The sequence below is a fragment of the Pelobates fuscus genome, chromosome 7 (assembly GCF_036172605.1).
Source record: "Pelobates fuscus isolate aPelFus1 chromosome 7, aPelFus1.pri, whole genome shotgun sequence".
NCBI classification, from domain to species: Eukaryota; Metazoa; Chordata; class Amphibia; order Anura; family Pelobatidae; genus Pelobates; species Pelobates fuscus.
In genome coordinates this window covers 88,653,899-88,725,987 of record NC_086323.1, presented here as the reverse complement: position 1 = coordinate 88,725,987, position 72,089 = coordinate 88,653,899, and the positions used below count along the sequence as shown (strand labels likewise).

General features: G+C 41.5%; 1 protein-coding gene across 1 annotated transcript; it reads right to left on the bottom strand.

The window, feature by feature from the left end:
• Window positions 1-20,065: 20,065 nt before the first annotated feature.
• Window positions 20,066-56,552, bottom strand: LOC134567983 (calcium-activated chloride channel regulator 1-like). Its single transcript, XM_063426185.1, has 15 exons — window positions 56,460-56,552; window positions 51,134-51,358; window positions 49,836-49,976; window positions 49,377-49,524; window positions 48,183-48,291; window positions 41,360-41,537; window positions 40,348-40,572; window positions 37,980-38,204; window positions 37,676-37,853; window positions 36,562-36,668; window positions 35,467-35,688; window positions 30,044-30,314; window positions 27,241-27,405; window positions 25,449-25,679; window positions 20,066-20,478 (listed from the first exon to the last, which is right to left on the bottom strand). Exons 2-15 carry the CDS (start codon window positions 51,290-51,292, stop codon window positions 20,090-20,092), a joined length of 2,748 nt encoding a protein of 915 aa, XP_063282255.1. The 5' UTR covers window positions 51,293-51,358; window positions 56,460-56,552; the 3' UTR covers window positions 20,066-20,089.
• Between the last annotated feature and the right edge of the window lie 15,537 nt (window positions 56,553-72,089).

Below are 72,089 nucleotides of genomic sequence, written 5' to 3'. Positions count from 1 at the left end.
CCACCACGTACTTTGGACATGGTAGATGAGCAACACGAAGACGACTCACCGTCTGAGGAAGTGGAATGGCAAGACCTACCCCACACTTCCTCGAAGTACGTTAGGGAAACCTTACTCTGTGACAGCGGCTGAGGCAGAGATAGCTGTAGCGGCACTAAACCAGAGTAACCGAAGACGGACCGTTCCTGGATGAACACTATTGGCTGCGCAACCCTCTGGGGATGGAAGTATGCGCACGCCTCAAGGCCAAATACCCCAGACCACTGCTACCAGACAAAGTGGCAGTTGCGCCCGAGCTCAACAAATGACGCACTATGCGCCGACAGACGCAATTCTGTCGTGGTGCGCATCAACAACACACTATTGGACTTAGGAACGACAAGAATTCAGCCCAAAAGCACAAGGCCTACTCTTTGACGTAGTGTTCATTGCAGAACTCAAGAAACACGTAAATCTATTCAAGTCTCCCCTACGGGGAAAGATGTTTTTGGGAGGACTGGTCGGTAGCGGAACCGAACCACCAGCCACTTCTGGGCGACAGGTTCCAGATCGTATACACAGTCCTCATTATTTTCTTACTCGCTTCTCTACTAGTGAGTCAACCTACATAACTAACTGTTTCCAATTTTATGACTGTAACGGATCACCTGGCACCCCGACTGGGTACCTCCGTTGAAAGATGCTCCTAGCGCTTCCAGAGGACTCCAAGCACTCCACCAGACACCATAAGCACCGCAGGCTGCAGCTATCTCCCTTCAGAACGAAGCAGGAACAAGCTCTTACAAGAGCTCAATGATTATAGCAAGGGAATATGCCTAGCATAGCAATCCCTTGTAGCAGATTCCCCCAATAAGACACAGGACTCAAGTTGAGGGTAAAACAGGAACTCTGGACTGGCTCATCCAGCCTGGCTTTTATTTCCAACTCACACATACAGGCCACACCCAGGGGGAGGCATAAAAGAACCAATGACATAGATGTTACCTCCCACACATCCCCTCCCCTTAGTGTGACACATAATCCCATTATGCATACAGTGTAAAATATACTTTTACACCACTTTCATAACTCTAAAACCATACATCACATTCACATAAAAATACATATCCACAATCAATCCATTCAGGGGAACAACATATTAAAAAATGGCATGAATCCGACCAGGGGTTCAAAAGTTACTAAAAGTATATTTTGTTCCTTTCTGGCTGGCAGAAAAACATCCCCACAATGCACCCTGGTTTCCTCCCTTCTGCCCTGGAGTTAATTGGAGAAGTAATCCAATTACCCAGGACTAAAGGCAGACTCCATTAACCACATGGTTGCAAAACAACATAAAACACTTTAAAATACATAAAGTCACATTTACACATAACACACAGACATTTCACCTATCCCCAGATAGCTGGGATCTGCACGCACAAAACTACCGAATAGCGCGCAGATCCTACTCACACAGTACAATTGCCATGGAGCTAAAGTCTTTCCCATAGTCTTTCATTATATGAATAGGCTCCATGGTATGGCTATCTGGGGTATCACATTCCCATAAAGTCTGGTCCATAGTCCAAAGGCAAGAGGCGGGCAATCAGCCCCCTCCAAGGACACGTGGCGAGGTCGGTTTCGCCACACTTCTCCCCTTTACCCCCCAGACTAACAGGGTACTTGACCTCCTGCCGGTCAGTGCCCTTGTTAGTCCAGCAGCCCACCCACAAGACAGAAACAGCAGAGCAGCCCACCCACAATAAACAGTTACTACACCTGGGTGAGGGAGAATCTTGTCCAGGTTCAGGTGCCTCACCACGGCTGTGTGGGGGACTGGTAGGCTGCCTTGGTAGGTTGCTGAGGGGGCAGAGACCAGCGGTACTCTGTCCTGTTGCCAGCACTACCATGGGAGTAGTCTGGTTGGAGCCTGGTTGCTGGAGACCGACTGTCTCCCCTTTAAATACACCGCTCTGCTGCTGGAGACCGACCGTCTCCCCTTGAGTTACACAACTCTGCTGCTGGAGACTGACTGTCTCCCCTTTAGTTACACAGCTCTGCTGCTGGAGACAGACTGTCTCCCCTTTGGCTAAACAGCCCTGTTGTGGGGGGGCAGGACCGACCGTCCCTACCCCCTGTGCTGGAAGTGCAGAGACCACGGTCCCATCTGCACAGGTGTGGGGCTTACAGTCTCCCCCTGGTACATTAAGCTGCCGCTGGGGAGAGGTGGTAACCAGCTCCTCTCCCATTAGAACACTCTGCCGCTGGGGAATGGAGACTGGGCTCTCTATTCCCTGTACATTAATGATCCGCCGCTGGGGAGAGGTGGTAACAATCTCCTCTCCCATGCATACTTCCCGTCTCTGCGGAGGGAGACCGACTGTCTCTCCTCCCAGCACAGAGTCCTGCTGTGGGGAAAAGGGGGCTGGGCTCTCCATTCCCTGCTGGATACTCTGCCGCTGGGGAATGGAGACTGGGCTCCAAATCCCCAACAAATCACACTGCCGCTGGGGAGGGAGGACGGCCCCTTCAGCTCCCTGTAACTTGGGCGCAGAGACCACGGTCCCATCTGCGCTGGTGTGGGGCTTACTGTCTCCCCTTGGTGTGCTAAGCTGCCGCTGGGGAGAGGGGGTAACAAACTCCTCTCCCTTACACACTTTCAGCCGCTGGGGAGCAGGGCTGACCCTCTGTACTCCCTGTAGGCAGGGCGCAGAGACCACGGTCCCATCTGCGCTGGTGAGGGGCTTACTGTCTCTCCTTGGTGAGCTGCGCTGCCGCTGGGGAGAGGGAATAACAGGCTCCTCTCCCTGCACCGTAGACTGCCGCTGGGGAGCAAGAACGGCACCTTCAGCTCCCTGTAACGCACACTGCCGCTGGGGATCTGGGCCGACTGCCCAGCATCCCTGTAGGGCCGGTAGAGAGACCGCAGTCCCATCTCCACCTGCCATCTGTGGGTCTTCCCAGGACCAATCCGTGAGGCCCCGCAACATTTGTGAGTAAGGGCCCGGTGGAGAGACCTTGGTCCCATCTCTACCTGCCTGTTGTGGTTCCTCACAGGACCAGTCTATGAGGACCCCCACTTCGGGTTCCTCCCGCCGCCTCAGGGAAAGACGGCTAACCTCCTCGGATGCAGCCTCTACTCGGCTGCTGTACCGCTCCTGCTGCTGAGCATACTTCCTCTCTTTTGCCAACCGGAATTCTCGGTCCAGCCTTGTGTTTCGCTCAGCCATGACCTGGTTCCAGATCACCTGGCGTGTCTCCATGGGTATATCATCCCCATACTCGGCCACTCGCTGCCTCACCTCGGCCAGCCAATCATCTCCAGAGCCAGAACCTTCCATACTTGTCTGCTCCCAGGGGCGCTGCACGACTGCTAGCGTTGCCCTCAATTTGTAAATCAAAACAGTGTCTCTGAGCTGCTTTACCTCACACTAGGAAGCCATCCCACCGCTGCCACCAATGTAACGGATCACCTGGCACCCCGACTGGGTACCTCCGTTGAAAGATGCTCCTAGCGCTTCCAGAGGACTCCAAGCACTCCACCAGACACCATAAGCACCGCAGGCTGCAGCTATCTCCCTTCAGAACGAAGCAGGAACAAGCTCTTACAAGAGCTCAATGATTATAGCAAGGGAATATGCCTAGCATAGCAATCCCTTGTAGCAGATTCCCCCAATAAGACACAGGACTCAAGTTGAGGGTAAAACAGGAACTCTGGACTGGCTCATCCAGCCTGGCTTTTATTTCCAACTCACACATACAGGCCACACCCAGGGGGAGGCATAAAAGAACCAATGACATAGATGTTACCTCCCACACATCCCCTCCCCTTAGTGTGACACATAATCCCATTATGCATACAGTGTAAAATATACTTTTACACCACTTTCATAACTCTAAAACCATACATCACATTCACATAAAAATACATATCCACAATCAATCCATTCAGGGGAACAACATATTAAAAAATGGCATGAATCCGACCAGGGGTTCAAAAGTTACTAAAAGTATATTTTGTTCCTTTCTGGCTGGCAGAAAAACATCCCCACAATGCACCCTGGTTTCCTCCCTTCTGCCCTGGAGTTAATTGGAGAAGTAATCCAATTACCCAGGACTAAAGGCAGACTCCATTAACCACATGGTTGCAAAACAACATAAAACACTTTAAAATACATAAAGTCACATTTACACATAACACACAGACATTTCACCTATCCCCAGATAGCTGGGATCTGCACGCACAAAACTACCGAATAGCGCGCAGATCCTACTCACACAGTACAATTGCCATGGAGCTAAAGTCTTTCCCATAGTCTTTCATTATATGAATAGGCTCCATGGTATGGCTATCTGGGGTATCACATTCCCATAAAGTCTGGTCCATAGTCCAAAGGCAAGAGGCGGGCAATCAGCCCCCTCCAAGGACACGTGGCGAGGTCGGTTTCGCCACAATGACCGACAGCCTGTCTCTGTTTTACAGAATTGGGAGACGATTACCAAAGCCACCTGGGTTCTCCAGACAGTACAAGGCTATGTCATAGAGTTTTTTATCACAGCCGTTCGGGTCGCCCCTTCGCCTCCATTACGCATGCTGACGGAAAAAAGTCTGTGGGAAGGACCTCCTCAGCCCCCACCCATGGCCAGGGGGTGGGGGTTCTAAATAATTGAACAATTTGGAACCATCCTTTCTTTGTCCACAATCCAGATAGTTGGATGTGTTCCCCTTCCCATTCCCAAGCTGACTAGAAGTCCCCAATACCCTAGCCACCCCCATGTAAAATTAAATAACCCTACCTACCCCCTCACCCTATTAATGAATAGTGTAGCGGCACCCCGGAGTAGTAGGGGTTTACGCCGCCAAGAAGGTGTCCTTTCCCCCAAGATGAAGTCAGCTGCAACAACCACGTTCCAAGAGAATACGAATCAGCATAATAATTATCCCCTCCAAGCACGAGACGAGACTCTGTGTTGAGGGTCAAAACAGGAATAATCTTTATTCTGCAGTTCGGGCTTTTATGCCGTACAAAAACTCCTCCCCATATCCTGAGGAGTTAATACATTTACAGTGGGAATCCCTCCCACTGTACCGGGCAGAATATTTCTACATTATGATACTTTTAATAACCCACACAATATTTAACTCAAATACAATATACTGCGTGTATTAGAGAACGGGGATCTAGGGGAACAATATACATGAAAATCACCTAGACCGGTTGGGCCGTTCGCTAGATACACGTTTGCATCATTTACACTAAGACCTTATTATATAAACGAAGTCTCTCTTGTGGATCTGGTGTCTCTGGGTCGGTACTCTGGATCTGTCGAACAGCATGGGCGTAAGTTACCGGGAAGGTAGGAATTCACCGTGTGGAAAGTTCCATAGTGTTCGGTCATTAGTTTGTGCGGTCAAAATGGCCGCGACCCATTGTTCTCCCCACGTGGCTGTGTATACTGTACAGTTCCAGACGTACCCGAAGACCACAACAAAACAAGGTAAAAGGCAATTCTCCAGGATGGTATCTCTCACTCCAAAGGGGTCTGTCACACGGCTCCCTCCTAGTGGTACACTCCGGCAGACCTGGCTTGATCCTCTTCGGATTAAGTTAGGGATGACCGGAATTACTTGTCTGGAGAATTGTCGAGCTGCCGAGACAGCCCATCGACGTTGCCATTTTGCTTACCGGGTCGGTAGCTGATGGTGAAATTGTACGTTTGCAGGGCTAAGCTCCATCTTAGCAACCTGCCATTGTCTCCAGCGACCCGGTTAAGCTACACCAAGGGGTTGTGATCAGTTATGAGAGAGAATTCTTGTCCATAGAGATAAGGGGTTAGTTTTTTCAATGCCCCCACCAGGGCCAGACATTCCTTCTCTACTGCCGCATAACTCACTTCCCGTGGTAACAACTTTCGGTTGAGGTATGCGACAGGATGCTCTCTTCCATCTTCCCCGACTTGGCTCAGCACAGCCCCCAGTCCATACATGGAAGCGTCTGTATGGACAAGGAAACCTTTGTTAGGTACTGGGGCAGCCAAGACAGGGGCATTAACAAGTGCATGTTTGAGGGATTGAAATGCGGCTTCGCAAGCGGGAGACCACAGGACCTGCCTAGGTAAGTTCTTCTTAGTCAGGTCAGTCAGTGGCTTGGCTATCGTGCTATAATCAGGGACAAAGCGCCTATAATACCCTGCCATCCCTAGGAAGGCCAATACCTGGGTCTTAGTATTAGGTGTGGGCCAGTTAGCCACCGCTTCAATCTTAGCTGGCTCCGGCCTCTGGTTCCCACACCCCACTCGGTGACCCAAGTATTGTACCTCGGCCATTCCTAAATGGAACTTTTCAGGTTTTAATGTCAGGCCCGTGGCCCGAATTTTGTCCAGGACTACCCCTATGTGTACTAGATGTTCTTCCCAAGACTCACGGTAGATCGCAATGCACAAGCAAATTCCTGGAATCCATCGAGGAGCCTATCCACCATCCGCTGGAACGTAGCCGGGGCATTTTTCATCCCGAATGACATAACCTTGAATTGGTATAAGCCAAACGGGGTGACAAACGCCGACTTGGGGATGGCATCCTCGGCCAGGGGGATCTGCCAATAACCCTTGCATAGGTCTATGGTAGAGAGATAATTTCCCCTGGCTATGCGATCTAGTAGTTCGTCTACCCGGGGCATCGGGTAAGCGTCAGTGGTAGTCTTTTCATTAAGTCGCCTGTAGTCCACACAGAATCTGGTGGTTCCTTCCTTCTTGGGTACCAGGACTACAGGAGAGGCCCAGGGACTGTCTGATGGCTCAATGACTCCCAGTTGAGTCATTTCGCGTATTTCCTTCAGCATCCCTTCCCGGACTGCTTCAGGAATACGGTAAGGGGGCTGTCGGAGGGGTGCCTGTCCTGGGGTTTCTACCTTATGCACTGTCAGGGTAGTGTATCCTGGTTCCTGGGAGAAGGTACTCTGTTTTTCCCATAGAAGCTGCCTAGCTTGTTCTAGCTCTGTGGGGTTCAATCGGTCTCCCAACTTTACTAGACTAATAGGGTCAGTCTGGGGTTCCCTTTCTAACAGATCGGGCAAAGGTAAACCTTCGGGATCATCTGTAGCTGGGGCACAAACAGCGTGAATATCTTCCTGCCTTTCCTGGTATTCCTTCAGCATGTTCACATGAAAGGATTGTCGGATCCTTTCATCTGCACAACTGGCAATAAGGTAGGTGGTGTCACAGAGTTGGGCTAGAACCTTGTAGGGACCCTGCCACGCAGCCTTCAGCTTGTTGTCCTTTACAGGTTTTAGCACCAATACTTTCTGCCCTACTTGGAAAATTCGTTGCCGGGCACCCCTATCGTACCATCTCCTCTGTCGCCCCTGGGCCGCCTGGAGGTTCTCCCTTACCAATAGAGAGAGTTGCTCCATGCGGTCCCGGAGTTCCAGAACATATGGCACAATAAGTGTCCCCTCCTGCTCTGTTTCCCCCTCCCAGTGGTCCCGAATGAGGTCAAGGGGGCCTCGCACCCTTCTCCCATATAACAACTCAAAGGGGGAAAAACCCGTAGACTCTTGGGGCACCTCACGATAAGCGAATAGCAGGTGGGGTAAGAATCTCTCCCAGTCTCTGCAACCGTCCGTAAAGGTCCTCAGCATTTGTTTGAGAGTACCATTAAAGCGCTCACAGAGACCGTTAGTCTGGGGGTGGTAAGGGGAGCTTAGCAGGGGTTTAATGTGGCATATCTTCCATAGCTGCTGTGTGAGTAAGGCAGTAAATTGGGTTCCCTGATCGGATAGGATCTCCTTAGGGAACCCCACTCTGGTGAATATTTTAACCAATGCATCGGCTACCGTCTCAGCTTCAATATTCGACAGAGCTACTGCCTCCGGGTACCTAGTCCCATAGTCCACCACAGTAAGAATGTATTTCTTACCGGACGGACTAGGTCGAGCTAAGGGGCCTACAATGTCGACGGCGACCCTATAGAAAGGTTCCCCAATGATCGGCATCGACATTAATTTAGCCTTAGGGTGATCTCCTCTTTTACCCACCCATTGGCAGGTGTCACAGGTTCTGCAGTACTACCGCACGTCCCGGTTAAACCCTGGCCAGAAGAAGTTCTGGGTAATCCTATGGGCCGTGCGACGTACTCCTAAATGGCCAGCTAGGGGTACATCATGGGCAATCCTCATGATTTCTTGACGATACTTTTTGGGTAGCACTAGTTGCTTCTGCGGTAAGGGGCCTTTACCCGCTGCGGGTTCCTGGGGAATCCTGTACAGTCTATCCCCCACCCACTCGTAGCTTTCCCCATCTACTCCCGGTTCCTTTTTATCCGCCTTATCCCTATATTTCCGTAGGGTGAGGTCTCCCCGGGTCTCCCTCCCAAAGGTCTCAGGGGTATCCCAGTCTAAGGAGGTCTGTCCTAACGTCACAGTCAGAGGGTTGGTTATTACCTGGGTCTCCGCGACAGGCTGGCCGATTCCAATGGCACGGGTCTGGGCACGGGTGGTGATTGGGCAAGCTCCAGCAGGGCCTTGAAGGGCAAAAGCAGATAGCAGAGGGGCCAAATCATTTCCCAAGAGGACTTCCGCTGGTAACCCCTTCATCAGGCCCACATTCACCTGGCCGGCCCCCACCCCCCAATCCAAATGCACTCGGGCCGTGGGGAGGCGATGTACAGCACCCCCAGCAACTCTAACGGCCACCGTTTGTCCAGTGTGTTCTTTTTCTGGAACCAGGTCGTGCTGTATCAAAGTTAGTGTGGCACCAGTGTCTCTTAACCCACTGACAACTTGTCCATTTACTCGGACTGTTTGCCGGTGATGTTGGCGGTTGTCTACGGCAGCTGCATATAAGGGGTTAGCTTCGTGCAAAATTTCCCATTGCTCTTCCCCCATGGGCCGGGCTTCAATGCAATGGGCCCCTGGGGTAAAGGGCCGGGTATTCCCCTCGGCGGGCTTCCTCCAGGAAGTCTGACGAGCTGGATCTAGTGGGCATTTGTCTCTCAGATGGCCCACCTGCTGGCACCTATGGCATAGCCGGCGGTCCGGGGTACTAGACTGGGTGAAGCGGGAGGAGCTGTTGTAGGTAGGCTGGTTAGCAGGGGGGGTTGGAGCAGTGCTTATTGGGCGGCTTTCTACTCGCAGGGCTGCCTTTTGGACAGAGGGATCTGGTTTGCGGGCGTCCGCATACTCGTCGGCCAAACGGGCGGCTTCGGGTAGGGTAAGAGGTCTCCTATCCCGAATCCAATCCCGGATCTCTTTATCCACTTTCTCAAAAAAATGCTCCAACAAAAACAGCTGCAGTACCTCCTCTGCGGTGGTAGCTTGGCACCCATCCATCCAGTGGGCAACCGTGCGTTGTAATCGGCAGGCCCACTCGGTATAGGACTCACCGGTTTGCTTTCTAGATTCCCGGAAGTGTCTCCGGTAAGCTTCAGGAGTTACAGCATAACGGGACAATAGGGCTTCTTTAACCAAACGATAATTCCCCACTTCATGATCAGGAATCGACCGGAAAGCATCACTGGCTCGCCCGGATAATTTGCCAGACAAAATTTTAACCCACTCCTCGTGAGGTACTTTATGCAAGGCACATTGTCGCTCAAAATCAGCCAAGTACTGGTCAATCTCACCCTCAGCTTCCACAAAACTTTTAAAAGCGGCAAAGTGTACCTTTCTCCTTTCCTCTGGAGTTTGGAAATTCCCAGCAGTTGTATTATCCCTGGCTGGAGTCTGGCGCCAGTTGGCATCGACCGCTGCGATCACTTGGGTAACGATCTTAGGTGAGGGATTCGGTCCGTAGTGAGCCAATCTTACCCTCACCTCATGGTCGAATAGCTCGTCTTCCGGGGTTCGGACCAACGTGATCTCTGGTTCTGCGTTTAGTTCGACACTCGTTTCGCCATTTTGTTCGGCTAAATCCAATGCGACCAACTCTGCCAGAATGTCTCTTTTCTTTTTGTTACTAGCCGAACGACCACGGCTCTCCAACAGGTCTTTTAACGTAGATCGTTTCAGCCTTCCATAGTAGGCTTCCATTCTGATTGCTCTCGGTAGCTGTCCTTCTGGGGTGAAAGAACTATCCCACCGCTGCCACCAATTGTAGTGGCACCCCGGAGTAGTAGGGGTTTACGCCGCCAAGAAGGTGTCCTTTCCCCCAAGATGAAGTCAGCTGCAACAACCACGTTCCAAGAGAATACGAATCAGCATAATAATTATCCCCTCCAAGCACGAGACGAGACTCTGTGTTGAGGGTCAAAACAGGAATAATCTTTATTCTGCAGTTCGGGCTTTTATGCCGTACAAAAACTCCTCCCCATATCCTGAGGAGTTAATACATTTACAGTGGGAATCCCTCCCACTGTACCGGGCAGAATATTTCTACATTATGATACTTTTAATAACCCACACAATATTTAACTCAAATACAATATACTGCGTGTATTAGAGAACGGGGATCTAGGGGAACAATATACATGAAAATCACCTAGATCGGTTGGGCCGTTCGCTAGATACACGTTTGCATAATTTACACTAAAACCATATTATATAAACGAAGTCTCTCTTGTGGATCTGGTGTCTCTGGGTCGGTACTCTGGATCTGTCGAACAGCATGGGCGTAAGTTACCGGGAAGGTAGGAATTCACCGTGTGGAAAGTTCCATAGTGTTCGGTCATTAGTTTGTGCGGTCAAAATGGCCGCGACCCATTGTTCTCCCCACGTGGCTGTGTATACTGTACAGTTCCAGACGTACCCGAAGACCACAACAAAACAAGGTAAAAGGCAATTCTCCAGGATGGTATCTCTCACTCCAAAGGGGTCTGTCACAAATAGTATCAATATATCTGTGATAGAAAGCCAGATTAATGACCCAGCTCAACTCTTGAGATAGTAAAATATTTTCCCAATGAGCCATAAATAAATTGGCATAGCTGGGTGGAAATCTGCATCCCATTGCATTGTTATGGGCCTATGCAACTATTACAACTTTTTAGAATGAAAAGTATTTCTTAAACTGTGTACTTTGTCTTTAAGAGATTTTGCAAACTGACAATTTGTTAGAAGTGAAACAGCTATGTTTTTAATACTATTAAATAAATAAATAAATTACCTCTTACCCATATTCACTGAATATGGTGTTCAGAATTTAGGACTTGAATATATAAATTTGTATCTTTACCACCACTATATCAGTCAGTTTTATCACACCACTGGTGTCTTGTTGTAACTCTTTAATAGCCTTAAGATGCCTGTTACTTAAAACTATTATATATATTTTTTAACATAATTTAAGACTAAAACTTCAAATATGTTAATGGCTACACTGGTGTGCTGTATGGGATTAAAATATTATTTATTTTTTAGTGTGGTATGTTTAAAAATATAATTTTACTTGTAGTTCTTTCTTTAAATTAGAGCATCAGTTATAAATCTCTAGTACATGTACCCTCAACTGTACAATCCAGTTCCCCAATGACTACACAAAATCATAATTCAGTAATGGAGGTACTGCCTTAGGGGCCTTGTCCTGCACTGCAACTTTTTAACAGTGCGACAGGGCCCCTTCTTAAATCTGCAGGGAGTGCTGGAAGGAAGTGACGGTCACTTCCTCCCAGCTGCAGACCCAGCTGCACTGAAAGGTGGGGGCAGACTGGGAGAGGAGCAAGCCCCTAAATCCCAACAGCCACAACCAGCAGAAGCTACCCTACTGCACTCAAAAGGTGGGAAATTGGTGTGTAACAAAAATGTTGACCTGTATATGTGTTTTTAGGTGTTTCTATCTGTATTTATGTAGTGTTTGTATCCGTGTGTATGTGTATCTGTATGTGTGACAGTGTGTGTATCTGTATGTGTAAGTGTGTGCATCTGTGTGTCTGTGTCAGTATGTGTGGCATTGTTTGTATCTGATTATCTGTGCCTGGCATTGTTTGTAACGGTGTATCTGTATGTGTGTTAGTGTGTGTATCTGTATATTTAAATGTGTGTCAGTGTTTGTATCTATGTATCTGCATGTGTGTCAGTGCGTGTATCTGTGTGCCTGTGCATCTGCATGTGTGTCAGTGTTTGTATCTGTGTGTCTATCTGTATGTGTGTCAGTGTTTGCTTATGAGTATATATGTATCTGCATGTGTCAGCATGTGTATCCATATGCCTGTATCTGTGTGTCATTGTTTGTATCTATGTGTCTGTACATCTGTTTGTGTGTCAGTGTGTGTATCTGTATGTATGTCAGTGTTTGCGTATATGTATCTGCATGTGTGTCAGAGTGTGTATCTATGTGTCTGTGCATCTGCAATTGTGTCAGTGTTTGATTCTGTATGTGTATTAGTGTTTGTATCTGTTTGTCTATGTATCTGCATGTGTGTCAGTGTGTGTATCTGTATGTCTATATCTGTGTGTATGTATATCTGCATGTGTGGCGATGTTTGTATCTGTGTACATGCATGTTTGTCACTGTGTGCATGTTTGTTACTCTGTGTTTAAGTATGTCTGTTCAACTGTGTGTGTGGCAGTGTTTGTATCTCAATTTCTGTGCAACTGCAATTGTGTTTGATTCTATTTTAGTGTATGTATGCGTGTGTCTTTGTGTGATTTTGTGTGTGTCTTCGTCTGTATATATGCCAGCGTTTGTATCTATGTTTTTGTGCATCTGCATTTATGTCAGTGTTTGTATGTGTGTCAGTGTTTGCATCTGTGCATCTACATGTGTGTCAGTGTGTGTATCTGTGTCTCTGTATCTGCATGCATGTCAGTGTCTGTATGTGTGTCATTTGTTTGTATCTGTGTATCTGCAGGGGTCTCAGTGTTTGAATGTGTGTCAAAGTTTCTATCTTTGTATTTGCATGTGTGTCAGTGTGTTTGTGTGTCTGTGCATCTGCATGCGTGTTAGTGTTTGTATGTGTCAGTGTGTGTACCTGTTTATCTGCATGTGTGTCATGCACATTAAATTGAAGCATGAAGCTCTACTGCTTAGTGATCTCATAGGAAAGCATTGGGAGGATATTCAGCATGGGCATGAAAACTCCAAAATAAATTGTACAAAAATAAGCAACAATATTTGTTTAAATTAATTTACTGACTTTAAGAAATGCTTATAATACTAGACAATCAGACAAAATTAGTTAAAGGAACACTGTAGTGTCAGGAATGCAAAAATTTATTCCTGCTACTATATACAAAATAATACCACACTCAGGTTTTGTCGGATACTAAAATAATTCATTATTTACTTTATATCTTTTCAAAAACTTTTGCCAAAAAAATTATTATGGTATATACCAAGGATATAGTTACATTGAATATAGACTCAGTGCAAAAAAAACTACAAAAACAACCAGTAACCCTGTGTAAAAGAAGACAGAAATAGGCATGTACAGAAATTACTGCAAGTCTATCCCATATTGTAATAAGAAATGTTAAATACATAGAAAAGCATTGTAGGTTTATTTTGCATGCGCAACAAAACACTGCACTGCGTCTACTCATAAAAAATTAATTGAATCAATACACTTCTAAGGAGAGTGTCTAGCGTCTCCATGCACAGCATGCAGCACTGACACAGGAAGCACCCCTCATGGCCGTCTGAGTGACTGTCATTAGAGGTGCTTCTAGGCAGTAGTATAAACACTGCCTTTTCCCTGAAAAGGGCTGTGTTTACATAAAAAATGCTGCAGACACCAGAACAGCTACATTAAACAGTAGTTGTTCTGATGACAGTGTCCCTTTAAGGTGCTTCATCTGTAATATAATTGACTATTGAAAAAATATGTTACTTTACCTATCCAAGACAAAATATTGCAAAACAATTAGCAAGTTTGAAAAATCACTTTGTTTTGGTATTATTGTGGTTAAGTAGCTGTGTAGAGGTATAGATGTGTCATTTAAATAATCAATAAGTACAATAAAAATTAAAATCCGGCACACGTCCTTATCTACTAAACAGTAACTTTGGTGCTGACAGATTTTGTTAGTTCTTTAAAAACACATTATAGGAATATAGGTAAAAAATAATGGGGTTTTAGTTACATTATATGATCATACATTGCATAAGCCTGCCACAACTAACTCTAACAGTCAAATGTCTGCTAAATGAGCTACTTACTTGGGGGGGGAAATTCCATCTTTAGTTCTCAGCATTACAAGGCTAAATAGGGCCAAAGGATGAGGCACCTGTGACAGGGAGGGGTGCAAAATCAAGGAGTTGGCTAGACTCCTAAATATATAAAACATTTTGTGTACATGCAGAAATGCATTGTTGTATCATAAACTAGATTAGAAGGTAAAGACGGTTTATCAAAATGAACTTGATAATGTGCAGTCACAGTTCGGAAAAGGGTTGTCGTCATGTTTGTATGGAAGCCTCATCTTTTTTTATAAGATCAATAACCTCCATTTTTCCATGAGTTCAGTAGACCTCCTCTTTTGTCTCAATAAGTCCAATGTCTTTATTTTTTCGTTTCTACCTTGATGTTGGTGGTAGTTGTGTATTATTACACAATTACTATACCTCTGCCCATATTAGGATTACTATTTTTTTTTTTAAGTGCTATTATCACTAAGCATGGACTGGACTATGATGACCTCTAGTTGTTGGGATGAGTACTACAAACTATATCTAGTTTCTTTTTTCTTCTTTTACAAGATATAATTATTATTATTATTATTATTATTGGTAAATAGACATGATGGGAAAGTAGTAGAACTGGACGTGAGAGTGGAGTGTGGCCCTTTAAGCAGAGAGCAAAAGTAAGGAATCCAGAAAAGATGTGTTTTGAGGAACTTCTTAAAGGATTGAAGATTAGGGGTAGGCAGGCTTTCCAATGGAAAGGAGCCACCCGTGAGAAGTCTTGCAGGTGTGAATTTGCAGTAAGACAGGAAAAGGTCACCAGTACAGTGGAGGGACCGAGAGGGAGCATACCTACGAATCAGTGAATAAATGTAAGAGGGGCTAGAGTTGGTTAGAGCTTTATGGGTAAGGGTTAGTATTTTAAATTGACACCTGTAGGGTACACTGAAAATGACTGCACTAGACAGAGTGACTTAATTTTCCTACCACCTTTAAATTTATTTGGCTTTTACTAATTGGAAAAACTACAGATTTTGAATTATATTATTAATATAGATATTTTGGGGATTGGGTTTATTAATAATTTCTAATTACTACTTTTCAGGACACAAAACCCATAAAGGTTACATTTTAGATTTTATCACATTATTTATTGTGTTATGGCATGGTGTTTTTTGGAGGTGAATTTTCTAGGTGCCATTTCTAGATTTTACTACATTATTTATTGTGCTTTTTGGTTATTTAAGGTACTTTTGAATTTCAGTTCTACATTATTTCTCCAGCATACAAGTATAGTCAAAGAAACAAAAAACAAAAAAGTCAAGTTGTTCTGGGATGATCCTTTCCTACTGTATTTAACTCTAACTGCACATACAATATGAAGATTTACCGTATATACTCGAGTATAAGCCGAGTTTTTCAGCACATTTTTTGTGCTGAAAAACCCCAACTCGGCTTATACTCGAGTCAATAGTCTGTATTATGGCAATTTGCATTGCCATAATACAGACTGGGGCTGTGGGGGCTGCAGAGAGATGTTACTTACCTTTCCTGCAGCTCCTGTCAGCTCTCTCCTCCTCCGCCGGTCCGTTCAGCTCTTCTGTCAGCTCACAGTGTAAATCTCGCGAGAGCCGCGGCTCTCGCGAGATTTACACTGGGAGCTGACCGAGGTGCTGAACGGACCGGTGGAGGAGGAGAGAGCTGACAGGAGCTGCAGGAAAGGTAAGTAACATCTCTCTGCAGCCCCCACAGCCCCCTCCTACACAGTGCCCATCCACTGGACCACCAGGGAAGGAGAGCCCCCCTCCCTGGCCAGCTAGCAAGCAGGGAGGGGGGACGAAAAAAATTATATATATTAATAATAAAAAAATAAAAATAATAATTAAATAAAAAATAATAATAAAATAAAAAAATAATAATAATAAAAAATTTAATGAAACAAAAATAATATTAAAATAATAATTAAAAAATAAAAATGCCCACCCCCCACCAAGGCTCTGCATCACACTCTGCATTACACACACACACATACACACACTGCATTCATACACACACACTGCACTCATACACACACACACTGCATTCATACACACACACACTGCATTCATGCACACACACTGCATTCATACACACACACACACTGCATTCATGCACACACACACTGCATTCATACACACACACACACTGCATTCATACACACACACTGCATTCATACACACACACACAACACTCATACACACAGCATTCTCATACACACACACTGCACTCATACACACACACTGCATTCATACACACACACTGCACTCATACACACACACTGCACTCATACACACACACACTGCATTCATACACACACACACTGCATTCATACACACACACTGCATTCATACACACACACTGCATTCATACACACACACACACTGCATTCATACACACACACACAGCACTCATACACACACACACTGCATTCATACACACACACACAGCACTCATACACACACACACAGCACTCATACACACAGCATTCTCATACACACACACACTGCACTCATACACACAGCATTCATACACACACTGCACTCATACACACACACACTGCATTCATACACACACACACTGCACTCATACACACACACTGCACTCATACACACACACACTGCACTCATACACACAGCATTCATACACACACACTGCATTCATACACACACACTGCACTCATACACACACACTGCACTCATACACACACACTGCACTCATACACACACACTGCACTCATACACACTGCATTCTCATACACACACACTGCATTCATATACACACTGCATTCATATACACACTGCATTCATATACACACTGCACTCATATACACACTGCACTCATATACACACTGCACTCATACACACACTGCATTCTCATACACACACTGCATTCATTATATACACACACTGTAAATAAATATTCAATTAATATAATTTTTTAAGGATCTAATTTTATTTAGAAATTTACCAGCAGCTGCTGCATTTCCCACCCTAGTCTTATACTCGAGTCAATAAGTTTTCCCAGTTTTTTGGGGTAAAATTAGGGGCGTCGGCTTATATTCGGGTCGGCTTATACTCGAGTATATACGGTAACTTTGTATAATACTGATGATATCATCGGTGAAGGGGCAGTTTTTGTGTAAGAAATGCAAAAAAACAAATATGAACACCAACTCTGGCCAACACAATAAATTAAAATAAACAATTAGCAATCAGAATTTTTACTCACTCACAAGCTAATTATGAGTGGACATTCAGTCATGGTCAGTGCAAATTCATGGAGCCTTACTGCCTGTGAGGATCCCCAGCACATAAAAAAATGAAAATTTAACACAGGAGCATGGATAGGTGTAGTGCCTTGTCCTCAGAAGGTACTGCCTTATTCCCAGTAGGTAATTGTATTTTCTTGTTGTTGGATTCCATTTTCAACTTTAGACATTCCATTGTCAGAGACAATACTTCTTATTTGTGTTTTTAAAAATATTAACATTTTCAAATCAAAATATTTGCAAGCAATAATATAAATTTTTAGCATAGGTTTATTCAATTTTTAAAAGGCATTGGCATAATTTCTGAAAAGAATTAAACAGCATTTTACAAATATATAAAAATATAAATTTCTTATTTTTTTTTTTTTTTAGCAATTATATATATTGTATTTTACACTCAAATACAGTATCTTCCATGTGCCAGTAATATTTGTATACTTTTGTTTGACATAATTTGTGTCCTAACACTGATATCATCATTAGCAATGTAACTATTACAAGTAATTAGCTGGGTATCCAATGCACAATACTAAAAATAGAATAATGGATTTGGGGTGTTTAGGCTAAGTTTCAAACCATTATACCAACATATAAACTATGGCTCATATCTGTTTTCAACGCAGCCTATTTTTTTTTTTTTTCTTTCAAAGCACTAGTCCTACTATATAACTTTAAGAAAGGATCTTCGGGTGGATTAAAATTATGTTCATGTACTTTCGGTATTACACCAAGGAGCATAGAAGGAAAACTTTTTTGTCCAAAAAGACCGTAGACAAGCAAATCGTTTTGGACATAAATGCTGTCATTTCGTGTTTCTCATTAAAATAAAAACCCAACCAAAGAGCGAGCATTCCTTATTATTCCTAGTGTATATTTTAGGAGATCTTGGTGAGGTTAAAATATGAGGGGGCTCTTGTGGCAAGTGTTTTTTTTTTTTTTTTGTAGGAAACGAATAAGAAAATGACAGGATTTTTTTAAGATTAAGTTTTCCATATTGCACGATTTTAAAACCCAATTTTCAGTAGTTGTCTTAAGATAAATAAAATTAAAGTTCTTTTCTTCCTCCAGAAAAGATGTAGCAGAAAAAAACTGCACACGAAAATTTGTAAAAATTAGAGTTTATATCATTTTACAGATAAAGCAGTATGTAGAATTTATTAAAATATAGGTTTGTTGTAATTATTATTTATACAATTTGGATTTTCTTTGAAATTTAACAAGACCAAACAACCTAAATCTTCCATTTTTTTTCTCTAAACCATCAAAAACAAAATGAGATTACAATTTCAATGCTAGTTGTCCATTGCTGCAATACAGTAGGTGTTACTGATACAAAAAAAATTAAAATACATCAATAGCCATCAAAATTTGAACTCGCCCACTAGCTAATTACGAGAGGAAATTCAGTCATGGTGAGTGCAGATTCATGGACCCTCTCTGCCCGTGAGAATCCTCAGTGCTGTTTGAAAGCAGGAGTATATTATAACAGTAAATATATTGATTTTAGCAATGACTGATATTGACTGCCAAAATGGACATTACACGAGGAATCAGCAGCTGCAATCTTTCAGAATAGGTAAGCACCTCTGGATCTTAAGCCCTGCTGCCCCTATGAAAGTAACCAAATGAATGTGTTTGTTTCAAAATGTTTTAGCTTCTGCTTCAGTCATTAATCATTAAGTAAGTTGTACCCGGCATATTAGTGGTGTTAGGGCAGAATTATGTGTCCTAACACTGAGCAATATTTCAGCTCTCACAAGAGCCTTTATCAAGTTTTATTGTTTCTTCCGCTGCAGTCATTGTCATAATGATAAACAATACTCATATGGAGGCAAAAGGCAAGCTGGCCAAGGTGTCTTGCATCTACTAATATGCACTCATATGTTAGAACTGGCCCAATGCCATGAAAATAACTTGGGAACAGGGCTGCTAGTCATGCTGCTTCCCTGTCCATTTCCTGTGGTCACATTACAGGAGGAGGCTTGCAATGATACGCAACATATAGGACATCAAGTAGTATAGGACTTACAATTTTGTGCCCTGACAGGATAAGAGACAAAACTTTGTAGTATTAGATAATCTAATGTGATTGTCATATTACAATTGTTGCAAACTGATTTCTTCTTTTCTTATGTGTGAAGCCTTTAAAAAAAGTCCATGAAATAATTGAGGAGGTGGTTGATCATATTGATCAGTAGAGATCTATTTGTTGTGGTTTGTAATAAAGTCTATAATGGAGACAGAAAAGAAAACAGATCCTAGTGGTATCGGAGAGTTCCTTTGTAAACCGTACATTCTAAAATCAGCAAAAGGTTGACTGTTCGTCCTCTCATCAATGGGCATTCTTGTTACAGGATCAGATATCAAGCTGAATAAAACATTAATAATTCCATTTCATGGCAGCCATAAATAGATTGATTGATTGGACTCAAAACCTCAATAGTTGAATTCATTATAACCTCAGTGCAATGAAATATGAACGTAAATCTCGTTCTTTTGGCATCAAAAGAAAGATTTCTCAACAGTTCTTTTTTGAAGCAGCAGTTGCAGGTTTCAGAGCTCCAGTCATTCTATTCCAGTGATCATAATGGCTCTAGGTGCCATCATATCAATACCAATGACAGCATTAGGTAAATAAATGAGTTTATTCCCATTAGAGAGTAATGTTACAGTGGTTCTCACACTTTAAAGCTTACTTTTTGATCATGACCTGCTTGTTGTTGATTTTTCCAGTTTAGTCCCCAGTGTTTAAACAAAAATAGCAACCATTACTGAAGAAGCCATCAATGAAGAAATAAATACAAATATTGTGCTCATTTTCCCAGAAATGACAACAGCTGAATTGGGCTTTGATGTTGGCGTTGGTGCTGGCTTTGGTTTCGGTGGTGGAGGCAAAAACAACACTGCCCTTGCTAAGTTAGAGATGTCAGAAGAATGATTGATTTCATCAAAAGCGATCAATGCAAAGTAAATGATGGTGCCGTTGGATATAGTGATGTTCTCTGGTTTGAAAGTAAACATTTCATGGGATCCTGCTGGCTTGGGTGTGATATAGGAGATGTTTACAGCAGTTGCATTCACAAAGTTGTTCACCAGCTCTTCAGAGGACAGGCTCATTCTTAAATCATATCTTGTAGCTGAAAATTTTACAATGTCATGAAGAAATGTCAATACAATTTTACAGAAACATTTGTTGTAGTAAACAATTCAAATGATAGATTATTATAGTAGATCAAATAAGTTATGTACAGGTAAGTCTCAGATTTGCTGACAATTCTAAATATGTTTATAAATGCATTATTTAATCCACATACAAAGTGTGATCTCTGACATAGCATCTAATCATAGGCAAGATGAGAAGACTCAACTCAAATAATCCAAACATGGTCTAGATTAATCAATCTATAATATATGAAAAATAACTTTTGGCGAAGGGTACAATGTAAAATGTATGAATGCATGCATTTAGTTTGCTATTGTATACAAACTCTAAACATTATTAGCTCCTCGGTCTTTTAGTGTAGGAGCAATAAACAATGGTATGTAGAGATGTCGCGAACATAAAATTTTCCGTTCGCGAACAGCGAACGCAACCTTCCGCAAATGTTCGTGAACGGGCGAAACGCCATAGACTTCAATAGGCAGGCGAATTTTTTTTTTTTTTTAATTCTTTATTTTCTGTGTGCATAGATTAACAGATCATCTTACATTGCCACAACATCATTAGTAAGTAAAGCAAGAACATAGAAGGTCACATTTGTGGCTTTGAGATAACGGCACATTTTTTCAATTATTATTACAAAAAGCAAGGATGTTACGCTATCGCAGTGTAATTTAACACGATTTACAAACTTGAGGTTGCTGTGATAGCTGGCATTTAAGTTAGATCAGATCATAAGGTCTAAGGCAAACAATACATTCAGCTGGTGCGCTGACTGCAGCGTTGAGTGCAAGCTTATAGGTTAGCATTATGTTAGGAGTAAATGTAAGCAAAACATAACTGCAACTAGTGCACTGAGACTAGGTGTATGTGGACATAGACAGGGTGTCCCTGGGTGTGTGAGGTCAGCTTTGGTTGGCGTGTATCTAAGTGATGGTTTCTAGCTGTCGTTAGGTAGTTTTACACGGTTAGATTATCTGAGTGAGAGTAGAGGAGAGATTCAATGTGAGGGAACAGCAATAAGGGCTCAACAAAACGAAATTAGCCACATCAAAACAGCGAGCACTTTATGTTAGGCTACACGCCGGCTATATGAGAAAACAATATTATTAAAACCGGGTGGTATGTAAATGAACATAACACATTATTAAGGTGCTGCGCAAAGTCATGTTAGGTCAAACTATATCGACGGTGTCTGCATGAGAGAGTCTTGTGTACCCATCTCCCGACCTGCCTGCATCTCGCGGTGGAGGGGCTGGTGCCTTGATGGTGCGGTCAGTTCAGCCTATACCTCGCTTGTGCAGGGGTGTTATATCTGGGAAAGGTGTCTGATTCTGAGCCGCTTTTGTCGTCAGCGTGCGAGGCAGGTCTGTTGCTTGGGTATGAGGTCTCAGGGGTGCTGTGGGAGCGCGGCAAGGTTCCGCTGTGTGACTCCGCGGTCTCTTGTGTGGGTTCTCCGCATGGTGGGTGCAGGTCTTCCGGAGTGTGGTGAGACTGCAGAGTCCCTGTTTGGGGGTAAGATGACTCACCGCTGGTCTTGGTCTGCGGTGTCGAGGTTTGTGTCGGGTTGTTGGCCTCCTCTTTCCTGCCCTTTTAGCTGTGCCATCACCCCGGGTGGAAGCTGCAGATCTCCGCCCGGTCTTTACTTGGGATGCTGCTGGTGGGGTCTCCGCGTCTGTGCCCCCCTGGTGGCATATTTTGGCCCAAAAGGCAGCGAACAGGCGATCTAGTCTTTCCTCCAGAGGGGGTAGTGGGGCGCTATTCAGTTGGTTACACGTGGTGACCGCCATGATTGCTGGTGCTGTGTGGATCAGTCACTGCTGTAGTTTTGCTGCTGTGTCTCAAGCTTTAGTCGCCGGGATATCCCTCACCGGCAGGGGGGGAGGGAGCATGCCAGGGAGACCTCCAGGTGAGTGGTTGCTGTCAGCGTAGGGATCGGCCGCCTCCCTCGCTTTGTCAGAGTAGGCCTGTGTTAGGCCTGGGGTCTATCCCCGGTTAGAAGCCGCTGATTTCGGTCGGGATGCTTGTCGCTTGGTTCTGCGGTTTAGGGCTCCCTTCTCCAGGTCGCCTAACCGTCGATTTGGTGGTTTTTTGCCCCGATTTTGACTGATTGTGAGCGTTTTTTCACGGAGCACTTCTCATGTGCGACCGCTCACCATGGCCGCTTGGCTCCGCCCCGGCAGGCGAATTTTAAAACCCTCAGGGACTCTTTCTGGCCACAATAGTTATGGAAAAGTTGTTTCAAGGGGACTAACACCTGGACTGTGGCATGCCGGAGGGGGATCCATGGCAAAACTCCCATGGAAAATTACATCGTTGATGCAGAGTCTGGTTTTAATCCATAAAGGGCATAAATCACCTAACATTCCTAAATTGTTTGGAATAACGTGCTTTAAAACATCAGGTATGATGTTGTATCGATCAGGTAGTGTAAGAGTTACGCCCGCTTCACAGTGACAGACCAAACTCCCCGTTTAACGCACCGCAAACAACCGCAAATAGTCCATTTGCACAACCGCAAACTCCCCATTTGCACAAGGTTGGATACCAAGCTAGCCATGTCCCGTTCCTTGTGCTCACTGATGTCATTGAAGGTCTCTTCCTCCACCCAGCCACATACAACACCAAGGGTCCCCGAAAGGTGACAACAAGCCCCTTGTATTTTTTTTTTAAATGTACACTACTGTTACACCAGACATGAGTTGCACTGGTGTGACACTGTGCCCTGGCAGGCCCTGAAACGCACATGTGTGAAGGAAACTGACTGCTATTATTTCACAGTAAAATTTCTAATTTTTTTTTTAATGTACACTACTGTTACACCAGATATGAGTTGCACTGGTGTGACACTGTGCCCTGGCAGGCCCTGAAATGCACACGTGTGAAGGAAACTGACTGCTATTATATTACAGTCAAAAAAGTTTTTTTTTATTTAAATGCAAGCTATTGTGACACCAGATATGAGTGGTGGCACTGGGGAAGTGGGCACAGTATACACTGTGATCCTGACACACATGCTGGCAGGCAGGCAACTGCAATTAGATTACACAGGAAAAAAAAAAGCAGACTGATGTTCTAGCCCTAAAAAGGGCTTTTTGGGGTGCTGTCCTTACAGCAGAGATCAGATGAGTCCATCAGGACTGTAGTGGACACTGAATACACTAGCCTAGCTATCGATTTCCCTATTAAATCAGCAGCAGCTACACTGTCCCTCCTCTCACTAAGAATGCAGCTTCCGGGGGGCGGGGCCTAGCTATCATGGAGGAAAGACGCACTTCGTGTGAGCTCCCTCAATATCTCACTTTAAGCAGCTATCAATAAGCGAATTTCACCCCAGAAGGGGATGACCCAGCAATGTTGCTCCTACCTGACCGACCCGACATGCTTAATAGCGGTCAGCAACTCGACAGAGTCTTACTTACCTCCGCGTGGTAAGTGTGGCCTGGTGCTCACGGGGCGGGAGAGGCAGCCAATCTCCCGATCCTGGGATGCCCAGGAGCAGCTACTTCCCGGCAGGAGCTCCGTTACCCCCCCTCGGACCGGTGGGGGTTATCCCGGTCCACCCCTGAGAGGCTGTCTGGAGCCAATGGACGCACAGAGCACAGCCACCAAGGCTGACATACTCATCTGCGACTGTCCCAATATGGCGGCAGCCGCGTGTCATCCTGGTACCAGCAAAGCATGGCAGGATATTGAGTCTAAGCTGGACAGACTCTTTAATCAATTTTGGAAGCAAATAACAAGCAGGAAGCCCCAACAAGCTCCACCACAGCTAAGCGAAGCAGTCCCCATTAAAATCCACCAACGCAAAAGGAGTCGAAGACGGGACCGGAGGCACAAAGAGAAACGCAGGGTCTGCCCCACGTCAAGCACTCGCCTCCACCTTAAGCTACCACAATCCGGCACCGGACGTGAAGCACCACCGGGACAGATCCGACCACCCGACAAAACAAGCTTCCACCACCTGAAGCCGCGAACCCGGCACTCAGCCAGAGACTTGCCTTTGTTGTTCCAGGTATCAGGGACTCCCAGGGTCTGCACCTGGCACCCAGAAGGGATCGGATGAGCACAAGCAGTAAACAGCAGCCTGCCAAGCATGTCCCACTATAGCCGATCCTCCACACCATGCCTTTGATCACATGAACTGCTCTCTGCACATTAACTAATCGTAAAGTAGCAAGCGTTTAAACATGTCATTATTTCACCTCCTAAAGAGTTTTGTCGTAGTTCCTTACATGCCTTTACCTTAACCGTTCATGTATTATGTTATTCACTAGTCTCATCTCATGGGGCGACTCACACTTGATTTATAACTAGTGGTGGAGCTGCTGATATAAATACACAGTTGATAACGTGCAAGCTACACCCTAAACATGACAGCCATCTTTAACAACAATGTACTGCTATATACTCATACCCTCAGTGCAACTAGCCATGATATACGCACGTTCAGCCTAGCATGCTCAAATATAACACACTTCTGTCTAAAAAAAAAATTATAAAAAAAAAAAAGAATGCAGCTTCAGAATGAATCTAAAATGGATGCTGTCCAGGAGGTGGGAGGGTCTGGGAGGGAGGGTCTGCTGCTGATTGGCTGGAATGTGTCTGCTGACTGTGAGGTACAGGGTCAAAGTTTACTCAATGATGACGAATAGGGGGCGGACCGAACATCGCATATGTTCGCCATCCGTGGCGAACGCGAACAAGCTATGTTCGCCAGGAACTATTCGCCAGCAAACCGTTCGGGACATCTCTAATGGTATGTACACCATTGCTTTAGATAACTTTTTTAGCCAAAAAGTAGATTGTTTTAATGTTTATGGGGAGATTCATCTGGAGTAAAGCAAATATTTATCTTATATAGGTTTAGATTTACAAATATATTTTTATAACCTTTTCAAATTAGTGCCTAATTTTTAACAGATAAATCATTAACGATATACATACCATTTCCCTGGTCCAAGTCATCACCAGTTGCTGTCCACTTCAGAATAACTTGGGTTCCTTGAATGACAGCACCCAGATCAGTAATTTTATTAGGTTTATAGAGATCTGGTAGGGGGCCTGAAGGTACATTAGATACTACGAAGGCACCACCAGATACGGTTCTACTGAAATTTCCCAAGTTAAGGTTGTCAATGCTAGGCTTTGGTCTTGGTGGGTTACTTTCTATAGTGCCTGTAACAAAATGAAAATTAGTGTGACTTTTTTGCTATGTGCCATACATATGAAAAACACATAAATGTATCAAGTAGAGGTTACAAATACATATATACATTAATTGATGTATAATAAGTGTGTGTTACACAATATTACACATATACAAAATCACACACACAAATACACATAAAAATTTTACACATACTCACGGATATGTATATTATTAGATACATACACTGTTGACCCTTTTCAAGCACACATTTGGGTTTTTCAAATAGCCACCTAAGTTCATGTCTAGTGTTTTGGGGGCAATTATGACCAAAGTTGTGAGGTACCCATCCCCAAGTCCCTAATAATCTATAGAGTGGGACATATTTAAAGGTTTGATGGCTTGAATCTCCTAAATGTTTGTTTAGCAACCACTTGCTTTACACAAAATGAAGAAACAGGGAGGTTCTTTGCCAAATTTTCTTATGTCAAGAGGCGCTAGTTCATTATATTTTTCTTTATAGAAGCATTCTCACAAGTCACTTGATAATAGATACTGGGATACATTTTTTTTCCTCCAAGCTTCCCTCTTTTCGTAAAGAGGTCAAAGTAGACTCTTTTTAGTTTGTTTGTCTCAAACCTTTGCATATAGAGTTGAAGACGAGAAGCTAACTTGTTATGGTCCAATTTGGCTTTCTTCAAGATTTTGCAAATCCCATTGTAATCATTTAATTAAATAATGTTTTAATTGTATTATGCAAAGGCTGGTCACTACCCAATGCCTTGCTGCTCTAAGCAGCAGTAGCAGTAAAGCTTTGGTTATATGGAGCATGAAAGGTTAGTTAGGCAGTGAGCACTGTGATAGAATTATTTTAATGCAGTTCAGGTTGTGGTTTAATGCAGTCCAGGACACCTAACATATTTAATCTATTTAACAGAGGGCTTTCCTAGTGGTTAAAACCACTTGCAAGAGGAGTAGGAGCAGTAAACAATCTATATTTGTACATTTTATATTAATTAAATAAATATAGATTTATTTTTTCTCTTTTTCCTCTGTATGTCACGTTTTAACACTTGATCTGTAAGTTATTTGTTCTGTAAATAAAATCAACATTTTGTCTGCCATCAATCAGTTTTTTTCCCCATCAATAATCTCTTTTTTTGGTGCCATGGGAAGAATTGGAAATCACAAATCATAATGCCATTGTGTGTTTCAATGGGTTCAGAATTCAGCTCGGAGTTTGGGAATTTGGACAATCGCTTGATCGCCTTAAATTCAACTGTATTGCAGTTTGGACTGAAAAGAATCTCCAGGTCTAGCAGGTCTTAACTTTATCATCCTTCTGTTAAATTAAGATTTGTGTTGGCAATAGCAAAAAAAAAAACAGACAATAATACTTTGTCGTAAGCAACAATAACAGAGAGCCATAATGTTTAACGTACCAAAATAAACACACAATTAAATGTTTAAGCCTGACACACAGAACACACAGATTAATTCTGTAGCACCAAAAAACATATAACCTCTTTTATACTAGTACACAAGTGGATAAAAACGTATATTGAGTAACAACCTCTGCAAATTACTTACCATTTACAACAAAGCCAGCCATGTATAAGGCACGGTTTTTTGGAGCAGCTAATTTGCTCTTATCTGAATTGCTCCCAACACGGACTCTCAAGTTGTATCTGCCATTGCCAGTATATGACATAAAGTACTTCGAATAGATGCCATCATTCTTGAGAATATCTGCACCTAAAAAAGAGCGACATACAATTGCTGAATTAAAGGACCACTCCACTGAACATATTTTTCAACAATTTAGTAGATATGCCCCAATGAAAACATGCATGCGTTTACTTCTGTCATCTGACACATAACTAAAAACAGCTTGCAAATGCTGCAGCTCACTACTCTGCAGTCTTTGCAAGACCTTTGTCCCCAGCACATTCAGCACATGCCAGAGAATACTACAATCAGAGGCTTCTCTAGAGCCACGAGCGTGCACGCATGCACAGCTTTCCAATGCTTCTGAATGAGCTGTAGTGCAGGGCATTAAAAATGGTGGCTCGGCATGCCATCAAACTAACAGAAGTGGAAGAAAACATCTCTGGCTGACTGATGGACAGTGGGGTGTTTCTGTTTCCAAATATAAAAGTGCGGATTTCTAGTCAAATCAACACTTTTATGAACTGTCACAAATGTGGCAGGCTCCAGACACAAGCTGTAGTACTTTATGTGTGCGAAGTGTCCTTTTAATAAACAAGAAAACACACACATATACATAAGTACACACGTTACAGAATAATTTTGCTAAATTGTCTATTTTTATCTTTTTCTATAAAATTGCACTGTTGGTAAAAGATTTCAGTGAATACTGTTACAAGATTTTTAGTTAAATGACCAGCAGGTCAAAGCTGATAAAGCTATCGTGTTTTTTTTAATGCATTATTTCATCCAGTTGTCAATCCTGCCATGGATACCAAGTTTTCCTCTTGTAAAACGCATAGAGTTATGAATGAGCAGAATTGTATTTAATTGCCGATTTTAGTCTGCAAATGTGCCCATTCTATTGAAATGTTCATTGGGGTTTTGTAAGAGACTTGATGAGCATCACCGGAAAAGTAGCTCACAAACATATTGGTTGCTATAATAAATTAACACTGATCTGGATTTAAAGTTTACATTAGAGACAATGATGATGTAGAACTGATGTAATGCAGTTGGCCTTGGAGATATATTAGCATTTGTAAACCCAACACAGGGGTAATTTCTATGCTTGTCACAATCTGTTACTATGACATTTAAACACTGCCAGGTCATTTGGTGTTTGATATAAAGAAAGGGTTGATGAGTGTTTTCAACTTTGTGGCTAGCTACCTGGGTCTAGTGTGAGGACACTACCCCAGTTGCTATAGGAGCAGCTCCATTGGTGAGGAAAAGGTATTTGACTCACCTTTTTTTTCCACCTCCGCACCATTCTTTCAATAGCTGGCCCCACCTAGTTCCTACTTTAAGGTTGAGATAATCAAACTAATGCTTTCCCACATGGAGGCTATTGCACATGCGCAGCAAACAACATCTCCTCATAGAGATGCATTGAAGCAATGCATCTCTATAGGGACACTCAGCCTCACCATGCAGAGTGTGGAGAAGCTGAAAGCCCATGCTGTACAATATGCAAAACTTACCCGATCTGAGTGACTGCCACTAAAAGTGTTACTGGGCATTAATGTAAATGCTTTTTCTCTGAAAAGGTAGAGTTTACACTGCAAAGCCTGCAGGGACATGCTATAGACACCTGAACCAGTATATTAAACTGCAATGTCCCTTTAAGTGCATTTAGGTACTATAAGCATAGTGTATGCAGTTGTGGCAAGTCAGGTGTATCAATATATAAAGGGGTTTATTCACTAATCGACATATTCTAGTGAGTTGAAAACCAAATCACAAAATTTAGGCTAAATAGCAAAGCTGTTACTCAGCTAATTTTGCCTTCATGCTCAGACAATTGCAGTGGAGGTGAAGAAGCAATTAATCAGACAACATGTATTTTTGTCCATCTAATAAAATGGTAAATGCTAAGTGGTGGTCGGTATCAGTAGATCATCAGATGTGTCTAGCATGTAAATATTGAAATTTTCTCTGTTCAATCAGGGATTCCTACTCTGAATTTTATTAACATTTATAAGGAGAAGAGAGATTACAACTGTCTGTATTTACACACAACCTTCTACTAGCCCTATAGTACTGTTCTGTAGAACAACTGATATTAAGCCATCTGCTCCCCGTATCCTAGACAACTACTCAGCTTGATTTAGAAAGATCAATTTCCTGATATAGACATCACACAATAAAGTCTGAGATTAGGGTAATTGGAGGAATATATATTCTCTTTTTTCTATATATAATCAATATATCTGAGTAGCTAGAGGTATAGCCAATTGGCTTTGGATTCTCTATCTGACCACTAAAATGCTTGGTGTGTAGCGTCTTATCAAAGAGCATATACAACTCAATTTTTTGTTATCTTCCAGCTGACACCTACATACAGAACTTTTGCTCTGGAAGTAGGTAGTTATTATCATTTTGTAGACATACAGGGGTTAAGCCCCAAGACACTACTGGAGTGTATTTTTGGTGCATTAGTTTCAGAGCAGGGGAGCCTGCACAAACAGACCTCCCTACCCTGACTACTGTCCCTTTACATGTAAACATTATAGACAGGGTTGACCATGGAAACCTATCTGCAATAGTTAGAATGGATAATAATCTATTGTAAATGGTAATAATGATGCTTAAAAATAGCTTTCTACTAAAAAGCAAGAAACTAAGCCTTTAGTGTTGCAGTCACAATCCTTAATGATCTAATTGTTAACATCTAAAAGTTTACCTGCTCCGTTGTCCAAAAGATCTAAAGTTGTAGTTTTTCCATCCTGTGCTTCGATAACAGCTGTCACAGAGACACCAAGAACTGGAGAAAGGCCTTTTGTTACAATGGCATACACAACCAATGGGCTTGGGTAACTGGCAGAGTCTGCATTCATATATGCCTCAGCCACAATAGGGGGCTCTTTTCCATCAGCTGCTCTGGAGTTCACCGTTATACCCAGCACTTGTTCTGCTGAATGAGTGTTACACAAACTGTATACCCATGCACCTATCTGTAAGAAAAAACATAATACAAGAAATTGCAAGATTAAAACATAACAAAATCACTCGTTCAGTTTTGATTGTGTTGAATTCACACTCATGTCAATTAAAATGTAATAAAACCAGATGATGAATTGCATCAAGATGTTCCTAACTAAATCTGTAAACATGCATTCTCTATCAATTGCATTTGTATTATTGATTCTAATAGTTTTAAATTAATTTAGCTATAATAACAGCTACATACATTAGGTAAAGATTATTATAATGTTTAGATTGACATAAAACATCTGTGAGGACTCTTTCACTTTCAGAAAACAACCACAAATCGGATGACATAGAGATGTTTCATATGGCTGCAACCAGCACTGTCCTGTAAGTGTTATGTTGATTATTGGTAATATTGTTCCTTGACTAAACTACTTGTGTGCTTATGCACCTGGCCATTGTATTTTGCTGACTATGACTCTATTATTTCCAGATCACTTGCTTATGGCTGTACACTACTACACTGGACTACTGACCTGCATACTTAGAGCTTAAAGAAATATTACAGCATACAAACTACCACTGGTGCAGCTGCACTGGGGCCTGCATGCTCAGGGAGCCCAGCAGATGTTCCATGCTACCTGATGGTAAAGTGTTTTCAGGGGCTCGGTCCTGTGCTGCGGCCCTTTAACACCACGACCAAGCCCCTGTAATCTTGGTAGCACCTGGAGGAAGTGACAGTCAGTCATTTCTTCACAGATAACACCGGGTTGCACAGAAGGAAAAGTCAGAGAGGAGGGGGTGCAGAGTGGGAGAGCCTCTAACTCCCAACAGCCTCAGTCAGTCGACTGAACCACGAGACTGCACCCAAAAGGTAGGAAACAGGAGGGCAGCTTAAAATTTGTATATTTTGCATGTGTGTCTGTGTGTGTATCTGTGTGTCTGTGTATGTATCTGTGCTAGATCTGTGGATCAGATCTAACTCCTAAATGACAGAGAATTAGACATTGAGATTGCATGGGTATGATCTATACACTAAAACTGCTTCAGTAAACTAACATTTTTGTTGTTGCCTATAGTATCCCTTTACAAATTCTGATGAAAACCAGATATAGACCTAGAGTGTTACTGGATTAGAGTTGGTTAAGTTTGTGAAAAGTCAGTTATATAAGTGAGCTGTGGAATTGATGTGGCTACGATGTATCAATTTCATTAAATTCTAATAATGTACCAAAAAAGAAAAAAAAAAAAAAGATAAATGAAGCTAAATTGAGCTAAATGGAGCTGTGTCTAAGGTACTGTTTAGAGATAATATATTTATACATATTTCAGCTTTGCATAGATCCAGTTTATTTATTCTTTTAGAAACAAATTTTAAACCTCACACTAATCTTATTAATTTTAACAGTAACACTGCTAAATGACTACAGGTAAAGAAATAAAACACAGGAGATCAGAATAATTTGTTTTCTTTTTATATCAATAAATTTTTACTATTGACATAATATGTGAGTCTCTTGATATTTTAAAACTTGTTTTTATTCAAACACATTAATGAGTCATAGCCTGAAAATATTCATGAGAAAATATTTATGCAAATACCTTGGGAGTAACCTCTGGGTATATACTGCAGATAGATAAGGCAAACAGAGTTTCTAGTATATAGAATGCAAGATAGTGAAAAGCTTACTAGTGGTTAGGCTGAGGAAAGCCTAAATAGTCTATATTCACCATCTGGTTATACCTACTATTCAGCACTATTGAATATTAATAACTACTGCACATTTTCATTAGTGAATTATTTACACATAACAATTCTATCAAGTAGGTGAAGTATATTCAGAAAAAAATAAATACAGATACTTTATTTAGAGAGTGTTAATGTACCATGGCTGATGTTGTAAGGACACAAACACTGTCACTAGGGGGAATTGTTCCACTGAGGACTCACTGGTAAACCCATGGATTCATAGCATTATAGTAGTGAGGGGTCAAAAGCGATGTCTCAAAATCGCACTAGTTCTAAACCTCTATTGTTACACTTGGAACTACAGTAACCAGTGGCGGCTCTAGACTTTGTGAGGTCTTAGGCGAAACTCAAACATGAGACCCCACTAACAACCAAAGTAACAAAAAATAGGGGTTGTATTGTGTGTATAAGGTGCTGTAGTTATATTGAAAGACAAGCTTGCAGAGCTGGATACAGAGAGTTAGTTTATTGTGACAAGATATGTACCAACACATCTTGTCACAGTCCAAAAAAACACCCTGTCACAAGGTGGGTGTGGGATGACATGGTGTGGGGGCTGTGACAAGGTGGAAGGGCTGTGACAGGATATGGGTGGCTGTGGCAGGGTAGGGAGGTGACATGGGGGGGTTGTGACAGGGTGGGGGAGCTGTGACAGGCTGGGGAGGCTGTAAGTGAGTGGGGGACTATTAAAGGGTGGGGGCTGTGATGGGGGGCTGTGAGAGGATGAGAGGGCTGTGAGAGGATGAGGGAGCTGTGATAGGGTAGGGGGGCTGTGAGAGGTATCTCGTAATTGCTTGAGAGGCTAGAAGGGCTTGAGAGGCTAGTGGGTGACTATAACAGGTTAGGGATATGTGACAGGGTGGGGGTGAGAGGATAAGGTTGGCTGGAACAGGGTGGAGGAGGCTGTGATGTTGTGAGGGGGACTGTGACATGGTGGGGGGGGCTTTAACAGGGTAGGGGAGCTTAAGTGGATATGAAAAGGTGGAGTGGCTTTGACAGGGGTAGGGAAGCTTAAGGGGCTGTGACAGGGTGGGGGGGTGGAGGGACTGTGACAGGGTGTAGAGGGGGTTTAAATGGCTGTGACAGGGTGTAGAGAGGGTGGAGGGCCTGTGACAGGGTAGGGGGTGGAGGGGCTGTGACAGGGTGTAGAGGGAGTTAATGGCTGTGCAGGTGTAAGTGGGGTAGAGGGACTGTGACAGTAGTAAGTGGGGTGGAGGGCTGTGACAGGGGTAAGTGGGGTAGAGGGCTGTGACAGGGGTAAGTGGGGTGAAGGATATGTGACAGGGAAGAGGGGTTTCTGTGGCAAACCTAGCCACTTGTAGGATACTGGACTATCTGTATCAAAAGGTTGTCTGTAATAATCGCTGTAATATATGTGTAACCTTTGTTTATATTGTTATGTGCATAGAATTTGTATGCTAGCAGCCAAGAGATGCTAGCATTCATGTATTTCGTTTCAGGAACAGCGACTTTACTGGCTGTTCGTGAACCGAATGAGCTACCCCCTAATAGCCCACACACAGAGGGACGTGTGGCGCCCATTAACCGATTGCAACATTGTTGCAATCGGTAATTAAAGACTTTCCTAGGTGGCCGTCGTTCGGCTACCGACCACGCAGCGGTCAGGCATCTTGGATCCTTTGTCTCACCAGCGGTGTTTGGTCGTCGAGGGTGTGGAACTGAAAACGGCTACTCGACGGCGCGAACACTGCTGGACTTCCAGGCCGTTCGGGAGCTCTGGTCTTTCCCTATTGTGGTTCCCCATTGGTGTTCGGTACGTTTAGGCGAACTCAATGGCAAAGTATATTTCGTGCGGCGTTCGGTTTTTTAGCTGGGATCTGAGCGGTATTCCCACGAAATGTGCACTCAGACCCCAGGCTATCTACCGAACGTCCGTTCGTCTAAATAACGTGAATATTGTTAAAGTTATGGATTTAAATGTAAAACGCTGGTTCTGCTGCACGGAGGGATAATCCACTTAACGGTATATTCCAGTGGGAGTATCCCTCTCGTCCAGCAGTGCCTGATGGGAGAAATGCTCAGAATGTTAAGTCCCCCATGTAGTCCCCTACTGTATTACCCCTGCTATGTCAGTAGGGAAACCCCTTGTATGGGGACTTGCATAAATACTGGAGCTGTGAATAAAGACCTCAGTTGACTCCCAGCACTGTGTTTCGTCTGGTTACTGGGGGATTTGGGATATTGCCTTACTTTTCAGCGCTTGACTGTGGATTACCTTCTGTACCAGCGGAGATCGTGGAATTTAATATTGCAGCTCCATTACAGTTTCTTTCTTTTTTCTTCTTTTACTGATTCCCTGATAGTTTGGTGGGTTCCCTATATGGTCTGCAGCTCCGCAGGGTGTGAGCTGTGGGCCATGTGGTAAGTCTCGTGATCTCTAGCCATTCAGAGCATTGCCATGGTAACCCGTAACTCTGACAGGCTGGAGATCGCAAGACACCTCAGTCTGCAGTTCACACCCGGCGGAGATGCAGACAGAAGGCTGTGTAGGCACTCAGGCAGACTGACTGGAGGGGCCTCACACCCGGCAGCATAATAGGCAAGCCGTCGGGCCCTCGGTCATAGACCGAAGACCCGACATGTGAGTCTGCCCTAAGGTGATTTAGGCAGCCGCGAGGCCCCTGACAACGCAAGGCCTTAGGTGGCCGCGTAAATCGCCTAATTAGAGAGCCGCCTCTGACAGTAACCCACTCTAGGGGGTTGAAGTATTTGTACAGTATCAAAAGGTGACAGAACACTTTGCATTCCATTCACTATTTAAAAATGTTCAAACACTTTAGACAATTTAAATGGGAGGTATTGATTAGTTAACAGAATGTAAAATATATGCTTAATGATCTCTATCTTAAAGTGTTGGGTCTAGAAGATGCCCAACATGGTAACAGTTGTTATATACCCTCTTAAGGAAGGGTATTAATGATGACAGTACTGTATACATGAATCTGAATTGCTAGATCTGTATTCAAAAATAATATCCAGGAGTGGCTTTCAGGTGGGGCAATAGAGGTATCTCTCAATGGCCAAAAACATTACAATAGTTCACCCTAGCCACTCATGTTTTCAAAGTTTTTGCTTTCAGATCCCCATTACACACTAAAAATGAATTAGATTTAACTTCTCCAGAACTTTAACTTCTAGAATAAACCAGCTGATATAAATAAACAAAACAAAAAAGAAGAATAGATAAATAAATACACGTTTCTACCAAAAGTCACTGAAAGCACATCTCTCTATATGACTGCTTATCTGTTCATGACATTTTTTTCTATGTGCTAGTCAGCAAATCAACAGATCAAAGATTGTGGAGGGAAAAAGCAATACATTTTAAGGCAAGATACAGAGTTAAAATAAGCTCTAAAAGGTAACACAATGCGTTATAAAGCTCAGTGAATACTATACTGTACCTCTGCTGTGCCTGGAATCGTGAGACGTGCAGATTTGGAAAACTGGTCACTCACAAACTGAACAGTTACATATCGTTTTCCATTGGGATCACTTAACAGAATATTGGGGATTAAAGCATCCCATGTGACCAAAAAGAATGTATCATTGCCTAGAGTATTGTCAATGGACACTGTTCCATCCAAACACTGTGAAGATTGAACACGTAGAGTTGTACTCTCAACCTGTTGAAGAATCACAAAGAGTTATACATACAGAGAGAACAAACATGTTAGGTTCTGGTAAATGTCACCCAGGACTTTTTTTTTTTTTAAAAAGCATGTCACACAACTTCATATTCATGTTTGTCATTATCACTTTAAATGTCAAATAATCTATAATTCCATGTATAGATTATATAATTTAGTTTATTAGGTCAAATTAATATTAACCAGTTTGAAAATTTGTATTCAATTATAGGGAAAACTGCATTTTAAAAACAATTTTCTTTTAGTTCTAATGTGAGTGCCTATTCAATCAACTATAGTTCTCAGCTCTTCCAGATCCCATTTCATGCAACTACAAACTTTGCCAGTAGTGGAGTGGTGTATATGTTCAAATAAGAATGCCTAACATAAGTTACTTCATGTGCAACATCTTCTATGTCTTGTATGACAAAGCACATACTTCGTAAGCATCCCTTTGTAGAAGGGACTGTGCAACTGTGCCTATAATGAGTACAGATGCCTTTTCTTTTCTAGGAACTTCAAGTGCTTGATCTGTATTAATAGGCATGAATCATTTACTACCGCACATAAAACCAAGATCACTCATCATAACCTAAAAGTGTATAGTACATCCTCCTAAATAATATAGTAAGCTTAAATAAGTCATACAGCTATTTTAGCCATTAATAACACACCCAGAAATCCCCATTTCCCTTTATAATTATAATGTAATTTATAATTTACAAAATACAAATATTCAACAGAACAAAAGATTGGGTGAATTAGTATTTTGTGACATTGAATTTGCTGTGTCCTTTAAAAAAAAGGAGGGGGGGTGGGAGGGTGGATGAAAGTGTTACTAATCAACAAAGTAAGATTTTAAAAAAGTACCTGAACAGATTGTTGTGTGACATCTCCGGTGCTTGATACAATCCCACTGAAAGCGTCAATCAAACCATTTGCATCAATGCTATCTGATGCATAAAGCTTTAATCCACCTAAAATATAAAAAATATATAATTATTGCATTTTAATAAATATTAACATAGATGTATATAAAACAAATACATACTTAAGTATATAAACCATGGAATACAAGTTGCAATAAAACATATAGTAACCTCTATGCACTGTACAAAAATTGTCAAAATCATGCAAAAAGTCTCATTCACTCTGTGAAGAGATTGTCCGTCCGTTCATTGAAACAATGCCTTGATATCATAGTTGTTCACAAATAAAATCCCATTGTCCTCTTTTAATACAATCCTTTGGTTATGTCAGATTGTGCAAACTGTAGAACTTTATGACATAGCTCTGTTTTGGAACTGACTAGCATATTAAAGCAACACTCTGGTCATAAACAACATCTTCATCTAAATTAAGTTGCTATGGTGCCATGATGCCCCTACACGCACTCTTAATTTAAGAGATTATACCGTTGCATAGTTTAACCTCAAAAGTTTGTTTGCTGTGCTGATCTGCAGGTCCCCCAGGCAGCATCCAGCATCCAGCTTTTGAATCTTGATTACAGGAAGCATAGAGTGTTGCCACTGATTGACTTAGAGCAGTCAGCTGATGCGTCAGTAGCTCCTCATTGGTAAAAATAAAAAAAAACAAATAAGGTACATTTTATTTAGATTAAGTTGTTACGGTGTCCAAAGCATTTAATAAAAACATGTTATGCTTTTCAGTACAGAAATATTGTGATGGTGATGGCTAACTTTGTTACTCCAGATGTTTGTGAACTGCGTTTCCCATGATGCACAGCCTGGTAGTTCACAAATATCTGGAAAGACAGGGTTAGCCATTACTTCATTATTATTCTATTATATAATGTTCAGTTTGAAGAAAGGGTAATTTCATTCTGATATTAGTCTGTCAAACACATATCGGCCTGCACAAAGCAGGAGAATTTATATAAATTCCAAGTCTGATGAAAACAATTTGTAATTATTTTGCATGAGTTACTCCTGTAACAAATAAAGTGTGTAAAATTGACACTCACCTGTCATTGTTGCTAGCTGCTCTAATGCTTTGTCTGCACTGGGACCTAGAGCAATGGTGTGAATTACTGCTCCACTGGCCTCTACCTCTGGAAAACAAGAACTAATTCCACTGTCTTCACCATCTGTTAATAGCACAATTTCTGTACCATATGTGGCTCCATCAAGCTTTTTGTTTACCTGAATATTGAACAAAGAGAAGCAGAGATTAAAACATACAAATGTTATTATACACCTATAAGGTACAAACATATTTTGCATCAGGTATATATTTTTTATACATTGTTGATAACTAATATATTTTACCTCAAAACCACTGTGCACTCCGGAACAAATATTGGTACCCCCAGTAGCCACTTTTGGAAGAAGTGTTTTCAGTTGTTCACGCTGGATAGTATCAGTTATTTTAACAAGTTCCGACTTGATTTCTGCACCACTCGAGAACACAACTATTCCAAGATAAGCACCTGTTTCTACAATTTGCATAATGTACACTTCTGAGGCTTGATACATCCTACTGATTCGATTAAACTGCAGGGGAAAAAAAAAAAGATATCAGCGATAGCAGAAAGACTCCAGAAGCTAGTGTTAATCATAATAGTACAAGATATCAGAATTTGTGTTTGAGAAGAGAAATCATAGTACATAAAAAAAGGTTTTTTAAATGTAAATCACAGTGGTTATAAATAAAATCCAAAATGAACACAAAACTCATATAGATATCTCTCTATATCTATATCTATATATAGACAACACTGAGTCATTAATCCTAGCAGCACAGGAACTCAGCACCAGGTCAACAGAAATGGGTGTCTACCACACCAGACAGGACCCAAGGTAGAGACTATGCATAGAGGCCTCCGAGACATTCCAGCACATAGTAGCTGCAAGATGTTAGCAGGGACAGTAAAAAAAACTAAAATACACAACCAAGATGCTGAGATTGGGTACTGAAACATCTGGACAGAATATGGGTTGAACCTGCCTAAATCCAGATGGGATATACCACAAAGAGTAGATGAGAATAGCAGGGCTCAGATTCTGTGGGACTTTCACATTTAGAAAGACAAGCACATACTGGCCACCAAACCCAACTTCATGGTGGTGGACAAATAACGTAAGACTGCAGTGGCGGTGGGTGTGGCACTACCCAGTGATTATAACAAGAAGAAGGAAGGAACATGAGAAGATGGACAACTACCAAGTGCTGAAAGAGGAGCTAGTAAATATGTGTAAAGTTAAGGCATTAGTATTCCCAGTTGTAATAGGAACAATCAGAGTTGTCACCCCCAAATTGGGAGAGTGGTTTCAGCAGATTACAGGTGGGACATCTAAGATTTCTGCCCAGAAGAGTGTAGTTCTAGGAATAGCTAAGATATTGCATTGAACCATCAGACTCCCAGGCCCTTGGTAGAGGACACAATAATGAGGAATACACCAAAAATACCACCCGGAGGGGTAAGAAAGTCGATAGAAGGATAGATAGATAGATTTCCACAGATCAGGCTGCACTCATGGACTTCTTAAAAAAAACAAGAAGTTTATTGGGTATACATTAAAAATATGATCAACACTTCAGTCCCCTATGGGACTTTCCTCAGGATCAAAAAATACATACCCTAAGTGATTGAACATAAATATATTTATATATATATATATATATATATATATATATATATATATATATATATATTAAAAGCAAGAACTAAGTATTGCCAAAAGAAGTATCAGAGACTGATCAGGAGAACAACATCATGTTACTCTTAAAATGAAACGTCTCAAAATACAAAAAGAAATCAAAGTGTGTGGAAAATAGTGGTGGCCCCTACTAAAATAACATGTATCTGTAAGGTCTTCAACCCTCACACTATGTCAAGGTGTTTGGGTAAGACTAAAGAAAATGAGTATTAGACCTACAGGCCCAATAAGAGTAGTAGACATATAGACCCATTAACAATCAGAAAAAAACAAAGCTACAGCTACAATTCTTGACACTGGCTAGTGTGGTGGAGATCAATAAGTTACCTGCCAGTCACGACAGGACAGGCCCTTATAGAGTACATTATAATATACAGTAGAATCATGGTAATGAAGAGCAAATTGGGAGATGCATATTGGTTATGCTTCTCTTCTTTTCAATAGCATGCATAGTCAATTTAGAAGAATAACCTTTTAGATTAACACAGGGATGAAAGATACCCAGCAGATTGACGGCTTTCAGAGAAGATGTTATCGAGAACATAAGAACTATACCTGGAATTTTTTTTTTTAATATTCCCTTACATGGTTCGTTTTGTAACGTTGGAGGGTTTTTAGAATTAGGGAGAAAAAAGGTGAAAACATGCTGAAGCTTGGCATGTGGTGATTGGGATAAGGAACCCTGACGAATCAGAGACTGGACAGAGCACAGTATTTGTAGAAAATGGGAAAACACTTTTGTGTTATAGATGTGCCTTCAAAGGGTATCAAATTGGGTTGATTTTAGGGCTGTAAACTACTCTCAATGACCAAGGCAAATAATTAAAAAGGGCATTGGTGTACACCCTGTGAACACAGCCACTATATGTGAAATTACCTTCTCGACATTTTGTAAAAAAATAGACTGAATTAAACTGAAAAACAAATACACTGGGATGTTGTCGTAAATTATATTATAATATTAAATTGTACTTACTCCACCCATACTTCCTGAGATGTCAAGAACCAAAGTAACTACTCTGGCCCTGTATTGAAGAAAAGAGATAACAGGAGGTGGGATGTTGGTGTTAGTTAATGGAGTGGTGGATGTCATGTCAGGAGATTTCATGATCACTTCCCATGTACTTTGTTGATTGCACAATTTATTTTGTTGGTTGGGCGCTTCTGAATTGTGATTGTCCTTATCACAGAACTCATGGATCTTCAAAGAAAAAAAAACATATTAATCAATGTTACTATAAACACAAAAATACATGTATTATTGTATTTCCCCCTTAAAGGGACACTCCAGGCACCCAGACCACTTCTGCCCATTGGAGTGGTCTGGGTGACAACTCCCACTATCCTTAACCCTGCAACTGTAAATATTGCAGTTTTCATAAACTGCAATATTTACCTTGCAGGGTTAACTCCTTCTCTAGTGGCTGTCTACTAGACAGCCACTAGAGGGCACTTCCGGGTTTATAGCACACATTTTCTGTGCTATAACGTCGCTGGACGTCTTCACGCTATGTGAGGACCTCCAGCGTCGCTGAAATCCCCATAGGAGAGCATTGAAAGTATTTTCAATGCTTTCCTATGGGGAGGTCTAATGCGCGTGCCCGGCATTGCTGCGCATGCGCATTAGGTCTCCCCCATCGCCGGCCGCGCATGCGAAATAGGTCTTGAGGAGCATGGGCGGACCCTGACCCAGCACCCGGCGCTGGATACAGGTAAGTCACTGAAGGGGTTAGGGGGTGGGAGGGACAGGGGACCTGCAGTGCCAGGAAAACTGTTTGTTTTCCTTGCACTGGTTAGTCCCTTTAAAGGTAACATGCCAGGACATTTAAAGCTAACTTTTCCATCACAAAATGAGGGGGTGGGACAGCTGTCACCCCATTTTCAGCTAAACTATTCCCCTTTGAAACTATGCCTTTTATCATAATTTTGTATTAATTAAAAATGCTTATCTAATAATCAAAACCTTTCTATTGATGACTCATACTCACTGGGTCAAGTCCTTGAGCAAACATTATTGATTCTTTCACAGATTGTTCTATGTTTGGGTAAAACAAGCATCCCTCTTCGTAAAGGCCAGTACTGCTGTCGTACTCACAGTCAACCTTCTCACATTTTGTTCCAAAGCACAAATCAACTTTATTTAGACCGTTGATACTTGATGGACACCTACCAAACACAAGTACAGTTAGTATCAATTTAAAACACATCAACTACAGAATGTGCGTTAACAGATACTTGTTAATCAGAAAGGCAAAATGATTACATATCACAAGGTACTGACAAAATTAGCAGGCTGGTTATTAATACTTACACAGTGGGTGGAGTATCTTGATTCGAGGTATGGGATAATGGCAAAAGTGCAAATGGTATAGCTGTAAAAACACAATAATAAACACGCACCTAGTGCAATATCATACAGTACATGGATAACACAGTGTAAATTTCGTAATTGCGTACTCACAAAGAAGGAGCCAACATGTAATGGCTCAATCTGGGCGCCTGTGGGATAGTTGGAAGGGATCCCACTCCCTTAAGGTATGTTGGTTGTATGTTCTTTGTCCCAGAAAGGAAAAATGTCCACAAAGATTGTGAAGACAAAACTTCCTTTAATCAAAGAGTAAAATAAAGTGCAAAGTGCAAAATACAAAGCACAGTTTTAGCATGAACCACTACAAGTGGTGGAGTAAAAAAAAGTCCACTATGGGATAGCGATTAGCAAGACGCGTTTCGCCTATAATATAGGCTTCCTCAGTTGCTAATCTTACCTGTCCGTTATCAGTCTTTTATACCTCTTTCTAATTGTCCCATTTTCTTCACCTGTTCCGGTTTGGTCTCTTTCGGATGACGTTTCCAATCGCGGCTGCATGTTAGTGACGCGTCATTTTCTTCACCTGTTCCGGTTTGGTCTCTTTCGGATGACGTTTCCAATCGCGGCTGCATGTTAGTGACGCGACACTAACATGCAGCCGCGATTGGAAACGTCATCCGAAAGAGACCAAACCGGAACAGGTGAAGAAAATGGGACAATTAGAAAGAGGTATAAAAGACTGATAACGGACAGGTAAGATTAGCAACTGAGGAAGCCTATATTATAGGCGAAACGCGTCTTGCTAATCGCTATCCCATAGTGGACTTTTTTTTTACTCCACCACTTGTAGTGGTTCATGCTAAAACTGTGCTTTGTATTTTGCACTTTGCACTTTATTTTACTCTTTGATTAAAGGAAGTTTTGTCTTCACAATCTTTGTGGACATTTTTCCTTTCTGGGACAAAGAACATACAACCAACATACCTTAAGGGAGTGGGATCCCTTCCAACTATCCCACAGGCACCCAGATTGAGCCATTAGATGTTGGCTCCTTCTTTGTGAGTACGCAATTACGAAATTTACACTGTGTTATCCATGTACTGTATGATATTGCACTAGGTGCGTGTTTATTATTGTGTTTTTACAGCTATTCCATTTGCACTTTTGCCATTATCCCATACCTCGAATCAAGATACTCCACCCACTGTGTATGTATAATTTTTGATTGATTTATGTGTGGATAGAGAGGTTACCACACAGGTGTTTGAGTTACTTGGTAATTTCTGGGTTACACGCTTAGACTCTGTATTTGTATTCTATTTGGTTATTAATACTAATATATGCATAATCTGTTTTAAGGTTTTTGTTTTATGTACCCACGCACAGACAGACGACCTTAGCATGTGCTCATTCTTATTCAAAAAGCTTAAATATATTGATAGTATGAATGTGCAACTGAACAAGGGATTATGTGATCTCTGTTTACCTAACATATTAGGGGGATGGTGTGTCCAAGGGGCTTAGCATTCAGTGGTGCTCATCCATGTACCCACTCATTTCAAACTCCACGGGCAAAGAGACATAAGTGGGGAGTACTATTCATTTTCCTCACCTCCTTGCCTGTTGGGAAATATTTCAACCATCTTGTTTATTGAGGATCCCGATAAACCCATTTTTATTCAAAATGGACATTAATGATGCTGGCAATTATCTTCCATTGACGTTTCAACCACTTTTAAATGTCAGGCAAATAACCTGTGTATGTTTTGTCTTGTAAACTGCAAGCTCATGCTTTCAGTTACCTGATCACTGTAAACTCTAACAGATAACTATTCTAACTATATACAGTTTAACACAGCCCTAAACTTATATTGTGTTTGTGTTATACTAGTGGCTTTTGGATGATAAGGAGTTTAACCCACTGATTGTAATTGTAGTGATACATACTATTAAACTTTCTTACTGTCCCAGAATTTGGCATATTGCATATCAAGATATTGACTAATAATTCAGTAAATGAAATTAGGAAATCACAAACTGTAGCAGAAATATAACAGTCGGCAGGATTGCAAATGTTGACTAACACTGGACAAGAAATTAAGTTGCTATGCAAGTCAAATTGCTTACCAAGTCATATAATGACAGTATAGATTATTGATAAAAGTAAGACTGAAATATTCTGCCAGGTGGAATTAAACCTAGATCACAGTAATTCAGAGATAACAAGAAATTAAGCTATTTATCTAAATCACTACATGACTATTAAGTTGATTTTATTGAATTAAAATTGAAAATTGATTTCATTGTGTGAAAATTAACTGCTACCCCATGGATCTGAATAGCACTAGGTCTCAAATAATGACCTATGCCCTTTACTTAGGTATGAATAGTGAAAGCAGTGGCAGTTCATTTTAGTACTATATAAGTTTTGTATTATAGTAGAAAACCCCATTGTACAGCACTGATGAGTTTGTTGGTGCTTTTTTAAATAATAATAACAATAACACAACTATTATCTGCTTTTGCAGCGTTTCCCAATTGGTATTCTGTGGAACCGTAGGGTCTAAGATCGCGACCGGACCCCTCTTGTATGGGATGCTGGGAGGAAGTGAAAGGCCTTCCTCCCAGGATAGTGTGCCGGCTGGAGGGAGAGAGGGAGCAGCGGGGAATGAGCAGCACACCAACCTCAGTCAGCAGCACTGAAGTCACCCTCCTGCAGAAAAAAGGTAAATGAACAGGAGGGTGACTGCACATATAAACATGTGTGTGTGTGTGTGTGTGTGTGTGTGTGAATGTATGTGTCTATGTGTGTGTGTGTGTGTACCTGTGTCAGTGTGTGTATCTGTGTGGGTCTGTCTCTATGTGTCTGTGTGTATGTGCTAGTGTGTATCTGTCTGTGTGGGTGTGTAGGTGTCAGTGTATCTGTCAGTGTGTGTGTGCATGTGTCAGTGTATCTGTTAGTGTGTGTGTGTTTATGTGCCAATGTGTGTATCATTGTGCCAGTGTATCTGTGTGCCAAGGTGTGTGTATCTGTCAGTATGTGTATATGAGGGTTCAACGATGTTGATACACTATGTCAAAGGCAAATGGTTCCACAGGAAAAATAATTGGGAACCCCTGTGCTATAGTGAGAACGTGAAATTAATTCTAATGACACCTAGTGGAATGATTTATAAATGCAATCTATGATTTCATAACCTCATTAGCACAGTGATACTTTTCTGGCAACTATCAGGCAAATAATTTGTGAATCACTGTTCTGCCACTGTGCTGCTTTATATATATTCTTGTAGTTTTTTCTTATAGTGTTCTGAAAGCAATTTTTATTCTATTCCTATTTTTATAGTGGAGGATGATTGATTTATTTCATGTTGGTAAGACCATGAATAATAATTGAGGGGGGAATTTACAATTCAGTGATGATTTATGTCTTGGGCACATTCTCTGAATACATGTTTTATTAGAGATTGTTACCCACTTTGACAAAACTGATTAAAAGTACTATTAGGATTACATAAAAAGTGAAGAAAGTTGTGTCACCCAATTCCAAAATATTGGGTTAGGGACATAGTGGTCAGTGTGGTGGTACCAGATCCACTGTGGTCCTGTACCCTGGAATACTGAAATGAGAGGTAAATAAAATACACCCTAGAATGGGGTATTAGATTGGTATATTACAGAAATAGGAAAATCAAATAAACGAATAAATAAATGATTTGCAGTTAAGTTAATTGTCTCTGAACATCTGGTAAACCATAAAACTAATTCCCACAGTTCATGTCAGATTGAGATGTATCCAATAGATAGAACACTTTATTGGGTTAATAAGAAAGGGGAACAAATGGATACAAATAAACGAAACTGGGGAACAAAAGTATTTGCTATATATAAATAAACCAGTTCCTATCCATATATTCAATCTTAGAAGGCAGCTGGGTATATATAATGGCTGTCAGAAACCCAAATAATAACTTCTGATGAGATGAAATAACTGGATAGGCTGGTGAACAGTGAACTGGTAGTACTATCATAGAACCACTACAACAAAATAGAGGGCAATAAAATTGCTATCTGGATATGGGAAATATTCTAAAGTGGAGTGATATATGGGGTAAGGCAGAGGAAGACGTGGTGAAATGTATCAACACGTATGTTCACTATAAGGACATAAATCAATATAAGTCTCCTTTACAGCTGACCAGCAATCATAGGTTGAATCATAGAGATAGAAGGATTTATAAAATTGCAAGCTCTCTCTCACATAAGTCCTTAAGTAGCTTAAGGAAATTTCCTATGTCTTCTGGAAAACACCTTTGTGTGTGTTCTATGCTAAAGTTGCATCAAATGTCGTAAGCTCTTTCCCATAGCTCCTGAGTAACTTGAGGATATTTCCTGAAAAACACCTTTGTATTATAGTAGAAAACCCCATTGTATAGCACTGAAGAGTTTGTTGGTTCTATGCTGAACCCAACCCAGCCTGGATAGACGCCCTCTATAAAGGTCTACCTAGAGTAACAGAAAAAGAAAAGGCTTCTACTTAACACCAAATACATGCATATTGCTCTGGGTGCTCGGCAAATGTGAAATTACAAATCAAACAGATGACTCAATACGTGTTTCGTTGCAAACAGCTGCACCTTTGTCAGGAGATAACTTGGTCTCCATGTGAATTGGGTTTTTATATGCATACGAGCCAATCAGCACTCTCTACGTGCCAGTCCATGTGATCTATCTTGATTCAAGATTCTGTTATATCAGGTGTGGAGGAGGGCGGGGGGAGATAGGAGGTGTGTTTTAGAGCTATCATGCTCGGATCCTAGCTATATTGGTAAGTCCATCCCTATCATTAGTAACCATCATAACCATTCCAATAAAAGTATTCAATTGCTGAATTGTTGATATTTCCGATGTTATATACATTTTATTCAGAGATCAATGGAGAATAGGGAGAATAAATGGAGAATATGAGAATTCTTCTAGATAAACGTCTGAGCAGAAGAGAATGCTTCTGAATTTACCACCTTAAAACCTTATCCCCCCAAGGATTAAAAGGATTAAAAGGATTCTCATATTCTCCACGTAGAGAGTACTGATTGGCCTGTATGCATATAAAAGCCTGTATGCATATAAAACCTCACTTCTCTGTGACTAAAATCTGCTTTTTTTCTATTAATCATCTCTTTGTTTGGTGCCACTGGTGGATTTCAGAATATTGGAATGGTTGCCAAACATGTTTGCATTGTACAGGAATTTGGCAGAACAGCTAATCGGCTCAAATTCGGCCAAATTACAGTTTAGTCTGAAAAGAACCTCCAATTAAAGATTATATTTTCCATTATATGATTGACAAAACTTTTTTCTTCAGTGATTATTGCTAAAAAAAACAAAAAAAACACACCTCTCTCTACACAAACAGTGTACTACTCATTTTAACTGTGATAATTATTCTTGCTTGTTTGTACTTTAATCTCCCAATTTTAAGGGCTTAAATATTCAAATAAGTTTTTGCCTTTTTATGGAAACTTAGCAACATTTAGTCTTGGGATATTAGGAACTAATTTTATTTAGTTGTTCTTTTACACAGCTTTTTTCTGATTAAGCCACCTGTGAATTAGGTGAAGGGTGCACATTTAACAATTCTGAGCATATTCTATGGAACCACTGACTAGCCTTGACAAAGTGAGGTTGGCACGGAATGTTTAGACTTAATAATGCTACACCTGCAGAGATAAGTTACGTGTGAATGTGGCTGTATGTTAGTTGTATTCTTTTAAACCCCCCGCTCCCTCCATGGATGAATAAATATTTTGTGTTTTTAATGCTTTTTCCAAGGAGTTTGCTTGTTTTGACACGTCTGCATTTGGATAAAGGATGGACCATTGATGAAAGGAATTCCATTGTGAGAGAAGTACATATACATAAACATATATCAGAGTTGTTAATTATGTATCAAGACAATTTTAAAACATGTAATAGACTAGCTTTGGTGTACTTTGGCCTTTTTCGATTTATTTTCATAACAAATGCTGTTTTCAAGTTTTGGTTTTATTACAAATGAGCTATCTTATTCTATCTTATGCATTTTTCTGGTGGCCACAATTGAGTATTACATCTCTTCTATAAACTCTACATATTTCCTAAGCCCTCAGTGTGTTTGAGTATTAGCTGGTCTTATCATCAACCAAATTACATAACATATAAAACTGAGCGACCTAATATTACAACAAGGATGATAAACACATGAGGTAAAATAGTATCTAAATCCAAACAACAATAACACAGAAATTACTTTTTAAGAATTCTCCCACAAACCCATACACATAAAATATAAGGATAAATAGCAAACAAAAAATATGTTTAAAATGTGTTTTTATTTTTAATTATAATGTTTTTTTTTCTAATAATTTTTTTCTAAATATACAAGAATATTTTTTTTTTTCACATGCCACAATACACATAACTATAATTGAAGGCAGACAGAAATCAATAAAAAAGAAACATACCTCGTAGCCTCCACCTTACGTTGTCCAGAAAGATAGTAAGGTTGATCATGGTTATATTCATCAAAAACACCCCATCGAAGGTGAGCCCATTCGTGGACAAATATTCTTCCTGGAATGCAATGGGCCAAGAAGGTATTTATTATTGAAAATCAAACTTGTGGGTTTAAGAAAAATATAGATGGGACCCGCAGCGTCAGTGTTTATGGCTCAATTAGAAAGGACGGATTTGTAAATTGATGTCAGTAAATACTTAGCTTTAGTTTGTGCATATTTCCAAAAAGATTACATTTTTTTTACATACTTCTGGTAATAATTTATAAACTGAAAAGTTATCATTTCCCACATTTGACCTGTATTTCTTTAATTTAGAGCTACATGGTTCAGAAATACTGTCGACAACAGTGGCCTACTTGCAGTGCTATACTTGTAGCATTAACCGTAATACATTTTATATGTGGCTTACTTAATAGAATGCATATGTCTGAACTATTTTGGTAGTTGGAGAATGTAGAATGAAGAATGTAGAATATTTAGCATCTCCACCTCCCTTCATTTTTCTCATTTTGGAAAAAAGATTAGATTATGAATATAAAAAAAAAAAACTGCCTTGCACAACAAGAAAATGAAAAGCAAGATTTGTGATCATAATTTCTAAAATATATATATATATATGAATTTGTGCACAATGTTACGGTTTAATATATTAAAAGTAATTTTTGTCAGCTTGTTGGAATGGACCCTAGATGACAAGTCTACATAATGAAACAATGTTTAGCTTAAAGAGGAATAACATGCATCAAACTGGCTCTTTATTTTTGTGCCAACTGGCTGGATGTTTTATCAACTTTTCTGACTAAATATTATAGGTCTGTGTTTGTACAATACAACTAGCTGTAATAAACATATTCCAATCCCTGGTCATCGTAAATTATATATTTGCAATGTAAAATTAACCTTAATTATGATAATGCTCGTATAACAGCCATTTAATACTGCAGATTAGCAGCATGTATATGTAAATAGATCTGTGAACAATCACGTTTCATTTTAAATTCTGAGCGAAATCATTTATTTCCCAGCAAAACAATTACATTTCATTTTTGATCCTTCATTAACTATCTGTCTCACAGTTACTACAATTGAATATTTTACATTCAGAAGTATGCTATTGTTCTAAGGTGAGATTCACTGTACCTCTAGGTCCATATATACGTAAGAGTCTATCATTCAGCAGGAAGTTGGGAGTTAGATGGATGTATTTTCCTTTTTCACCGCAACCACCATATTGCAAAGTGTATGGATCATCTCCCTGTAGAAATGGATCAGCAATGATAACATCTGCCTGAAAGAAAGAAAAAACATCAGTTTATTAGACGAGATTATGTTGGTTAGACTTTAATGCAATATCACTTAAGCACACTGAAAATACAAAATAAAAGTTTTTTTTAAAAAGGAACAATCATTAAAAAAATTAGCAAAGAAAGGATCCAACAAAAAAATTAAATAAATACAGGAAATACAGAGTAACTCTATTCTTTTTTTTTTTTGTGCCACACATTATGTCATAAAAATACATAAAAATACAAAAATACAAATTTTCTTAAGTATAGATAATTTTTATACTGCGTAATAGTTTAGCAACACAGCACTTACCTTATCAAATGATTCTGTTTTGGGCCGTCCATAACTGCTATTTGTTTTCCATGTATTGGGAATTAAAATTTTTACACTTCTTATAAAAAGTTTATTTTTTGTAGCTTGAAGCATGTAAGTAGAGGCATCTGTGAGCATACTCTAAAAAAAGAGAAAAAAATTTAATTGAAAAAATAATTTAAGATGTATATATACATGTGTACCCAATCATGTCTTCAAGAATTCTGTGTCTTAGATTTTACCTCCTGTGGAGTTTATGGACACAACAAAAGAGATCCCTTTAATAGAGTTTGAAGCTTATTATCTAACACCTAGAGATCAATTTAAAGGAAACGACCAGGCACCATAACAATTTCACATGAATTAATATATTATTATTTTTATTAGTATTGGCAAATATATAGCACAAACATATTCCACAGTGCTTTACAATTAAAGAAAGGGGACATCTAGAGGCAATGAAAGCATTGTTCAAACCATCTTGCAATCTATGAGGATTTGAGGTAGGCGGATATATATTGTTAGATGACTTGCCTAAGGACACTTACTGTTGAGGTGGTCTGACGGGAATTCAACCCTGGGTTTTCCAGTTAAATTAAGTTGTTATGGTGAATGGAGTTTCTGGGCATGATCTTAACTTATGGTTAAACTATTTGTGAATGGTATAACCCAGAAGTGCTCCATATGGTGCCGGTCATCAAGGTTCCTCTGTCTTCACCTCTGACATTGGCTTTAATGCAAAAGCCTTAATCTGGGCGCCGGTGGTAGTATGATCTAAACCTATCAATGACCTTCATATTTTGTAACTGCACCAAGACCTCCAGGCACCGTAACAGCTTTATTGAAGAGTTGATGCTGTCACAGTGTCCTGAGTATTCCATTAATGATTCTTACTAACACTTACAGTTATATGTGGAATATCTTTGCAACAGTTTGTTTCCAGAAAGGTGACATTTTCAAGTCTCAGGTGGTCTCTTTACATTAGCACCTTACAAGAAGCAGTCTGAAGACTTATACATTAAAACGTAAACAGTCCATTAGGAAAAAATCAGTACAGTTGGATTATTTTTTCATTTCCCTAAATGTGTCAACTTGGTGCTTAAAGGGACACTGTAGGTAGCCAGACCACTCCATCACATTGAAGTAGTCTGGATGCAGTGTCTCTGTTCTCATAAGCCTGTAATGTAAAACATTGCAGTTTTAGAGAAATGTTTACATAGCAGGGTAAGACTGTGCTTCCTGGATTTTCACAAGGTTTAACTCTGTGAAATGACCAATGGCAAATTAAAAACACTTACTTTAATTTTATCAATGATCTTAGGGTTCTCAGGTATGTTGGGATTAATTGCAAAGACAATATCTTCATATCCATTATTTTTCAACTGCACCATAGATTGCTGTGCTAAATGTACAAGATGAAGCATGGAGATAAATGCAAATATGCGTAGAACTTCCATTATATCTGACGTTCACTTTGCAGTTGTTTTTGGTGGAAATTTATGTTTATCCAAGTAAGTGATACCCTGCGAACATAACACAATTTTATATTAGAACCTTCTCAGTTGAAACAATAGATACAACATATTGCAATTAAACAGTAATGCTTAGTATGAAAATAAAGTAGTATTTAGTTAGGAAATAAACCGATAGCTGTACCTAGTTTACAGTACATCCTGGGGTGTAGATGGTATTCGTATCAAACTTATTTTGTTCAATGGCGGAAGAAATAATGGGTCGAGGTATGTTCAGAATTGCACCTGTGGCAACTTTTGGCCTAAGAGGCAAGTATAAACAAATGGCTTTTTTCTTTGTGCACAAAATCCACAGATCTCAGTATGGTATACTACTCACAAGAAGCAAACAGTATAGGTCTGAAAGGTGAAGACAGCTGGAAGTGATTCATCATATAGCCCTGCGGCATCAATCAGCATGACCTGCACAGTATGAAGGAACATTCAAAGAGATCTGTGCAGGTTTAAGAGATGTTACCCACTGAACCCATATCCCACAACATGAACAGGCTTGCTTTATGAAGATCATAATCACTGGCAAACACTTACAGGGTCAATTATCATACTCATTGTATGCTGGTAGACTGGACAGCATCAGATATTACAGTCTATCAGAAAATATCCCCAGTGAGCCAATCCAGGCCTTTATTAGCGCATGCACAAACACAGTGCTGGACTAGCACATGCCTTGCACAATTCTTGCCTGCTGCCAGTAGTGTCTGCTAATAAACATCCTAACACATCCGACTTAGCTGATTTTCAAAAGAATGGTTTGAGTCTGCACGACACAAATAACTTGTCATTCGTTCCATGCAAGTGGCCTGGAATTTCCTTCCTGGTTCCTTGCCAGCCCTCCAGTACCTGTGACCCTGATATGCTTTAAACCTCTAACCTTAGCATAAAGAAAGGAAATAATAAAATGATGTGTCAGAATATCGATTTTATAAGTAGAACAAAAACACTGACACAGCAGTTAACTTATATTTTTAACCCTTCTTGGTCACTTTTATCTATTTCTTCAAAACCCTAACTCTTATGGCAAAAATGTATGCAAGTTCCTATGTAGATATTTTAGATCCTGTTTAACATATTGCAAGGTAAATGATGCAATATGATATGTATACATGTTCATTCTGTTCTTGAATTTCATTCATGGATGAATGGGCAGATTCAAAACAAAAATGGTGTAAATGTACATCATGTACATCTGTACCCAGATTTGCTGATTTATATTTTTTCTTCTAGCTACTCATCCAGTGTTTTAAAATAATGTGATAATTAAAAAAAAATAAAGAGCTTGGTGGAGAAGGCATTAAATGGTGCCTGGCCATTTCGTTAGAGCTCATGTAAAGAACAAACCAGAGAATGAAGACAGTGTGGTTCACTGTGGTTCATGAAACACACTTACTTCGTGTTTCAGTATTAAGTTCCAGTATTAACGTCACAAAAGTACCACACTAACCTAAATTAATGTTAAGCAATACATTATATTTATCAATAATTTACTTAATAATAAATGTATCTAATATCCTCAAGAGGGTTATGCCTATAACATAGAACAGCACTGGGACAAAGTTATGACAACAGCATGAAATGTCATCTAAGAACTTCATTTTTTTCATAATTCAAAGGTAGGAGTTACAATGTGTGCACACACCTCACTAAACACACACAGGGCCAGCCTTTAATGCAGGGCCAGCCTGAACACAAACAGGGCTGCACATGGTGCAATTGCAGTTGGGGCACCACGCAGTTGCTCGGCTCAGACACATAGAGCCAGCTCTGCCCCTCTTGGTAGCAGGGAAGACTGAGCAGTCGGGCACTCATTCAAGGATCAAGAGCTTGATACAAGAAGGGAGCCTGGTGGCTTGTCCATTGTTCTGCACAGCCTACACCCGGTAACATTAAGTTAGCTGCCACAGCTAATGATGGACATGGTAGTGGGCATTTTGGGCAGCGGGGCATGCACATAGCTATCTCCAGGAGGAAAAGGAGGGGAAGAAGAACCTGGGTAGTGTGCAGCGGCAGTGATATAGAGAAAAACATTGGGAGGACAGTCATTGCCAGACTGTAGGGGCGCTGTAGGGCCAACATGCAGGCCCTGTCAGTCCTCAGGAGCAGAAAGGAAGCCGTTTCAGTGGGTTCCCATAGTGGTAAAGCAAGAAGGAGTCCCTGCTTCCCTACCACTAGACACCAGAGGCTGTAATGCAGGTCAGCTTTGCGTCACCCTACCCCCACCAATTATGGTAAGCTGGAGAGTGAGCTTTAATGAATAATAGTATGTGTGTTTGTGACTATGTATATCTGACTATGTGTATCTGACTGTGTGTAAGGGTGTAAAAGTAATGTTGTGACGATGTGAGTTTGTGTCTGTGACTGTAAGTGTGTTTGTCTATGTCTGTGACTTTGAGTATGTTTGTGTGTCTAAGTATGTGATGGTGCATATATTAATGAGTGTACATGACTGCATGTATGACTGTATTTTTGTGTATGTATGGATGTGACTGAATGTATGTGGATAAGACGTAGGGTGAAGAGTCACAAGAAATAGCCATGGATTAAGAGACACACAAGAGGGTAAAAAGACAATGTGTACTTGCTCTTAAATGTTTATACTCCCACTTAGTTAGATCTGGATCTCAATCTGTTGTAGGCGCTTTAATTAATGGTATTTTTGCACAACCAAATAGCCAACTAAAAGCCCTGTATTGTGGGTATTTTTTTTTTTTATCTAGCCAGTTTCTTATTTGTATTTTACACTTTACATAAACCCCTGCTCTGTTATATATATGCCTGTGTACATCCTCTCTAGAAGAATGCCTGATTTCATATGCAATTGTATTGAAATTCTCAAATGACGCAAGAAGTGTCATGGAGTGCAATAAAGTAAGTGTGTTTGTTATTTATTTTTTTGCTTCTCCTGCATTATTCTCCCCAGCAAATGCTGCAACAGTATTTATTGGTAAGAGGAATTTTAAGGAAGTGACAATTCCGTTTAGCATTTCAGAGCCTCCTGAGTTTTGCATTACAGGTGTTACATTACAGGCATAAACGTATGTGTGCACAAACGTTTAAAACAAACGGTAAATGGATGATTGTGCAAAATTGCAGTAACACGGGAAATGTCCATTTTATCTATTTTGTCTTTAGATTTGAAATTCACTTTGAATTCCTGTCAATTCTCGCTTTTTTTTAAATGGTGTGAGGTATTGTTTTGAGATGGTGTGGCCAGGAAGGGGCACTGTGACATTTTTTAGTACAGGGTTCCAAAAGGCCTGGGGCCAGCCCTGCACACACACACACACAAACACACTGAATAAGTAAAATGAAAATGTAGTTACTGATAAGAAGAAATAGCAATTATTAAATAAATTATTGAATTTACTACATATGTATACTTCTCTGGGCTTATGGTAGTCATAAATGGTTTATTGAAGTTAATTCAATCACATTTTGTGAAGCACAGACAATTGTATCCCAACAATAAATGTATTTGATCTTAACATGTATAGCTTGGAGGAAAGACGGGGGGGATATGATAGACACATTTAAATACATAAAGGGAATCAACACAGTAAAGGAGGAGACTATATTTAAAAGAAGAAAAACTATCACAACAAGAGAACATAGTCTTAAATTAGAGGGGCAAATGTTTAAAAAAAACATCAGGAAGTATTACTTTACTGAGAGGGTAGTGGATGCATGGAATAGCCTGCCTGCTGAAGTGGTAAAAGTTAACACAGTGAAGGAGTTTAGGCATGCGTGGAATAGGCATAAGGCTATCCTAGATATAAGATAAGGCCAGGGATAATGAAAGTATTTACAAAATTGAGCAGACTAGATGGGGCGAATGGTTCTTATCTGCCGTCACATTCTATGTTTCTATGTTTCTATTGTAACAAGTGGCTTTAAATTTTACAGTTTTACATGGTTAATTTTAAATGTATTGTTTAGTACCTGGGAGAGCAAACACCTTTCGTGAGTGGAATTTAAAAAAAAAACAAGTCTGGAGGTGCAGGAGAGTTTACAATGGGTTCATAGACAAAAAAGCATTATCACTTTCTGATCTGTCCTATTAGTGTGGATTTAAAATGTGCCTTATTACCATAGTTAATATAGAATACTGTAACAATAACTAGCATATCATGAAAGATGCACCAGTGATCATAATGTAACAATCATTCAATTTAATTTTACCCACAAAAATTACAAGCATAAAAATATTTGCAGATCCTTTCTCACAAAAAAAAAAATTACATGATATTTGTCAAATATACTACCTCCAGAGAGTTCTGGTAATTGGAGTCTACTAGTGGATATGAAGGAATGTGAAACACACAGAGACATTTAAATAAGATACAAACATCACGTGACCCTCTTCCCGGGAATTTCCTGGTTTAGTAATATTTGAAAATAAATTCTTTAAAAAGTCTCATAGTTGGGTAGAAAAAAAAAATGAGATGCTTGGAAGTCTCTCTGTAACAATGTATTCAATAGAACCGTTACAGTTATATATGTAACTTCATACATCAAAACAAGTGTAGTTTTAAAATGCCTTATACAATATCACTTCACAATACTTAATGGCAGGCATATAATTTTAGCAGCATAATCTTATTTTAACAATTTTATAAAACATTACAGCTTTTTTTTAATTAAACGATCCTAAATATGATTTATGTTTGTGTACATTTATTAAATGTGAGCAAACTGGCACCTACAGGGTTAAAATCATAGAAAGTGCATGATTTCAAACATTACGGGAATGAAAAAAAAAAAGGGGGATTTTACCAGCAGCTTTTTTGTTTGATAACTGCGTTTAATGCAGAATTATTTTGGAGGGGCAAGAGGGTAGTGGTAGAGGAGGAGAGACATGAAACACATTCTTTACCTCATTTTTTTTATACAACTCATAAGATTATGACATATATACTATATATATATATATCAATATGTATATTAATTCAAAGCTATATGTATTTATATTTATATGGTATTACAAAAATCATAATATCACACATGGGGTTTTAAGCACAGTGATAAAAAGCAGGGCATTCATTATACAGCAGTGCCTAGACATGAAGGAAAACAAGTAATGAGAAAATTGCATTACCTTAAAATTGTGCCTTGGAGTCTTGTCTTACAAACGCTTCCTGAGGGACTGACTGATTTTACTCTAAGGATGTGAAATTCTGTATTTATAGCTTTGTCATATAGAGGAATTTCTGAGTTGTACTGCCTCTTTCATTTTCTCTGCCCCTGGGTGTAGGCAACACCCTGTGGATTTCTAAAGTTTATCTGCAAGGCAAACGAAAGCAAGGTCCCATTTGGCGAGGGATTAGAGATACCAGGAAATTACTAGAACAAAACTGAGTAGTGGACAATTCGTTAATGTAGGGAAATTCCCAGGAAAAATAAAACATTTAAATGATCTTACAACACACTGCTCAAATGATTGAATGATTACTTTCTAGCCATTCTTGTTAGTTGTCTACAATATATAGTTTTATAAAATGTTCTAATTGCTTATATATTACATACGTTCAAAATAATATATTATTATTCAATTTTAAAATATTTACGATATTATTTTGAACATGTATAAATGTATATTTAAGTTATTACATTTTAAGCCCCCACCTTATTGGGGCATATTATTAAGCCAGGAAATTCCCAGGAAGAGGGTCACGTGATGTTTGTATCTTATATAAATGTCTCTGTGTGTTTCACATTCCTTCATATCCACTAGTAGACTCCAATTACCAGAACTCTCTGGAGGTAGTATATTTGACAAATGTTATGTAATTTTTTTTGTGACAAATGATCTGCTAATATTTTTCCGCTTGTAATTTTTGTGGGTAAAATTAAATTGAATGAATGTTACATTATGATCATTGGTGTATATTTCGATGATGTGCCAGGTTGTCCCCCAAAATTTTATTGGCTGTTCAATCGCTAGCTTTTAGTTAAAGTGGCTGCTCACTGTGTAGTAAATATGCCCCGATCCTTACCATGACACATGAGTGTTTGCCCAAATCAATATTTTTTCACACAAATCGATTTGGAAGAACAAAATCTTTTTTTCTGTGCACAAGTCTACTAAAGGGCAACTTGCTTAGCTGATCACAGGCAGAGTGTACGTGTGCTGAATGAACGCTTTGTAGCATCTTGATGGATTTATTAGGGAAATTCATTGGATAACTTGCCTTTTTATTGACATAATTCACAAAATGATAAATGCTAAGTGACGGATAGTGGTGGATGATATTAGGTCAAATAAATTTCATAAGAGCCATCAGCTGGTTTCCTATAGCAACTTATACCATTAATTCCACAGAGCAGTGGTTTATGGGCACAACAGGGATTCTGGGAGATGTAGTTTGATTATCAACTTACTAACACAGAAGCTGAAGTTCAAAACTCATTGACAAATGCCATACGTGATGATATTCCATTCAGCTGTATTACTGAAGCAGACATATAAGAAATACAATCTACACCCATTGTACAGCACTATGGCATTTGATGGCACTATATAAATAGTAAAATAATAATAATAATAGAAAGGAAAAAATAAAATAATAGTGTAATATTTTAAGGCTAAATTGCACTCACATGAATGAATTTGATTGCAGGCACGTAAAGGTATCTTTTAAGAATGAAACTTTATTTTCTTCTTTCATATCCCTCCGACACCGTGGACAGCAGCCCTGGAGCAGATCCTCCATGGCAATCACGTACCACATTTAAATACTGGGCTCAAGTGGCTACCATACCACATGACCAGGAGCTCTATCATAGGCGGCTAATAATAGGCGCCAGGTTTACTAGTCAGGGCTTGTCCATGGGTTAGACTCCAGTGGCAGCTCAGTGTAGTGCAGGTATCAATCCTGCTTATGAGGGAGCTCCTGGTCATGTGGTACAATAGCCGCTTAAGCCAGTATTTAAATGTGGTGCTTGATTGCCGTGGAGGATCTGGTGCGGGGCTGTTGTCCGCGGGGCCAGAGGAATAAGAAAGAAGAAAATAAAGTTTCACCCTTAAAAGATACCTTTACGTGCCTGCAATCAAATTCCTTCTTGTGAGTGCAACATAGCCACCAGCGCTACACTTAGCCTTAAATTATAACACTATTTTATTTTTTCCTTTATAGATTGTATTTCTTATATGTATGTCTCTTCAGAAGATATGAGAGATCTTCTTAAAATCTAAAGTAACATTTAAAGGGTAATATTTTATTTAGTATATTTACACTTTCTGGTGTACAAGTTTGTTATATATTTTTTATTTGTATTACTGAAGCAGGTTTGGAGGGGCAGAAACATTATGCTTATAGAGCAAAACACATAATTTTATAGCATGACAGGAGGCTTCATATTTGCTTAAGTCTCTCTTTACTAGAACTCCACAGCAGCACATTAACATAGAGAGATAAACACCAAAGACAAAAACATAAGGTATCTATATAAGGCTCCTCCTAAGCCACCATTTCCTCTTTCTTTGCTGCTCTGCATCAGTACAGGTCAGAGTACCTCTGCCTCCTGCTTCTTGTGGGTGGCTTTGGGATTTAGTGTGATTTATTTATGATTGTTATGAACTATGCTTGGTTGTGAGATTTATGTGCCTTTCTGGCTCTTTTTTCTTTGGTGAATGTTTCCTTTACAATACTGGTAGTTTTTTTCATGTGTTTATTTATACAGATTACTGACAGTTTGCCATGTGTTTAGTTATACAGATTACTGACAGTTTGCCATGTGTTTAGTTATACAGATTACTGACAGTTTGCCATGTGTTTAGTTATACAGATTACTGACAGTTTGCCATGTGTTTAGTTATACAGATTACTGACAGTTTGCCATGTGTTTAGTTATACAGATTACTGACAGTTTGCCATGTGTTTAGTTATACAGATTACTGACAGTTTGCCATGTGTTTATTTCTTTGTGCCTGTTTTCTCCTTGGGAGTTTTGTTTTACCCTGTTGGCTTTATTGTTTGTTCTGTTTCCTCTGGCTTATTGGCCGTGGTGGTCGCCGAGAAGCGGTCTTCCGACCGCTCCCCGTGCCGACCGCCGGGACCGCGGAGAAAGACTCCTGCGGTCCCTCGTGTGTTGCCTTTGATTCCCGCCCGCCAGCTTCGTCCGCCGAGCGGGAATCCCCGTTTTGTTCTTTACCCTGCCCGCGTCCCCGCTCACTCGTTAACACTGTTATCAGAGTGGGGACGGAGCAGGGATCTACTCATTTGCCGCGGGAGCCTCCGCTCCCGGTCACCTTCCCCGCGACCGCGTGGTCGGGCAGTGGGTGCGCGGCTCTCCACTGTGTTAGCCGCGCGTGTCACTGCCTTATTAAAGGTACAGTGACTAGCTGGTCCGGTGTGTTTCCCCATCTTCTGGGCTGTTTGGGGGTGCGTATTTTTTGGTGACAGCTTTCTTTTCTGTCCATGTGAGGCAGCTCTGTGAGCCCTTGCATCATAAATTATGCCCAATATATGAGGGTCGCAGATTCAATCCCCCTCACCTCCCCAAGTAACTAAGCAATAGACCTTAGTTTTCGATTCTTTGCATGTGTGCTTGCCCTGCATTTTTTTTCTATGGACATGGTTTTACGGTTTACTGGTTTTCCTGACTTCCACATGGCAGTGCGTGCCTCCTGCAGGTGTCCCTGCCTGGTGTCCTTACCCACTTATTGAACTAGGACTGCTCTAATCAAGCCTCAGTTGCCTGATGGAGGTCGCACTGGCGTCCAAAGCCAGGGATTGTGGGTTCAGGCCCCATCTGGGTGGTTGAGCATGGCTCTCGTATTTTATGGCCTAATGGATTAGGCACAACCATATCAAAACTAAAGTGTTTCGCTATCTTGAAGAACCTTGCCTATAAGGACCCAGCTTCGTCTCAACCGTGCATCCTAATAGTCAAGATTCTACTACATGTCTAAAAGGATCTAGGTTTCCGCCTGCATTATACCTCTGGGTCGGTACCGCCCGTACCCTTATACTGGCCTGCCTTGTCTGTGCCTTTATAATTGGCCTGCTTTGTCTGTGCCCCTTGATTGGCCTGCTTTGTCTGTGCCCCTTGATTGGCCTGCTTTGTCTGTGCCCCTTGATTGGCCTGCTTTGTCTGTGCCCCATGATTGGCCTGCTTTGTCTGTGCCCCATGATTGGCCTGCTTTGTCTGTGCCATACTATGCATGCTATTGGACTGGTGGCTCCATACCCTGGATACGGTTTGTTGAGCCTGCATGCATTATTACTTGCCTCTGCCAACACTAGGGGTGCTGCCCCTTTTGCCTGCTAATGATACCTGTTTTCTAGCTTCGTAGGTATCAAGTATCATAGACTCAGACTTTATGGACGCCTCTGCACAGGAGCAGAATTTGCAGGCTTTACTTAAGGCGGCTGTGACCGCATCTGTTGAAAAAGCCCTGGCTAGGGCCCTCCCTCAACCACATACGGACAGGGGTGTGTGTGGAACCCCTCATTTGGCAGAAGACTCGGATGAGTCAGACTCTCGGGTGCGAGAGCAGGCAAGTGCGCGAACGCGCTATTGAAAGGGTGAAGACCCTGAACCACGCTCCCGGACGGGCAAGACTCCAGCGAAGTGACGTGGTTTGAGGTTGACAACCTCGCCGGCCAGGCGCCACCCCCTATCGGGCGCAGGGGAGGAGGCCTCCTTACCCCCCCACCTTGGCCGCGCTGGATGTGTGGCGGGCAGACCAGCCTCCCTCAGATGGAGAAAATGTTTGGGTTGAGGACCTTGGCGAGGGTCCTGGTGGACGCTGGGAAGAGGAAGACACGCCACCGACTAGGGCCCCCACGACAATGTTGGGGGACGATACCCTTTTGGGCACTACTGGAGAACCTCTGTTAGAGCCTCAATCTATCCGACGCCCCAGGTCCTCGGACTAGTCACTGCCCGACCACTTGGCACAATTCGTGCGCTACTGGGTCCGTAGACCCCTTGGAAGTGAGGCCTGCAAGAAGCTGCGGGCGGAATGCCCCAGACCGGTACTGCCGGACAGGGTGGCGGTTACCCCGGATGTTGGCCCTAACAGACGAGGCCTTCATAGAAGGTAGGGCTCTGGACCCAGCCACCATGAGGGACTGGGCACTTCGTTCCATTTGCCTGCTGGGCAGTGCCACTGTAGCCCTTTGCACGAAACCCAGGAAGACGGCACTCTTCCATATGGACAACAAGCTGTCGGATTTGGGAGCCGAAGATGTGGGTCCCCTGGCTAAAGGTCTGCTGTTCAGGGAGCCTTTCGTTGAGGAACTGCAGAAACAGGTTATTCTGTTTACCTCCCGGGACAAAGCGAAGTCTTCGATCGGGAAGGTCTTCCGCCCACGGTTACCTTCAGACGTATGGGTCCTTGGGACAGTGCGGAGTTAGGTCACAGACTTCCACTCTTCCCCTACACAGTTTGGATGCCCGAGGATCCCCGTCATCACAAGAGGCCAACAGCCCTTGTTGGAGGTGGAAGTTCGAGCTCCGCTAGCCAAAGGCGCGGTCCTACAGTCCCCGGATTTGGGGGTTTCGTCAGCTCGATTTTCTCCTGGTAAGGGAGAAGTATGTAGAATTCCGTCCAGTGATCAATTTAGGAGAAATGAACGCCTTCGTGGTATACAACCACTTCGATATGGAGGGCATTCACCTTCTTAGATGCCTTCTCTGGCCAGTAGACTGGGTCACGAGACTGGACCTAGAAGACGCTTACCAATTCCCATGCCTCCCCTTCAGCCTCAGCTCGGCCCCTTGGTGCTTCACCAAGCTCCTGAAACCGGTGGTCACCCAATTCAGATCAGAGGCCGTACGCTGCATCATCTATCTGGATGACTTGCTTATCTTTGCGAGGACCCCGCCGGGCTCAGATTTCAGACGCGCTCTGCGTTTTCCTCGTTGGAATGCCTGGGGTTCGTGGTCATTCTGAAGAAATCGGCCTTGGAGCCTGCGCAGACGGGGGAATTCTTGGGTTTCGTAGTCGTTGCGCAAGACGGCATTCTCCGCCTGCCTGTGGCGAAGATAACGGCCATTTGGAAGGAGATCAGACGTGTTTTCGACAAGACCGGACTCCCCTCCGGAGGTTGGCTCGCGTGGTGGGTCTCCTCTTGGGCTCGATACAGGCGTTATACCCGGGCCCACTACATTACAGGGCCATGCAGCGGCTGAAGGCGCACTCTCTACGCAAGAGACCCTCTTAGGACCAGATGATCTCCCTGGCCTCGGACGTGCAGGCCGGATTGAGCTGGTGCCTCCTGCATATATCCGCCTGGAACAGCAAGGCGATATTCTGGATGACCCTGGACTCTTTCAGGGGTGCCTGGAATGTCGAGGCGTTATCGCAGTCGGCTAGTGGCCTTCTCTGGGATTCCTGTGCCTCTGGGATGAGGAGGTGTTATCTCTCAACATGGAGCTCCTGGTGTCGCTGGTGCTTGGAACGAGATACCGATCCCTTTACGGGTCCTGTATCTAGCGTGCTGAATTTCTTGTCTCATCTCTTTGACCTGGGTCGGTCATATCGCTCGGTTATCGTGGTTAGATCAGCTATCTCGACGGCACATGTCCCGCTTCGAGTTTTTCCCCATCGGCCAGGATCCGCTAGTCTGCAGGCTCCTGCGTGGAATGAGACTGGTGCGCCCTCCGGCGCCCAAGTATTCTTCCCTCTGGGACGTGCGTTTGGTTTTGGCGTTCTTTCGGAATTGGCCTGATAACCAGGACCTTTCTCTTCGCCAGCTTTCAGCTAAATTTGCCCTCTTGTTGTGTCTGGTCTCGTTCAGACGTGTTTCGGATGTCCGGGCCTTCGATGTCGGCGCTTTCTCGTTTTTCTCCAGAGGGGATCTCCGTCAAGGTGCTTAGACGTACCAAGTCGGAATAGACGGTTGTATCATGCCCTTACTTCTAGGACTCGCCTAAGCTTCGTGTAGCGAAGGCACTGGCGCAATGGATAAGATGTCTTTTGGCTCTGGCGGGCGTGGATGCGACCTTCGGAGCGTTTTTGGTTAGGGGCGCCGCAGCTTCCGGAGCTTTTTTGGCGAGCGCTTCCCTTCAGGACATTTTGCGTTCGGCGGACGGGTCCCGTGTAGAGTTTTTTCGCCTATTTTACTTTAGACCGTCGGAACATGCTTCTTTTGCTTTGCTGTCGGAGCGTTAAAACAGCAAATATGAAGCCTCCTGTCATGCTGTAAAATTGTAGATTAGACTAGCTTTAGTGTAACTATAATCTTAATTTTATTAATGACAGGAGGCGAATATTTCCCACCCAATTTTATTTCTTCCCCCCCTTGTTTTGGATGGTTTCCATTGATTGAATTTCTGTTGATTTGTCTGATTATCTGGGCTAGGTTGGTTAGTCTGGGGTGATGTTGTGGGAAGTGCATGTTATACTGTATTGACGGTCATTAGTATGGATTTCGTGTCTTTATTCTATCAGTACTGGATTTATGTTTTATCAGTACATTTCGTTCACTAATCAGTGTTTTCGATTCTGTTTATTTCGTTTCAGTTTAATGGTTCGACTTTAGTTCATAGGATCGGCCGTTTGGCGGGATAAAGATCAAGTTCATCCATTATCCAAAGTTTTTCCAGATGACATTCATCGTTATGTTGTGAATTTTTCTTTATTTAGTTATTGTCATTGTTGTGTACGTTACGTTGTCGCAGCGTGAAAGAGGAAATGGTGGCTTAGGAGGAGCCTTATATAGATACCTTATGTTTTTGTCTTTGGTGTTTATCTCTCTATGTTAATGTGCTGCTGTGGAGTTCTAGTAAAGAGAGACTTAAGCAAATATTCGCCTCCTGTCATTAATAAAATTAAGATTATAGTTACACTAAAGCTAGTATAATCTACAATTTACATAATGTGTAAATTATCACATAATTTAACTTTACATAATAACACACTAAAACAATTGATAAAAAAAAAACAAGCACCTTGCACTAACTGCTACTTAACCTACATATTGTACCCTCTGCATGTGCCTTTCTGGAATGTCCCTCCATTATTCAATATATCAGTGTAATACAAATAGATCTCAAATGTTTATAAAAACGGGACAAAAAGCATATGCTTTCTCTGTTTGGGAAGAGAAAACTGAATGAAGTATAGAGGAAGATGAACTTTGTCTTCTTCCTCCTTGCCAGATTCATGTATACAGTTCATTTGTTTAGCTAGAATTACTACTAAATTGTATACATTCCATGAGCATAGTTTCATAGTAAATTATTTCTGTCTTTTTATTTCTCTAGAAATATATGATAACTCTAAGCACTTTGATTAAACATGTTGAAAGGTGAATTCTTATATTTTCATGTTCTTTGTCGGTTTGCGTGTATGTATGTATATGTGTGCTTGTTTGTATGATCATGGATTAAAATAAAATTTAATTTAATTTAATAGGATTAGGTGTGAACAATTTTTGAGACACAGATTTGCATTCTTACTACCTTAATTATCTAGGGCAGTCCATGGGCTTGGTCCTCTCCATGTGTTCTGGCAGTTACAGATTTTGTTAATATCCACACATAGAAACATAGAATGTGACTGCAGATAAGAACTGTTGCGGACAGTTTCAGCATAAGAGGGAATAAAATCCGTTTAGGCGATAATCCCCTTTTTGAGAGACAGGCACAGCTACTGCAGAACACCTAACTCCCGAACTGGATACAAGATAAAACTCCGAACTGGAACAGCTGAACAAGAAAAGCATACAATCCGCTTACACTCCTGGCAGTCAGCTTACAATCCAATTCCCCCCAAGAACGAGACAACACTTCATTTTGAGGGTAAAACAGGAACTGAGGACTGGCTCATCCAGCCTGGCTTTTATTTCCAACTCACACATACAGGCCACACCCAGGGGGAGGCATAAAAGAACCAATGACATAGATGTTACATCCCACACATCCCCTCCCCTTAGTGTGACACATAATCCCATTATGCATACAGTTTAAAATATACTTTTACACAACTTTCATAACTTTAAAACCATACATCACATTCACATAAAAATACATATCCACAATCAATCCATTCAGGGGAACAACATATTAAAAAATGGCATGGATCAGACCAGGGGTTCAAAAGTTAGTAAAGTATCTTTTAAAACCCCTAGCTTTCCAGCTTCCTTCTCTGTGCTGGAGAAGTAATCCAATTACCTCCCAGCACAGAGACAGACTCCATTAACCACATGGTTACAGAAAGACATAAAAACACTTTAAAATACAGAAAGTTACTTTTTATCCATAACACACAGACATTTCACATATCCCCAGATAGCTGGGATCTGAGCGCACAAAACTACCGAATAGCGCGCAGATCCTATTCACACAGTACAATTGCCATGGAGCTAAAGTCTTTCCCATAGTCTTTCATTATATGAATAGGCTCCATGGTATAGCTATCTGGGGTATCACATTCACATAAAGTCTGGTCCATAGTCCAAAGGCAGCAGGCGGGCAACCAGGCTTCTCCAGTTCACAGTGGCGAAGTTGGTTTCGCCACAAGAACCATTCAGCCCATCTAGTCTGCCCATTTTAAATACTTTCATTAGTACCTGGCCTTATCTTATAGTTAGGATAGCCTTATGCATATCCCACGCATGCTTAAACTCCTTTACTGTGGTAACCGCTACCACTTCAGCTGGAAGGCTTTTGCATGCATCCACTTCCCTCTCAGTAAAGTAATACTTCCTGATATTATTTTGAAACTTTTGCACCTCTAATTTAAGACTATGTCTTCTTGTTGTGGTAGTTTTTCTTCTTTAAAATATAGTCTCCTCCTTTACTGTGTTGATTCCCTTTAGGCATTTAAATGTTTCTATCATATCCCCTTGTCTCGTCTTTCCTCCAAGCTATACATGTTAAGCTCCTTTAACCTTTCCTGGTAAGTTTTATCCTGCAATCCATGAACCAGTTTATTAGCCCTTCTCTGAACTCTCTCTAAAGTATCAATATCCTTCTGGACATACAGTCTCCAGTAATGCGTACAATACTCCAAGTGAGGTCTCACCAGTGTTCTGTACAATGGCATGAGCACTTCCCTCTTTCTACTGCTAATACCGCTCCCTATACAACCAAGCATTCTGCTAGCATTGCTTGCCTACCTTTAAGTCATCAGAAATAATCACCCCTAAATCCCTTGCCTCAGATGTTGAGGTTAGGACTCTATCAAATATTCTGTACTCTGCCCTTGGGTTTTTACATCCAAGATGCATTATTTTGCACTTATCCACATTAAATGTCAGTTGCCACAACTCTGACCATTTTTCTAGTTTACCTAAATCATTTGCCATTTGGCTTATCCCTCCTGGAACATCAACCCTGTTACATATCTTAGTATCATCAGCAAAAAGACATACCTTACCATCAAGACCTTCTGCAATATCACTAATAAAAATATTAAAGAGAATGGGTCCAAGTACAGATCCCTGAGGTACCCCACTGGTGACAAGCCCATGCTTCGAATATACTCCATTGACTACAACCCTCTGTTACCTGTCACTCAGCCACTGCCTTACCCATTCAACAATATTGGAATCCAAACTTAGATTGCATTTTATTGATAAGCCTTCTATGTGCAACAGTGTCAAAAGCCTTACGGAAATCTAGGTAAGCAATGCACCACCCTGATCTATAATTTTAGTTACCCAATCAAAAAAATCAAGATGATTAGTTTGGCATGATCTCTGTGAAGTAAACCCATGTAAACCCATATCTTGAAATCCATGTGTTTTGAGATGTTCAACAATCCTATTCTTTAACATGGTTTCCATTACTTTACCCACTACTGAAGTAAGGGTTACTGGCCTTAGAATTGGAGCATCTCTAACTCCTGAATTATTTTGGGGTTCTTGGGACTGGTTCGAGAGCCATTGTACCATATGTGAGAGCAGTACATTATGTGATTAGATAGCCCTTGCATTAGAACCGAGGACTGCCAGTAATCACAAAGATATGGAGATATGACCCGATAGATCATACACATCAGTGCTACACCACCAACAGAGTTTTAAGATTATATCTAACAATAAGAAAAATGTTATACATGCATGATACATGTATGCAACATCAAACCATATTACATATGCACTTTTGAATTGCAATGAAAAGTAACTATGCTTACTATCCCACAGCTGATGTATTCATATTGTTATGTTTTTCACTATGTATTTTTTGTACATTTTGTTTTAATGATGATCTCAGCCAATACAGTGATTACCCACTGAAAGCACTAAGGGGCTAGTGCGTATGTGCTGCAATCTCATAGAGATGCATTGGCACAAAGATGTCAGGACTGCTCTAGGAAGAACCTCTAGCCTCTGAGTGACAGCCACTACTGGAGGTCTTAGAATGCAATGTAAATATTGCATTAGATCTGAAGACTGTCAATAGGTATAGATATATAGAAATATGTTCCAATAGATCATACACACTGAGTGCTACACCAACAACATACATGCGTGCAATGTCAAATCATATTACATCTGTACTTACGGTACTGCATTAAAAATAACTATGCTTACTATCCAAAAGCTTACGGATATTTGTGTTGTATAGTTTCATAGTTGCAGAGTTTGTGCTGATCCTAAGGGAAAAGCTCATGTTATTTTTTATTTATCTAGAAAATAAGTCTTGCAGGTTTACTAAAATGAGAATTCAAAGTGAATTTCAAATGTAAGGTCATAGTAGCTGAATCAAAATAATCCTCTAAATCAACTGTAATTCCAGATTGGCTAATCTGGCCTTACATTTTAAATGCATTTAGCATTCTCATTTTAATGAATAACCTTGTAAATGTGTTGCTTGAACACTTGCCCTATCAGACTGGTGCCTGGTGACATTAGTCTCCTCTGCACCCCCTTCCCGGTATGCATCTGAACTCAGTTTGTGGAAATACAGTGGAGGATTTCTATGTTCCATGTAGACTCAGTATGTGAGAATGCAATGATGTATTTCTGTGTTGTATGCAAGCTCAGTATGCGAGAATGCAGTGGTGTATTCGTGTGTTTGTGGATTTGCACAGTATGTGAAAATGCACTATATGGAAATACTGTTTTAAACCAGTTGTATGGAGCACTGACCTACTCTATAAAATGTGAGTGACACTTTCTTTTTATTACTATCATAACAAGAGGTATACTTTGCCATAGAGTTTTCTAAATATTATTTTCTTTTTTATGTGCTATAGATAGTACATATAAACAACATGGCATTTATTTTTAGAGGTTCTGTAATATTTTGTATACATGTAGCCTGTAAATTTGTTTTATTTATGAAGTCTACACATTATTTTTTGTTGCTTGTGGGTTTTTTTGGAATATAGAGGGACATTTGTCGTTGTATTTACTGATAATAGCGTTGTGATTGGGCTCTTTTACATCGTGTTTTATAATACATAAAAAATGGAAAGATGCTTTGCATATAGTGATGTCCCGAACGGTTCGCTAGCGAATAGTTCCTGTCAAACATAGCGTGTTCGCGTTCGCCATGGATGGCGAACATATGCGATGTTCGGACCGCCCCCTATTCGTTATCATTGAGTAAACTTTGACCCTGTACCTCACAGTCAGCAGACACATTCCAGCCAATCAGCATCAGACCCTCCCTCCCAGACCCTCCCACCTCCTAGACAGCATACAATTTAGATTAATTCTGAAGCTGCATTCTTTTTTTTTTATTAATTTCTTTTTTTTTGTGTTTATTATACATTATCCTCCATAGCCAGTAACCTGTGTTTATTATACATTATCCCCCATAGCCAGTAACCTGTGTTTATTATACATTATCCCCCATAGCCAGTAACCTGTGTTTATTATACATTATCCCCCCATAGCCAGTAACCTGTGTTTGGGGGAGGGACCTAATGTCCTCCCCCCTGGCCCCCACCCCTGAGCGGTGGGTGGGGCCCTAAACAAAAGTAAGGGGGGAGGACCTAATGTCCTCCCCCCTGGCCCCCACCCCTGAGCGGTGGGTGGGGGCCCTAAACACAAATTGAGGGGGGACCTAATGTCCTCCCTCCTGACCCCCACCCCTGAGCGGTGGGTGGGGGCCCTAAACAAAAGTAAGGGGGAGGACATAATGTCCTCCCCCATGGCCCCCACCCCTGAACGGTGGGTGGGGTCCTAAACACAAATTGGGGGGGTACCTAATGTCCTCCCCCCTGGCCCCCACCCCTGAGTGGTGGGTGGGGGCCCTAAACAAAAGTAAGGGGGAGGACCTAATGTCCTCCCCCTGGCCCCCACCCCTGAGCAGTGGGTGGGGGTCCTAAACACAAATTGGGGGGGTACCTAATGTCCTCCCCCTTGGCCCCCACCCCTGAGCGGTGGGTGGGGGCCCTAAATACCAATAGGGGGGACCTATTGTCCTCCCCCCAGCCCCCACCCCTGAGCGGTGGGTGGGGGCCCTAAAAAAATGTCCCCCCCAGGTGACTAGGGGTCCCCAAGCCCCTAGTCACCCCCCCAAAAAAAAAGTATCCCCCTACCTACCCCCCTCACCCTAAAAATAATGAGGGGGGACCTTTAACTAAGAACCTGTAGAGAAAAAGAAAAAAAACTTGCCATTCGATGTTTTCTTTCTTTCAGCCCCAAAAAAGGGCAAATAAAAAACCATAATAACCATAAAAAAAAAAAACGAGTGCAAAAAAAAATAATCCATCTTCACCCATGGAGGGCTCCGCGCAGACTGAGCTCTGCAAGGCGGGGGAAGGCTTATAAAGCCTTGCCCCGCCTTGCAATTATGCTCAGAGCACTCTGATTGGTGGGTTTAAACCATCCAATCAGAGTGCTATGACAGGTAAATGAAGAGACTGACAGGTAAGTCTCTAAATTTACCTGTCACAGCACTCTGGTTGGTTGGTTTGAAATCTACCAATCAGAGTGCTCTGTGTCATTTTACACAGCGTGGGAAAGTTCTATGGAATTTTCCCACGCTGTGTAATTTGACTCATAACTCTCTGATTGGTTACTTAATCCACCAATCAGAGTGTTATGAGTCAAATTACACAGCGCAGGAAAATTCCACAGAACTTTCCCATGCTGTGTAAAATGACACAGATCACTCTGATTGGTGGATTTCAAACCAACCAATCAGAGTGCTGTGACAGGTAAATGTAGAGACTTACCTGTCAGTCTGTTCATTTACCTGTCAGAGCATTCTGATTGGATGGCTTAAACCCACCAATCCGAGTGCTCTGAGCCTAATTGCAGGGTGGGGCAAGGCTTTATAAGCCTTGCCCCGCCCTGCAGAGCTCAGTCTGTGTGGAGCCCTCGCCGGGTGAAGATGGATTATTTTTTTTTTGCGCTCGTTTTTTTTTTGGGTTTTTTTTTTTTATTGCGTCGGTTATTATGGATATTTATTTGGCCTTTTTGGGGGCTGAAAAAAGAAGATTTTAGAAGAAAAAAAACATCAAATGGTAAGTTATTTTTTTTTTTTACAGGTTCTTAGTTAAATGCCCCCCACTCATTATTTTTAGGGTGAGGGGGGTAGGTAGGGGGATCATTTTTTTGTGGGGGAGGGGGTGACTAGGGGTTTTTAGGGCCCCCACCTGCCGCTCTGGGGTGGGGACCAGGGGGGAGGACAATAGGTCCCCCCCTATTGGTATTTAGGGCCCCCACCCGCCGCTCAGGGGTGTGGGCCAGGGGGGAGGACATTAGGTCCTCCCCTCTTACTTTTGTTTAGGGCCCCCACCCACCGCTCTCTATAGTTTTCTAGCTGTCTCTGGCTCTCCTTTCCTTGTGTCACTCTCTGGCTCTCCTTTCCTTGTGTCACTCTCTGTCTCTATAGGTTTTTAGCTGTCTCTGGCTCTCCTTTCCTTGTGTCACTCTGTCCCCCCCCCCCTTTCTGTCTCTCTATTTCTTTACATGTGTAGCTCTGTCTCGTATTGGCTCTCTGTCTCTGTCTCTCCTCTATGTGTGCCTCTCTCCCTCCCTCTCTATCTCCTCTCTGTTTTTTTGTCTCCCTCTCAAACAACCACAAATACAATCACACTCAGCCACCCTCACACAAGCACACTCATCCAACTACACACATACATGCAACAGTACAATCACACAAAGAAACCACACACACTTCAACCATTTGTATTGCTTAGTGGGGAGTGACGAGGAGCGAGAATATGCACAAGGTGGAATGACAAGGGGGCCCTACTTTAATACTTGCTCATGGGCCCAGAGGTCCCTAGTTACGCCCCTGGCTCCCCGCCATGGGCCTGCGGTACAGGTATTGCAGTTGAACCGGGGCTCACACACTAAGGGGGCCCACCGGGTGGCCCATACACTTAGGGCCACGCAGTGAGCATGTTTCAGCAGGGGCCCGGTCCGCCGCTGTGGCTCTTTAACAGCACAACCGGGCCCTTTACGGCAGCATGGAAGCAAGTGTAGAGCGTGAGTCACTTTCTCCCACAGAAACAATTAGCCGTGCAGGAGAGAGGCAGAGCCAGCAGCCAGTGCGATAGCCAGCAAGCAGAGCCATACCCCAACTCCCAAGCACCCTAGCCAGCACACTGGACCCCCAGGAAAGGTTCCAGCAAAGGTAGGAAACTGGCTTTAAAAGTGTAAAGTTTGTGTGCGTGTCAGTATGCCTGTAAAAGTGTGTCTGTTTAGGTGACTGCCCTCCTTTCAATCACATGGGAAGGTGTTTTTACTCTGCTCTTGGTTTTAATGGGCCACTTGACTGGATTTGCCCCCCAAGCCTAAGGCTGCCAGCCCTCCCCTGGTTAAGTCCCTTGTCTCATGTGTGATCAAGGTGTTTTTCTTGAGGG

Excerpts from the sequence above, each read along its gene's own strand:
- LOC134567983 (XM_063426185.1), bottom strand. The coding sequence starts at position 51,292 with ATGGAAGTTCTACGCATATTTGCATTTATCTCCATGCTTCATCTTGTA. Across the intron at positions 37,854-37,979 it reads GAGTGCACAGTGGTTTTGAG|GTAAACAAAAAGCTTGATGG; the intron begins GTAAAATATATT and ends TTCAATATTCAG. Across the intron at positions 20,479-25,448 it reads TGACTTGGACCAGGGAAATG|CTACAAGATATGATTTAAGA; the intron begins GTATGTATATCG and ends TAAAATTTTCAG.